Source organism: Osmerus eperlanus, chromosome 13 (genome assembly GCF_963692335.1).
Source record: "Osmerus eperlanus chromosome 13, fOsmEpe2.1, whole genome shotgun sequence".
In the NCBI taxonomy this organism is placed as follows: domain Eukaryota; kingdom Metazoa; phylum Chordata; class Actinopteri; order Osmeriformes; family Osmeridae; genus Osmerus; species Osmerus eperlanus.
In genome coordinates this window covers 7,055,781-7,122,634 of record NC_085030.1, presented here as the reverse complement: position 1 = coordinate 7,122,634, position 66,854 = coordinate 7,055,781, and the positions used below count along the sequence as shown (strand labels likewise).

Below are 66,854 nucleotides of genomic sequence, written 5' to 3'. Positions count from 1 at the left end.
CTACATTTGAGACATAGATTACTGGGCAGCCTCCCGCTCACTTAGAAGTGATCACTGTTGCACACTATCAGTTACTGTTTCACTAACAGGCCTCTTCTGTTGTGAAGCCAAGCGCAGGAGAGCAGTCAGCATGCGTTTCTACAGGTTATACTCGCGAGCAAAAGGTGCCAATGTTTTACATATGGAGAGGTGACAAAAGGTATAACTTACAAGTTCAACCGAGGACATATTCACCCCAGCTTATCACCCGAATATCATCTCACTCTCAAATCGTCCTATGTAACAGATCTGCTGGATGAAACAAGCAAAACAAACTCCAAGTGTCAGCTGAGTTTGCATTGCTTTCTTATGTATAACTGGAGGCATTGGGTGATGAGAAGGACTTAGATGTTCTCATCATGCCAGCCTTGTGGACTCCTATCTGCAACACTGGGACTCTTTTCCTCTCTCTCCCTCCATCACTCTCTTTCCCTTTCTATCTCTCTCTTTTTTTGTTGTTGTTGATTGTTTGACTACACCTCTCTCCTCTACCTGTCTGACTATGGCTCTGACTTCACTGGAGGTCGCTTCATCTTTGAGGTGATGACCGGTCAGCATGCTACAGCAAATGCTGACCGGTGAGAAACGTAGCCTTGGATTGGTTGGTCTATGAAAGGTCAGTGTTGGCTCCTTCAGGGCGAGGTGTCAAAGCTCTTCTACTTTTACACTGTTATCAGAGAGGTCTGAGGGCAGGGGGCCGGTGCACAGGGACCATGAGGCCATGGTCGCTGAAATGCAGAGCATAGAGAAGGAGATAAGGCAAGGCCATGAGAAATAGGGATCATACGGTAGTACGTTTGTGCCTTTGTGTGTGTTTGTTTTAGGAAAGAAAATCTCAGATACTAATAGATTCAAGTTTGAGCTATTATTAATATTAACTACTTACTAACCGAGAGTGAGGTCATGCCGGGAAATATCGCTCGGTTGATACGTTCAAGCCTCAGTTTGAGGTCAGTAAGTTAGTAAGTTAGTAAGGTTAGTAAGTTGTTTATTATATGGCATTTTTAGCTCTTTTCATTTTGTAAATGAAAATAAATTGTTGGCTAATTGTAGCTAGAGCTAGCTCTCAAGTATTCTCACGGTGTGTTTCAGGTGTTGCCTAGCAACCAATTACTTTTGACAGAAAGCGGACAACACAGTTCTGCTAAAATGGCTTTAATTCCAACACAAATAACGACTCTTTTAGAAAGTTAACAATTTCTTCGTCGCTGTTGATGAGTTCAGTATCGTCTGGATAGTAAAACGCAGATGACTCCTCGATATCGCTCATTTTGAAGATGACGTCAGAGGAGGTCAATAATAATCTGTATCAGACCGCAGATCGGCGATGAGGTCAATACGCGGCTGGCATGACTACCCATTAGCCAATCAGAGCACTCGTACTGTCGTTGCCATATAACAAATTATTATTATTATATATTTTCAACTAAAGTAGTATGCTTATTAGACTGTATTTGCCTGCAGTGTTCTGTGTTTGTATTAACATTGTGTGGTAATAAGAGCCCACACACAACACCATCATCAAAGAGCCTCTGCTTGATAGTTTAGTGAATGAGTCTGCATTTAACAGAATTCAACAAATTTACAGTAAAATGACAATGATAATCACGCCAGGTATTTTCACACCGAAGTAAATGGTGAGAACATAATCATAAACAGTGCAAAACCAAGTGAACACTTCACACATCTTTGTCGTGCTCACAACAATGTTTAATGACTTGATTAACAGGATGCATGTTGTACGAGCACAACAGTAAATACCAGAGCAGGTGTTATAATCAACAGTGATGGGTGTTAGTAGACTTTTAAGTCAAGGGCTAGCCAATCGTAGCGCTGAGCTGACGCGTTATCACACCTTGAGTTAGTCGCTGTATTGGCTTGGCAATACAGTGCGGCATTGTAATTCACTTCATGTTACAATACACAATGCCTAGTGCACGTGACTTGTTTAAGCAGCGTGGATCCCAGGGACAACTGATAAATCTAGGTACAGTTTATTCAGCAACAAAGTACTTTATGTCTATTGTTTATGTATGTGTTACTCTCAGAATGGCTTCATTTGTCATGCATGAGTGTATAGTTCTAACTGCTATGAAGAGATCACATACTTGTTAGGGTTAATGAGCAACAATGGGATAATGAGTGACCCCAGTGTTGATTACACAGAAGATGTTTCTTTATTAAGACCTGCAGGCTAGTTTGAGCAGGATGACCAAGGGCTGCTGACCAGACAGATGAACTATGAGCTTTGCAAAGATGCCATGATGTAGGTAAGTAACGTATTTTAAGGCCTGTCCATTATTCAAATGTAAGTAGGTCAAATTAATGTTGAGAACAACTCTAAAATCCTCGTAGAACCAATTTTAGTTCAACCAAAATTCCCTACACCAAGGAAAAAGCTGCTTCCAAAACATCTTTATGAACTAAAGTTAATCCCAGGTTGATGTTTCACTCTACCCACAACGCTTTGCATTTTTAAGAAGGAGGTCAGTGAGGTTATGAGCAGTCATGAAGCGCATGTGGCTGCACTCCCACAGGATGGCCGTGGCCGAGTAATAATAGCACCATGTAGCATAAAGCTCTCAGGCTACTGTGCCTGGAAGTGCTCAGTTCCCTTCATGCCCTCTTGACCAGAGGTAAGTGAGATCACTGAATGGCCTGGCAACAACGGCAGGCTCACAGATCCGGCCTGAGTTCTTTGTGACGGCACCATTCAGACACACTAGTGCTGCGCAACATCTGTCGTGTGGAGGCCGGATCGTATGGTTTATGTCTAACACGTCTGTTTGTGTTTGTCATGATTGTGTTGTACGCACAGAATGTGCTAGAGGAGCCAGTTATTTTCCTCACAGTTCTAAAAAGTGCCAATCCTGTTTGCCATTTGCTGATAACTACCTCTGGTCAAAATCAGACGTGACATTTTATGATATTAATGTCGGCACACCTCTAAAATATCTGCATAGGTTATGCAGAATGCTGGTGTACTTCTGTAACCTCTCACAAAAGGCCTGTAGTACATTATCTGAGCAGTAGAGAGCAGTCTATCTGCAGCCTACAGTTTTGTACCTGACCAACTTGTTATGCATCAAGTTTTCATGACTTCAGCCACCTCTCTCATCATCAGTCATTTTATTTATCAAATATAGAGTGACAGTGCTCTGGTAAACAATGTGGCAGCAGTATATAAAGATAAGATATATAAAGAGTACAAAAATGAATCATCAAAGCATTAAATATAACTATATCCACATACAAGTGGAAATAAAGCAAAGTGCATCCTTGTCAATAAAAATAGTAGAGGTGGTGACTTGGCTCATGAATTACAAAATAGATTGTGGTTTTCATGCTGAGAAAACCATTGTAGTCAATGCTTTTACTGTTGAGCTTAATGACAAAAATCTAGGTAGGATTGTATATTCATCTGATTGCCTTTCTCTGGTTCTGATTGCTAATTGCACCCTACCTGTGCAGGGACCTTGTGGTTCTTGGTGCTCATATTCCACTTCACCTGCGGCCTCACCAGACAATCGTGTGGGAAATCATTCAACGCTTAGTCCCTGCCTGCAGAACCAATTTAGGAGCCTCAAGAGAGACACAATTGACATTAACTGACATTAATGAACCAGTTCACAAAAACAATCATATGCTTTCTGAAATGTGACATGTGAAATGTCACTGAAATGTGACTATGGGGAAATCCTGACTGATTGTTTTCCTTTCTTTCATTGACTGTAATTTTTGGTGAAGCATAAGTTTGTTTTGACTAGGAATATAGGCAGTTAACACCAACACATCTGCTCTGCCTGTCGGCCAGAAGCAAGGCAGGATCAGGTGACTCCCTCTTCCCTGATGGTGAGGGGTGTGGCTTAAGCTGCCTGGCTGGGAGGGGTTCTGCGACCGGTGGTGGATGTCAGAATAGAGAAAAAAAGATGTGCAGCGAACATGCCAACCTCCAGCCCAACCGAATCTCAGCTCGTTTCCCAAACGTCCCCTGGGGGCAAAAGCATTCCTCGCTCCAGTGGGAACGGCTCACCCTAACAACAGCAGCCAAGCGCGCGCATCAGCGGGATCGGGAGAGGATGCAAACTGACATCACCACACTCTTGCCCCACCAGCCTGTTGCATACAGAATGTCTTGTTCAGCAGCCGACCAGAAGCACACAGGCAACCGCTCAGACAGATTAAAATCAGTCGTTCAGCTCCAGTCAAATCAGAAACGCAGGTATGGTTTGGAATGGGTTTTAAGCAGGAGGAACACCAAGCTGCCTTTACCATAGAGGAGCCAGAGACATGGATTAAGGGATTTAGTACACAAGAACACTTCAGACAATATATTTAAATTACTTCTAATAGCAGTCTTGTGAAATCTTGACATGCTATTTAGTGTTGTTATGGTTTCCCCTGCAAATCACCCAATGTGTTCTACCTTAAAATGTTTTTTGACATTCTTTGTTCCTATTCTTATGTTGAAGATGATTCTATGCTCATAAAAAGTAATCTGGCTGTGGTCCTTTTTGTGGAGATATGCAGTACAAACCTGAATAGTTTAAGGTGACTAATATTGACTTGAACTGTAGCTACTGCTACCTTTGTGACGTAACCGCTTTCACTTTCAGCAAGTTCAATGAAAAGGCTATTGATGTTTCCTTGTTAACCTTGAACAATATATCTCTGGACATCAATATAATGTCAATACCAGCCCTTTCAGCCTCACCTATTCAATGCCACTCCTATCAATTGAGAAAGAAACATCCTGTAGAAATACACACTTCTAGTTAAACACATTCACAAAACATACCCAAATACTTTAAGAGATGGTAAATCAGAAATGGACAAGTCTGGAGTCTTGTGAACTAGGCAAACCTGGGGTTTTGTGATTCTGTGAGCAGTATACCAGCAAAATATCACCATGATACAACATGACAAATAATGAATGCACAGTACTGTGACTAGAAGAGGAACAGTTGCTCAAAAATGACCCAGCAGGCAGAGATTCATGTTGGGGCCAATCTGGTTGTCTCTAAGGGAGTCTAAGGTCTCATATGGGGGGCCTGGGGTTTTATGAGTGGGTCCAGTGGGAGTATAGGCCAACGGAGAGAGGGGGAGGAGAGAGGCCATCCGAGAGAGTCCAGCTGATCCTCCCTGACTCCCCCCCCTCTCTGTTCAGAGACATAAGTGCAACTGCCACAGTCCAGCTGCTGGCCGCTATGATAAAAGCACTGAGCACACACACTCACACTAACGCACACACTAATACACACTCACACGTACGCACAAACATTCACACACAAGGCCAACATGCACACACGCATTCACACACCCACATGCTGTACAGTGTACACAGACAGAGACAAGAACACACGCAAATGGGCACACACAAACGCACACAGGGGCATGTATGTCCCTGACCCACTTGCTGTCACTGGTAAGGGCCTACTGAGACGTGTGTGTGACTTCCTATTCTTCCCACAGCAAGGCAGCTGTGAGAGACAGGAGAGCACTGAAATATATCACAGCGATGGAGAGCCTGAAGGGCAGGTCCCTAAACACACATGTAAGTGGGTACAGACTCGAATGTACCACTGGCATAAGTGACATGACACTCTTGAACATTTATAGAGGCACAAAAGAAAGTATAACCATTAATTTACAGACTGTGCATACTCTACATCCACTAGAATTTTGTACCAATGAAAAATACTTTGTGTTGCACATCATGTATCAGTTACTGTTTACAGTAGCATTGCCTCTGTAGTGCAGACTGGTCAACTTGTGGTGGATCAAGCTCCTGCTAGGAAAATACAGAGAAGCCAGAGAAGCTTCTGACATATTATTAACACTGTGGAACACTGATTAAAACCTCAGTGCTCCATTTTGTGGATTAAAGCATCTGCCCAAGGCTAACACACAAAGCATAGCTATAGAGCTTTAGTAGCTGTTTTCAGTCAACATGGGAAAATACGTCCGTAAATCTATCATAATTGTACCAAGCTGTGTGTATGCAGCTCTTTAAACTGTACACTTCTGCACGACACTAGTTTAAAACTGTTTCAAAAGAGCTTTGCTCTTCACAAGCAGATGAAAACAAAGGCACTCTTTCTTAACCTTTTTTTCAATACAGTATTGCCTGTATTCTGCAAAAATGTTTCTACTTGGTTGCTGTGGAGGTAGCCACAAGTTTTTTCCCTGCTTTTCATTTCGGGGTTTGAAGCCCTTCGTGGCAGCAAACAAGTCATTACTCAAAAGGAGAGAACATCGAGAAAATTAAGTTGACATGTTTCATGAACTCGGGCTATACTTTGCTGGAGTGTTTACAGCAATAAGCAGACAAAATCGATCACAATTCTCCTTTACAACGGCCGGCTTTGGAGGTAATGGAAAAAAGAGGACCTCCCTAGAATGCAGGCGTACCTGGTATGACTTGTGAAAACCCCTGGGTAGATATTTGCAGATGAACTTGAGATCCTGCAGTAAATGGCAAGAGGTTTCAACACCCCAGAGCACTGCACAATTGTTTCCATTGATCGTGCCCAGATTTGAAACTACCGTGGATAGAAATTGAGGTGAGATGGGGGGTGGGTGCACATAAACAAACTGATAAAATCCATATAAAAATATAGCAGTGCAGCCCCACTGAAAGCGAAGCAGAAGTGGAGAGGAAGTGACGAAGTGAGGCTTGCCATCTCCATCCCTCCATCACCCCCCCCTCATCACCGCCCTGCTCCATCCCTCCATCACCCCCCCCTCACCACCGCCCTGCACCATCCTCCACACCCTCCCAATATTTTTTTTTATTGAGCTTGAGTAAAATTCATAATCCTAATAATCAATCGACCATCACTGACAAAAAAGAAGAGTCTTTTCTTCAGTCAGCCTTTAATGTATATTCTTTGTTTCTTCTCCGAGGGGGGTCATGAACTGACCTTGGAGTACTGTATATAAATTGTGAAATATCAGGCACATCTAAAGACAGACCATCAAAGCAGGTCCCTGCAGTGTCTGGAAATCAATATTTGAGGGGTTTTGTGCCGTGCAACATCCATATCAAGTCATGAAGTATCCATTAAGAGTGCATTCCTTTAACGATTTATAATGGACATGGTTGTTTCCTGTTTCTTACTAAGATCTTTGTTGAGTTTTGTCATGCTTTCATCTATTCAGCAGAATCTTACATTTACAACTGGTATACAATAATTCAGCCTCTTTTTTTTGTTACTTCTATATATCACGTTTTAAATTATTTATTTATTTAATGTTGATTGGCTCCTGATTTATGAAGGACTGTACAAAACATCCTTTTATGGTTTCATAATTAATCACTTCATAATAAAAACCTGAAAGTTAAAGTTGAGGTCAATCTCAATAAATCCCAAATTCGTCTGTTTGATCGTGTCCCATGTACATATGATTACAATGACATTAAACATGAATTTATCTTGAGACTGTACCTCTAAAGCAGAAGTATACCAGTGACAATTCCCTTTGGGTTTCATAAGTGGGTCTTATCTTCTGTCATGTCATTTCCTGAAATAGCATTTTAAGTTTTATGTGTCTGAAAAAGGAAGGAAAGTAAAAAGGTCTCACAAAAAGAAATGTGAAACACAGCCGCTTCACATTTTCAGGGGACCGTTATTACCTTTTGCACTCTTTAAATGTCAAAAGCAATTTTCTGTTTGCTGAAAAAAGAAATGTTTGAAGCTATGGACCCGTCTTAAAATTGTGAATTTTCCTTTCCTATCCCCTCTTGAAAGTTGCGCAATGTTTTTCTCCTGATCATGTTTTCTTAGTGATAATCAAAAGCTTTCTGAGAGGGGAAGTACTATGACCAATACTGCTTCATCACATAGGAGTCCAAACCAAAGCTTATTCACTGCAATGGGTTTGCGCACACACTTCATGTTCAAAACCTTATACCTCCCCCTCTGTAGCTAGAATGTGTTGGAAGGAATGACGCAGATGTGTTTTTTACTTTCACAAAATAAGGCTCCTTTTCAAAAATCTATTTGGCAACAATATTTGCAGTTACAGGGGAAAATATAGGGTTAGGGTTAGGGTTAGGGTAGTGCTTGTTACGACCCTCCCTGACTGAACCGAATAAACTAAGGCTTTCGATGTCTAGGGGCAAAGGAGGGACTAACAACCAGCAAACCAGCAGCCAACATGAACTCCAAACGAAGGTATATGTAGACAACCGTGCGTTTTATTTTATGAACAGAAAAGGCGTCACAGGAGAACAAGGGGACCATGAACGGTGCCAAAGGAATGAAAACAATAAAAATGCTAAACACCCTGCCTAACCCAAATAATGCCTCTCTAACAAAATTACAAGGGGCGGCACCGTTCCTTGCCTAGTGAGTTTAACAAGGGAGTAAGCTGCGTGATGGCAGTGTATGCCCATGGGCGGCTTACCTGTCCCCTCTCTCCTGTGAACAACCAAACGAACAACACTAAAGGCAACAAAACACGAGGACTTGCTACCGACAGAACATACATGTGCACACAAGACAGAATGCGGATGGCTGCCTCCCGTTCCAAAGACGGTTCCGGGGTTTTAGAGGCTGCGAGGAAGACGGACAGGATCGGGATTGGACGAGATCCGGAACAACACAGCCAATCGCGGACAGACACCTGCGGACAACGACAGGGAGAACAAAAAGGGGGAGGGGCAAACACGATAGGGCAGACGAACAATACACAAAAGGCCCACAGGCCGTAACAGTGCTCTATTTCAATTTGAGTCTTCTCAAGGTAAGTGTTACTCAGTGTAGGCACAATTTACCTTCTATTCTGATCCTTTTATAATTTCACACAGGGACATGTGAGGGATCATACTCCATCTTTAGAGTCATCCGACACAAGGAATGAGATAGGGCTTCACATTTACAATAAATATTTCTAGGAAAAAATAACATACACTGTACTGTATGCAGCGTGATGAGTTTAGTACAGTTTACTTCTATCACAAGCTATAGAAGTAATCTCACTGGAAATCATACTAACAACCTCGACTGAGCATTCATATTAATTGCTGGAATTTGTTCCACGTCAGTGCATGGAATACAAATCTACTAGTTGGAATTTTTCCCTGTGGTCGTGTGTTTTGGAAGCCACTTCCCCAGAGTGATTAAGCTACCTCAAACCTCTTGCCTCACAGTCTGTGTAATAAACAACAAATCCTTGAATTACTAACAGTAAAAACGCTTCCTCTTCTTCAGGGAAAGTATTGGTTACCAGAGTGTTTGTTTTTGAGACCCAATGAACTTGGATTCCTTTGACAAATTTCACCCCTTAGCTACGACTCAGTTTATTTCTCCAACCATGGTCTTCTCCAAGGTATTGTTGTAATCCATTTTTGAAAAGTTTAGCACTTTAAGTTGGCATTAGAGTTTGTGTGCATATGCCACGCTCAATAAAACCTCAACTTTTTGGAACTTCAATTAGTGAAGTGGTTAATTCAGTCCAGATGTCCATGGTCCAATTAAAATTCAAGCAAACACAACGCTATGTAAACAAAGGTTAGACTTCTACATAAAGTACTCTAAATTCCATATTTATATTCCGAAAGAGTAACATCAGAATGTAGACTAAACCCTCTGTTGTGTGGTAGTGTGGTAGAGAATATGCATGGGAAAGCTACAGCACAAAGCCTTTCTTTATATGACAGCATTTATTTTCAGCACTTTAAACAAATCCCTTCTTGTTAGAAATCATTAGCCTTTTTTAAACAGAGAACTCTGAATCATTCACAACTGTCTGGCCATGACCAGGTCATATTCTGTAATGCCTGGCCTCACATAGCAAGCACCAGCCTTAATATGGCACAATAATTCTGCAATGTTAGCGATGCCTATGTACACAGTGAGAAATACATAACAACACTTCCACAAAACACACAGCAATGGGTCTACATGTAAAGAGTTACTGTTTTTTGAGTCTGAAGAATATGTTGTTTCGGCAATGAACAATGTAGCTTTAGCGATAACAAATCAGTCCGACATGGCACACTGACTTACAGCCCATTCTTCAACTCGGGCATGAGGGTTAATGTCAGGTGTGCTGTGTCAACAGCAGGTGCACACAGCAGCAGGAATGTGGAGAAAGTCAGGGTGAATGTGTCCTGGAAGGCTGAGCTGATTGGAGCTCCATTGTCTATCTCTTCCATTCCAGTATTGATCAGAAATAACGTCCCTCGTTCAGTCACAGGAAGGCCAGTAGCATTAGAGCCCTGTGTCCTCAAGGGTCTTTTCCAATCAGTTTGTGCTTCGAGAGCAAAATAAAGACAAATTTCACCACTTCACAAGGGTCTATTTCTCCAGACAATAATTCCAGGTAAGAGCTTTCTGTTATTATAAATCTTAATAGACAACCTTGTAGTGTCTAAATGGTTCTTCTCAAGCTACTCTCAAAAATAAACTACGGATATACTTGAATAGCTGGACTGTAGGTTAGTCCACAGTAAAGCTATTCTCTTGTGTAATAGAATCTGACGTAATAGCAATGTACAAATATACAGATTGGTTGCAATCTGCCTCAGGCTCTGCGAGTCAATACTTTGACAGGATCTGGCAGGTGAAATTGGAACATCAAGACACAAAAATAGAAAAAAAACCAGATATACTCAACGTATTTAGTGGAACAGGGTACGTTCAAGAGCCACAGATCTTCCCATCTGCCCGGTGATGCAACATTTGTCCTAGATGGCCCCTCAGTCCTTAATGTCTATGGAAGAACATTGAGAGGAGCAGAAGGCCAGCGAAGGCAGACGGAGGCATGGGGGTGAGAGTAGGGGCAACATTAGGCAGCCCATTGGATGGAATGGTTGAATCACCCCAAAGGGGTTCATTTCCTGTGGCCTAAGGATGAGACAGAGAGAGATTTTAGCTCCACAAAAATATTCTTCATTGTGGTCTTTGGTCTTAGCCAGAAAACTAAACCAACACCAACACCAGCACTATGTTTTTATACACAGTATTGCTGGGAGCAAAAAATATATCATCTTCCTTTCTAAAATGATGAGCCAAAACTTTAATGTGTGGGTGGATTCTTAATGTGGCACACTCACCTTTGCAAATGTATTGGCAAAGTTAACTTGTTTTACAGTGAGACTAAAATTGCTGTTGAAATGAGGGTTTCTGCCAAACTATAGCTCTGCCTTAGACCGTGACCGGAGAATCTGCACACCTGTGTGGGTATCACTGGGTCCAGAACATTCCGTATGGTCTCCGCCATAGCTGGCAAGGAAGAGGCGGAGACGGAAAATCCTGATTGGCTGGTGGTGGGCGCCTGGTCCGATCCACTGCCAAACGCCAGGAGAGCGTTTTCTGTTTCACAAAAGACACATAACAGTCACAGCATTGGCAATCAAAGTTCCCAAAAATGGCTCTGATACAGTAGCCTACAGCATATCTCCATCAATTTCCAATCAATTTCCAATCAAACCCCTTCATTCAGTTACAACCAAATAGGCCTTCTGCATTCCGCCTGAGCTCCTCTGACCTGCTCAGATTTACTGAGCGGTAAAAGAAAAAAGCCAAATACTCAGTATTCTCTTCAGGTTTCGTCAGCTGCACCTGCCTCTCCACATCCCCTCATTAACTCACAGACGAGTGGTATTGGCCAAACAACTCTGAGATCTCTCTCTGTGTCCTATTTGGTCACAGGCTGAGGCTAAGTGAAGGCTGCTAGCTATCAGATAGATGCGATTTACCTCCCAGCACTCTGGTGGGAGAGATGGTTCTGTTTAAACAGGGCAGATGAGAAGCACTGTAGCAAAGTCAATAATAAGGAGGATCAATTATTCACTATATATAAAAGGCACTGGAGAAATTGGACGAAACACGGAGGGACCGTGGGGATGTGAATATAGAACATGAAAATCATATACATACTATAATGAGTCACCCAGTGACGCATGCACCTCTTGAAATGGAGCCGGAAAAGAACGTGAAAGTTAGCTTGATGTGAAGTGATAATGAACATCTTCCAAAAGGAAGCTTGCCTGTCCTCCGCAGTTTAGCAAAACCCTGCCACTGTCTATTGTGTTGATCTCAGCTGTCTCTCTACATAAAAGTGACAGTATAGAACACTGCATTACAGTCCAATACGTGCAGCATTTATCATCCGAACGCATCACACATCACAAAATCAGACAACGCATCAACTGTTTCAACAGGCAAATGCACAAGGCATTGGGATGGAGATTTAATAAACATGCAATTACTTTAGAATCACAGGGCTAACCTATTTCTTTGTTACTCAAAGCTGAGAGGTGAACACCCAGGTGGGATTACCAAGAATACACAATGGGCATGATTGATGAGCGCAAGAGAAATAAAGAGAAAGAGAGAGAGAGAGAGAGAGAGAGAGAGAGAGAGAGAGAGAGAGGGTGAAAGAGAGTGAGAAAGAGAGTGGGAGTTAGGAAAGAAGTGAGAGAGGTAAGAAGTGAGAGAAGAGAGGAAAGGAAAGAGGGAGAGATAAATAGTGAGTGGGAGGGTGAGAGACCAGGCTGTGTGTTAATTCCACCAGTGAGGAGATTGCTCATTTAAATACATCTCTCGACCCTTCTATCTGGGCCTACAGGTAACTGTGGGACACATCTGTCTCATTGGATCCAATTTGCCCCTGTCAAACTATCTTTAGGACTTGCTCCCTCTTTTCCTCCGGGGAAGTGTCATTCGCCACGGTCTCTTAGAGCAGCTATTCATCAATGCAAATTAGTTAGACAGAACATGGAATAACATTGTCTCCTCATCTCTCTTTCACAGAGAAATACAAAACACATTTTGAAATAACTAAGAGAGTGAAATGTCAGTTGAGGTAAACACACCATTAAACCAATCCGTTGATGCAGCTTCTGTCCTTGGAATTCAACGAATACTGTACTGTACTCATGCATATTCTAATGACTGAAAATCCATTGTCAAAGTGGACCAATTATTTTAATGAGGAGTAAAAGCATATTTTTCATCTCCCTCTCCCTCTCTCTCTCCCTCTCCCTCTCCCTCTCCCTCTCTCTCTCTCTCTCTCTTATCAGAAGCAGACCTAAATAAAGCTTTGAAAAGCAAAAGTATTACCACAGCAGTAGTAAGTAAGTCAATATGGAATAAGGGCACATAAACACTGTGCTATCAAAACAAGATACGTGTACCCCTCCCCACGACACACACAGATACACACACGCACATACACGCCAAATGCAGAATCACTCACCGAGGCAGATGTTCTCTGTGAAGTATTCCAGGAAGCCGGAGCATTGTTCTCGCTGGTTCCCGCTGGTGGAGCAGGAGCACCAGGGGGCCACGCTGGACGTGGAGTTGTCCACATAGTTGGGCGTGATGGAGCTGCCTGCAGACACAGAGACCAAGCTCGCCTAAATGTCAAATACCAACGTTATCCAATATCCGATATAAACTCCCTGTGAAGGCCTGTTGTATTAATACTGTAGGTGGAATATTAGATCCTACTGAATGGAACATTTTATTTTCCCATTCACCAATGTTGTAGCGTGGCTGGTGAGAGTTCAAGTACACTGCTTTAGTCGCAGCCAGTAAACGTGGATCTGTCTTCGTCCTTTCTCCCTCCTGCGTTTTTTAAGATCGAGCGGAGCATTTTCAAGTGTTTCATAAATACAAAGCAGGGATGAAAATGCCAAGTGTTTGTTTGCGCTGAAGGGCACTATTGCAGACTTATAAGATGCATTAGGCCGGTGTGCCCTTCTTCTGAGAGCCCCCCCCCCCCCCAAATAAAATCTTTGAAGGAAAAAAAGCCTTTATATCACAGGATCTAAAGAGCGCCTATTCCTCAGAAGTCGTGTTAAGGGTCTTCATGTGTAGTATCCGCCAGCCACACCAATAGAACTTTTCCGTTATTACACAGACCTTTTTTTCTGTTACCGTAATGTCTGTATCTCTCTTCACTCTCTCTAATCTTTATCCATCCATCTCCCTCTATTCCTCCTCGACTCAACCCTGCCAGATAAACACCTCTCTGACTCTCAGTATTGGTTTCGTCCTTTGCCTTAGCTTACGGACTATTCTGCTCTTTATTCAGTGATTCACATAACCTCTCTCCCTCTCCTTTTTCCATGCATGCTTGATCATCCATCCAACATGTACTCACCTATCAAGCCTGTGTAGGCAAGGAGGCAGGCTCCATGGTTCCCTTGCTTGCAGCCATTGGCAGATGACTTGTTGGGTTGGCAGTCATATTGAAACTGGGCCAGGCGGGACCTGCAGAGGCAATACCACCAACACTCTTCAGCAAGGCCAGGCCACCAACTACACTGATGCTAATGACGGAATGTTTTATAGACCTTTTTTTCTTTCACCTGAGATTTTTTACTACTATAGTTCAGTGCGTTATGTATCCAGTGCAGCGGTAAAATAGATTGGAGTAATGATGTATTTCATCCCCATGAACTGGAATCATTAGCAAAAGCCCCCTGAGCATAATGGACCAGTGAAAATAATGGTTATGACCCGAATTTGCAATAAGCAATAATTCTTATCCATCTTCTGTTTTATCTGTGCTAAATATTTTCTAAATAATATATATAACTAATATGTTAGTTCAACAGACTCTCTGGGGTGTTCTGACCATGTTGATAGAAAAGCTTTAAGGTTAGATTACTAGGCCATTTCGTCCGTTGAATGACCACATTCTTCTTATGGCTCCACAATGATGAGACAGGATCCATAGATGGGAGTTGTGGTTCATTCAAGTGAACCTGTGGTACCCAACCCTACCCAGTACTGCACGCTGTTGGGTGATGACAGAGCATATAGGGTACATTTGTGGAACTCTATTGGTCTTACTCGTGGTCTTCTCTAGGCCTTATGTTCACTTGTGGTCTTGTCTTAATGGCTTACTCCTGTACTGTCCAACTAACCTTTGGAAACTAATCTGCACACATACAGTCCCTGAAGTCCACCTTGATGCATATATAGCATCAGCTAAACAGCTCAAATACTGAAAGTCTGCCATTGCATACACACCTTCCGCATCAACTGACCTGCACACATAGTCATCCTTGCATATACGCATCTGAGTGAGGCAGCTGGGCTTGTCAGGGCCTTCGTAGGAGCAGCCAGGTACGATGGTCTGCCGGCGCCGCTCTGCGCAGGCCGTGTCCGTGCAGGGGCAGAAGAGCAGCTCGTGCGTGTAGTCTGGGGGAACGCGGTCGAAGAAGCGTCGCAGAGCCCTGTTGCACTTGGCCCGGTTACACAGGCCCGACTTGGCGGTGGTCTTGATGCAGGCGGAGACGTACTCGGTGCGTAACTTCTGGCACAGATCATCCACGTTACACGCCTTGGCGGCGTCCAGGCAACGGTTCACTGTTGTCATGCCAACCTCTGAGTCTGCAGTAAGAGGAGGAGGGTAGAGGTCAGTCGAAATTCAGATGTCATTCAGATATTCACTATGAACAGGAGACAATGGCTGTGAATGAATCAACCCAGTCTGATTTAGTTGTTACTATTATACAGTGAAATTATTATCTTTGAAAAAAGTTATAGTTTGAGTGGTTGTCCCATCTTCCTGGCTAACCCAACCAAGGTAAACAAAAAGAGGTCAGTTTGTGACATGACTTAAAATTGACGTTGATCACATAATGTAGAGGTAAAACCAGAGGTGATATCAAATATTTACTCTTTAAATGTGTTCATTGTGTTGCGCTGAAACACACGTAATTGTTTCTATTTTTTAAGATGCCTGGATTACACATTGTGGACACCTCTCTGCCTGAGGGCTTCCCGCAGGCAGATGACAAAGACAACAAGGCCTCTCTTCAGTGAGAAAAAAACCCAGGAAACAATAGTTAGAGATGAGATTCAGAGGGGAAAAAGCATGTAAATCAATGGAGGTTAGTGGACATACCGGCTGTGATGGAGGCCAGACGCACATAGTCATAGTCTCTCTCCACAGCCTCATAGGGATAACTCTCCACCAGGGTGAGACCTGAGGGGAGAGGGAACATTGTATTAACCCTGTCAAATATGACAGCGTTTCTAAACAGATTAACGTGTTTCACAGTTCATTTTAGCAAAAATACCTCTTTTATACTGTAGGTCAATGAAACAAATACAATATATCTCCATGGACTGATACATGCAGTACCGGTATATAACTTTACAACATGAACAAATACTAGGCTTAGCCTCTCGTGAAAAAGAAACAACAGCGGATTGCAGCATTTGTGTTCAGTACATTTTCATCTGTGCACGGCATAACTTGGACTAAGCTGGAGCACCACCAAATCTAAATTATGTCTGACCATGTATGACAGATTGGTGCAGGCTCCAGTAGATGCTCAGGCAGTTTTTCTCCTTCTTCATGCCCCGTTTGCACTGGCAGCCGTGTAAGGGACTGGAGAGAAGGGCTGACACGGCGTTGGCACACTGGCTTCGTGCCCCGGGCCCCAACTTCATGCTGCCGTTGCCTGCCACACACTGGCGCAGGGTCCGCAGGCGTGGGCTGCAGGTCTCGTCACTGGAGCAGGAGTCTCCAGCCACCAGGCAGTCTCTGCTCGCAGATACCACCTCCTGCAGGGCTGTAGGAGGGGAGGGGAGGAGCAGTGGGAAGAGGAGAGGAGAGGAAGACAGAAAGGAAGAGATAAGAGAATATAAAAGACAGAGTTTACACAATGAGAGGGGTTGAAGGGGATCAGGGATGAAAAGAAGACGAAAGAAACCATATGAATAGAAGCACAATTATAAAGTGCTCACATTGGAATAGGGTTGTTATACTGTGCACCTGCTCCGGGTTACTCCAGGATGCAGCTTCAACTATCAATTCAAAAGAATTCATCATAATCCACCTCTCAATTAAATCATATCATAGCCTAATACAGGAAGGTGACAATTGAGCTTGACTCAAGAAACATGGGAAAAGAGATGTTACAACTAGACTTGGAATTACTGTGCTCGTCTCCGGGAATGCTTTTGTAAAAAAGAAACCCTGCCATATCGAATCCAGCAACCCAGTCATGTATTAAAGTGCAGTTTTTTCATACACTCCCTTTCTCTATTGAAATATTTTAACAATCTACACTGAACATTTATTTCTGACTTCATGATTGGCAACCTGCTGAAAGCAAGTCCAATATACTTTCCACACCACTACACATAATGTTCCCTTGGTGGATGATCAATGTAGAAACTTATATTTGAAAATACATTTTCCTTGAACTGTTTCCAGAGATTTGGTGGCTGGGTGGTCATGTTATGTACCTGAGCCCTTTTTCTGGGTGACGTGTGCATTGTGTACAGGGTATTCAGAGGACATTACAACAGAGCGGGAGATATTTATCTGTTTTGGCAGGAGCCTTTACCATGTTTACCATGGTTCTCAATCTATCTCAATGAACCGTCATGACAGCTCATGAGATGAGACATTTTCTATCTTATTTCAGAGGGTTCTTTCCCTCAGATCTGCGTCTGTGGAGAGAGATTTATGGAGAGAGAACTCGATCTGTCGTAAGGCTTGCCACTGGTGCGTTCCTCAAATTAAACACAATGACACAATACCATTTTCAAATCGCTCTTCCTCATTCTCTCTCTTTCAGTGCTTTGAGGCATATTAATGAGATGTTTAAATGAAATTCATTGAGCCACTTCTCATTTCCTTTTTATTTGTCTTTACAGTCTAGTTACTGAAAGAACTAGAAGTAGAAACCCTTTTTTTTGGACAGCTTTGTGCTCCCGGATGTCTGTCTGGTTTGAGTGAATAAAGCTTTTGAAGAGGAGCTCTCATTTACTAAAACCTTTTCAAAACATTAATAAATTAGAGATATTCTTGCAGAGTAGATATGGAATTTTGAAGCTGAACAGTGAAATTGACTGTAAAGCGTTACTTCAGTTAAGTTACATATTCTCTTGTCACCTCAGCCTCTTGTTCCTAAGGCAACATGTTGAGAAAACTGATCCCTGAACCAGCATATACCTAAACTGGAAAGAGCAGTCGTTTACAGCTCCTAACAGAACTTAAGAGAGCACATCATGTTGACCCCCTGTTTAAGGAGGTGGATAATTAGCGGTGATAGCGTACTTTTGTGGCCAACGTATTCCATTCTCAAGTTCATCGAGATGCAGCTCAGCAAGAGACCTCTTGGTTTCTAATTGTAAATGTGGGTGTTGCAACATTCAAAAGGATGACCTTTGTACAAATTACCTTCTGAAATATCAGACATGTAACCCTTTAACGCTATACTGCAACCCTATAGTTAAATAGTGAAAAAGAATAATGTTGGTACCCTATACTGTACCTTTGGACCGTAATTAAGATACTGTATACAGGTGAAATTACATTGTTCAAGCTTTCATCCTTTTTTTCTCTGAGTCTTAATACTTAGATCATCTGCAGGTAAATGAGATGGCTGTACAATTCAGTGAAGAGCTAAGTGCACTAGATATAATGAGGTCTAGTTAGAATGTTTGACCCCAGTTATGGACTGGAGTACTGTACTCTACATCAACTTCAAATTTGACAAAGGTTCTGAAAGTGTACTATAATTACACTTATTCCACTTTTGGTGGCAGGTGAGGTGGTCCTATAGGTTAGCTTTGAGTCAGTGGATCTCATGGCTTACTTTATTGCTGCCTGGAGGTGTCAGAGCAATGGCTGTAGGGTACGCCATTTATTTTTAGACGTATGTACCAGGCATTTGAACATGCTACATTCAATATGGTGGGTAATTGTGGAGAAAAATTGCAGTCTGGGAGTTCTATTGATTTCCAAACAACACACATTAATGCTGAAGGCCATCAAATGGTCAGACAACTGTCAACACCTTTCTATCTCGTTTGGTCTAACAGCAGTATGTTCCTTTAACTTAGGTGAATTGAATCTCACTGTCTGCGTGAGTCCATCCACCAAAGCACTTGTCCTCTATTCAACCAAAGTCAAGCTTAGCTCAGTGAATAGATGTATGTGGCTCCTCTGCGGGAAAAAAAGTTCAAAGTTTAAACGCAGCCAACGCCTTGGAAAGGACAGATGGTCAGTTGCAAATTTGCAGGAGAGCTTCCAGCCATTCCTCCATCGCAATGTGTGTCAGTTTGTGCTGCCTGAGCAGAAGCTGGAATAGACACCATACATCATGAATGCAAATGAGTTGCTTGATTTGACATTTCCAATAAGCCTGTCTCAATGTACCAGTGGGTTTAGCCAATTAACCATGTCAGTAATCAATGCCTTCCAAGCTTTGGTTAAGTCCTCCGTTTCCCTGCCACATAAATCATGGGGAGATTAGCTGATCAGTTACCCAGACGTCTTTCACTTAATGACCCACTTCAGAAGAGATAAAATGGAAAATGAAACTTAATGAACTTAGGTGGAATGTTACCCTCACCCCAATGTACTAAAAAGGTAATGTATTGTCTTAATGCATATCAAACTGGGTTTAAAGTGCTTTACATTCTCTAAATTGACGACCATCTGATTCAATATTAGATAACAATGGTCCAAGATGTCAGCCGCCACATTGAAAAAATAATTTGAACATAGAACTTGTGAACTACAACTTATACAGCATTCTTTTCACATTGAAAGATTAACATTTGCTGTTATCATGTGTTGGCTATTTTTGTAAAAAAAAATATATATAAATCTAAAGTCCATTCAAAACTTGGTTTAATTGTTCATTTATCATTTTCTGGCACTTTCAACGTTCTAATAATTATTCTTGGATGGAAAAACATGTGAGGGCAGTAGTGATAAAGATGACTCATGGTCCTTAAGCTTTCACTGAATGCCTGCTGTTTGAAATGCTTCTAATTATGGTCATTACATTATGTAATATAATGACAAGAACCGTGAACGCACCAGATACTACAGACATCCAACAAACCTTCTCTACCAAATCATCACAAACGTTTTTATTTCTACAAAACACTGTATCTTGTTGTTTACTTCATATTTACTTACTTATTTTTGTGCTTGGTATTTATCTAAAGTTTAGGAGAATTATTTTATATCACATTACTTCTTAGCTCATGAGGCTGACTAGTACGCACCAATATTCGTTTCTAGTATTTTTGGTATTCCTATACAGGTTTCTTGTTCTATTTTAAATTGACATCAGAGGGTTAAAATGAATGAGAGTGAAGGGGAGGGGTCTCGTAAATTAGGTTCCTAGAATTGCCAACACGATTAGCCCCCAAAACATGATTTTTGGGGCACAAAGAAACTATGAATTACAAACATCAAAGGCAAACAGATTGCTGTTTGAAAAATGAAATGAAAATGTTAATGTTTACTTAGAATGAAACCAATGTCATGTCCCCTCATTCTTAATATTCAACATCAAACATGTCCCGTATGCTAAGGAAGTAGCCAAAAGCAAAAAGACTTACCCACGTTGTTTGAACAGAGAAGAAGTTCTTGCAATGTCTTGCCATTACATAGCAGATTGGAAAAAGCTCTTTGTCAACTGAAATATTCTTTTTATTTGCCTCTCATCTGTTTTATTAAATGTTGAAATTCAGCTTTCTTTAAATTGTCATTTTAGAATAGTTGGATTAACAGGCAACTTCAGTCATAGAGCAGGTAATGCCATCCACGCACCATCACAAGAGTGTGACAAACACATACACACACACACACACAACCACCTATCTGATTAAGAGCAATAAACAGGAGGATTCAAACACAAAACAAAAGTGTATTTCTCGCCAAGTGGCATCTTACACTTTCACAAATAGAGACTGTGTAGGTCTTTGACAATCTCTCTCCCTCCATTTCTAATCAATGCTTTTACTCAGAGGGGTTTTGATTTCAAAGGAGGTGCTTTTGTCCACAGGAAGCTGGGCTGAACTACCCACTGAGTTTCCATTACTGAACAGCAAAGCCCAGTCATCTGATGGTTCATGGAACAGCAAAAAAGCACAATCCCACAGTGCAGCACAGAACATCACTGGAGGGCATCCCAATCCTCATATTCATCCTCATTGTGTGTTTGCGTTTGATCTGCTGTGATGAGTTTGTAATAAACGAAGTGTTACTTAACCTCCCCGCCCCTCCTAATTGTGTAGTCCGTGCATGTTCTAAAGCCTCCCCCTCTTGGGCGGCTGGCATTGACAAACATACTTCTCGTCATTAATCACTGGCCGTCACTGAAGGCAGGAACGTGTTGTTACCATAATCTCCCACAACTGGCGCACACGCATAGACTCACACATAAACACATCAGCACACACACACCTCTATGAACATACAGACACAAGCACACACATACATACAAGCAGACAGACACACACACATATAATTATGCAAGCATACACATGCACCACAACACACAAAAGCACACACAAAGGGCTTTGCCTCCTTTGGGATTAGAAGAGGACTTCTGTGCTTGCCGATCTTTCTGCAGAGATTCTGTACATGACTCACCTTTACAGATAAGTTCTCCATGTATTCGCAATTTTACCCGACCGAAGCGCACCTTTACAAAAGTCAATAAATTGTGCAGAAGTGAATGGCTGCTTTGGAATGGTGGTGAATAGTAAACAGAAGATCATATCAGGACTCACAAGATGTTGGCTATTATTCAGCCTTGGAAATGATGCTTCAAAACGAGCACCCGTGTCAGCTTGATCTCAGGAGTAGATACTGTATACAGTGCATGAATGATAGACGCTGTATCTGTAATGGGCTTGCTGCTTGTGAGGATAGTCAAGCCAGTGTGTGAGCACCAGATCCACAGGACGTGTGTGAGCAGGGGCCTTAACCCTTGGTTCCCCCTCAGGAGTTTTCCAAAGGGTCTCTGAACCGCCTGAAGCTTATTTCACTGCCAAGAAAGTGTGGTCTGGATGCCCTGGGCGTCATGCCACACACCCACACACACAGACACACTCATACACAGGCACACACACATACACACACACTTGTACACACACGAACACACCCACACAAAACAAACAAAAAATTGCAAACCCAATGTAGTGATAATTGAACAAACCACAGCCTACAGTATGTGTCGGATATTGCAAGGGAAATCATTAAATCGGACTTTAGCCTATACAATTAGTGGCATGTAATTTTCTACCTTGAAGGCTGACAAGCTATACCCACATCCATTTAGCGAAGGCTAATAGGTGGGATGTTGGACAACGATAACGTTTATCTCCACAACGAGAAATACGTGAGAACATGACAGGAGAACATGACGGCATGCCCACACAACTTCACTGGCGCAAAGGGGCCGGTGGAGGAGAGAGGTGAATGGATGAGCAATGCTGATGGCACCTCCAAAGCCTTTTCTCCAGGGAATGTGAAAGAATGGTTCATGGATTTGTGTAATACAACTACTGTACTGTGCACTAAATACATTTATGTGTGATGGGTATGTGGGAAATAAGGAAAAAGTGAATGGGTAACACTTTATAATAAGTCAACGCTTTTTGGCATTTACAAAGTGTTAACTAATGGTTAGTTAATCCTTTATAAAACATTTTGAAACATTAACAATACATTATTAAATAGTTAATAAGCTTATTATTAAACACTATGTTGATCATTAATAAACACTGTTAACAATTATGGATTTTATTCATAATACAATTCATAAGGTGTTTAATAACTGCATTATCATACTTTATAGACAGCTTGTTAATATAGTTGCAAACCAGTAGTTTAAAAGGTGTTAATGGTACATGAGCTGGTATAGAAAGCATTAGCAAATGGTGAACAAACCATTTACATTACCTTTATAAAGCATGAGTAAATAACTAACAACGTATTTACTTAGGTCTTTAATTAATGTATGCCAAGTCGAATACATGATGTACACTAGGCTATGCTTTGCAGATATCTTAACAACTATTTTATAAAGACTTACTAATGATGCAACTTCTGATTAGTAATGCAAGTTATAAAGCATTTACTAACTGTTAGTTTAGGCTTTTGCGTGACCTAATCTAAAGTGTGAACTATCTATGCCTTATTAAGTATTTATAGACTATATAGATTTTGTGTTTTTGTTTTTTATAAGAAATAGCTGTTAATTTATTTACCTGGGTAATAAAATAGTATTTTATTTCCATTAAGAAGCAATACAGTAGAATTGGTATAAAAGTTGGTTACCCAAGGCTGTATTTTATTTTCCAAAAATGGCTGTAATAAACTGCAAATGTTTAGCTACTCCTCGACAGGTCTGCAAACGCCTTTGAAAGCAGAGATTTGTTAAAACGTTACAAACAAATCGTTTTAACAAATTGAGGCGACAAAGCGTTTGCTGACCTGTCGAAGAGTAAACATTTGGTTTCTTATATACTACAACAATATGTGGGAAGATTCCAAATCAAACACGGCGAATCTGGAGCAGACGCCATCTTCTCAGAGCAATCAGCTGCACTTGTACTGGTGACGCCACTACATCTCCAAGGCAACATATCAACAACTCTTTTGAGAACGTCTTCTGGACCAATAAGAACAGCATATTGGTTCAATTGCGACAACATTACGAGCGTTCTGATTGGCTAATGGGTAGTCATGCTAGCCGCGTATTCATGGTCTATGGCGTATTGACCTCATCTGCGGTCTGATACGTATTCATATTGCCCTCCGCTGATGTCATCTTCAAAATGAAGATCGAGGAGTTTTACTATCCAGATGACAATGAAGACATCAACAGCGACGAGGAAATTCTTAACTTTCTGAAAGAGCAGAAAAGTGTGAACACAGAGAGATAAACGACAAGCGCTAGGCAGATTGCTAGGTTTGGTTGCTCAGATTTCAGATTGGTTGCTAGGTGCTAACACCTGAAACACACCGTGAGAAGACTTGAGTAGAGCTGAACAAAACGACATGTTTTAGTTAAATGGAAAGAGCTAAAAATGGCATATAATAAACAACTTACTAACCTCGACCGTTCGGTCATGCCGGGAAATAGATATCAAACTGAGGTTTTAACGTATCGACCGCTGTCACTCTCGGTTACTGTAGTAGAGCTAAGTAGTAAGTACTAGTAAGACACATGCCTGTCGTTACTTCAATAAAATAGTAATTTTGAGTATCACATTGTGTTGTGTCTGTTTCCTTTTGAGAAACGTATGTTCAGCCTTTGTGAATGTGAGGTTCGAGAATGGACAAGAATACCTTAATAAATAACTTATAAATGTTTAATAAGGCATAGATAGTTCACACTTTAGATTAGGTCACGCAAAAGCCTTAACTAACAGTTAGTAAATGCTTTATAACTTGCATTACTAATCAGAAGTTGCATCATTAGTAAGTCTTTATAAAATAGTTGTTAAGATATCTGCTAAGTATTAGTGTACATAATGTATTCCACTTGGCGAACTTTAATTAAAGACACAAGTTAATATGTTGTTAGTGATTTACTCATGCTTTGTAAAGGTAATGTAAATGGTTTGTTCACCATTTGCTAATGCGTTCTATACCAGCTCATGTACCGCTAACACCTTTTAAACTACTGGTTTGCAACTATATTAACAAGCTGTCTTTAAAGTATGATAATGCAGTTATCAAACACCTTATATTGTATTATGAATAAAATCCATAATATTTAACAGTGTTTATTAATGATCAACATAGTGTTTAATATAAACTTATTAACTATTTAATAATGTATTGTTAATGTTTAAAAATGTTTTATAAAGGATTAATTAACTATTGGTTAACACTTTGTAAATGCCAAAAAGCGTTGACTTATTATAAAGTGTTACCAGTGAAGGAAAGATGCTCCTGGTAAACTTGCTTTTTAATCTCAATTGGGTATTTGGGGTTGATGCTCAGATGTCTCAACATGGCCCTTGATTAGGTATTCATTTCCATTTGTTGAAAGGACTATATTCTAGGCACATCTAAGGCAACTGTAATTGGCACCTAGAAGCCACTCAAACACTTACAGACTTATGAAGGAAAAGCTCCTGACATTCAAATTAAAGGAGGACACAAAGCATGTCGTTAAGGGGGGAAGTGAACACGCCAGGCCTGCTTTTAGTATGCAGAGCAGCGCATATTTCCTTCCCATCTGCCTTGAAATGAAAGGCTACATTTAATTCATTTTCTTATTTAGGAAATTAGACTGCGATTATTTCAGGACAGCCTGATGAAATCAAGTTGTGTGTGTGTCCAATTCATAATGCACAGTGATGGCTTGTCAAGTTCAGTCTCAATGTCACCTCACAATAGCTCTTTATCTCTGGATGGGAATGGTGACATTATAACAGCGCCGTCTATTGGTTTGTAATGGTTACAATTAACTTATCAGTATATCCGTCCTTCGCTCTATCAGGGCACGAGCGTGACTCATCGCCTTCCTGTGAAGGCACTGGCGTTCTATACAGCATGGAATAGAAGGACACAAGCATGCCAGGGAGAGTTTGTCTACTCAGAAATGAGGAGCTGAGTGTGACGTACTCCGTGAACCTGATTCATCAGTTGATTCATTAGTGTTTGCCATACAGTAGGAGGGAGCCAATTAACTTCCACATCTCAAATGAGACCATTATCAATTGGAGCTGAATAGAGCCAGGAGCTATGTCAGCCATATCATTAACCGCATTTCACAATCATTACAGCATTTATCAGTAGTTTATTTTTCTTCGGATCTCAATAAATCTTTGACTGGCCTTGGACTTCATGCTGGTAGCACATTTCTTACACCTTTAACTAACTGTTTTGCTTTTTTTACAATTAAATGGTGTAACATTTTAATTAAGTTGAACTGTTAATTTGGCAGCTTCCTGCATATTGAGCTACTTCACAGTAAGATCTCATTGAGTCATATAGGTAAGCCAAGCAGCATTTATGTGTTGTAAGAATAGTCAAACTGGATTAATGAAAGTGACCAATTAAACCATAGGGAAGTGGTCGAGTGGTAGGGAAACAGCCACAGTAATGTTTGTCCCACCACCATGAAGGGTGATGAAGAGGTTACCTTATGTCGAGGTCTATGCGTGGCAAGGCCCTACCATCGTGTCTGCCAGCTGTCCCTGTCACTGTCCCTCCGTCCCAGCGGGAGGGAGGAGCCAGGCATATTAACTACTCCATCAGTATGAGTGATGAGCTCTCTCACGGATGAGACCCATCGCCCACAGCAACCCCTCCCTGTTCCTCCCTCCCGACTGTCCCCCTCCTCCCTCCAGCCCCCGACCCTCCACCATGTCTCGCCCCCCCTTCCACCCCCACAACCCCCACCCGCCCCTCAGGCTTCAGATGCAGCTCCAGGTATAATAAGGTGACAGGGGGACAAAAGGAACCACTCGCATGAAACCAGATAGGGCTTTTTCAGTTGATTGCCTTGACTTGGATCAATTTAGATAAAAAGGCGCAACAAGGTAATTTCCATAATGTTGTGTGTTTTGAGGTAATAAAGCAAGAGACAATGGGAATGCTCTGTGGTAAAAGTAATCAGTTTTTAATTGAGGTGAGACAAATGGGAAGCAATCTGGCTTAATCTGTCCTGAGAAATCTGTATTTCATAGACCTCTTGACTCAAGACACCATTGCTTTCAATCTTCTTTGATTTTGTGTCCTTCTTAGGTTATCAAGTAGGCAATTAGGACAGTCATACACCACATCAGCCCTTCTGTAATGATTCTGTTCAAGTGACATTATTTGACAGAATTTCCAATTGGGTCAACATAAGGACACAGAAAGTGAGAGAGAGAGGAAGAGAAAGAGAGAGGAAGGTTGGTCAATAAGATCATTGCCCCTTCACTGGATGGAAAGTGGCTCCCTCAGTGAGGTCACCCAGTGGAGGGCATGCTGGGAAAGAGACTGTCCATCAGTGGGGGGCCCGTGGGACCCCAAACAGATCTGCTGGGGCTGAATCAGACTCCTTCCTCAGATTCGCACCATGATTCACCACTGCAGAACTCTCAGTGAAAGGTCATGCAGTGATCAGAGAGAATCACAGAACTTCAGGCCCATGATTAAAAAGTCCCCTCTGAGTCAATGTCAGGCATAAAATAAGGTCACAGAAGAAGTTGGAGCCCAACTTTGTTAAGTCAAGGGGTTGATACTGCAAGATTTTCTAAATGCTTCTTTTAAGTCTTTCCAGAAATTGGGTCAATCAATCAAGTGGTTTTATCAAACTGACTATCAGAAGGTGTCAAAAGGTGCCTTTGAGGGATGTGTGAAAGTTGACTTTAAAAGGAAACCTATTCTCATGCAGGAAAGATCTTCACTAGTTTAACCACTGAGAGGGATACATGGAATTAACAGTCAGAACTGGGACCATGGCTCATGAGCCCTCGCTATGACAAGAGAAAGGACCCTAAACTTCCCTCCGTCCTCATTACCATACCACAGAAGTCATTCACAACGTGGTGATGTGACAGAGGCCACCTGCCCACCCTCTGTTTTAGACAAGCCTTGAGTTACGGCTACTTGCTGTAATGAAAGACAATGTACATTCATTGAGCAAGGTTTCTTTCAGTTGGAAGGCTAATGAGGGGTTTTGGCATAATTTGCTGTGAGCATCATCATTAATACATTCATAATAAAGACAAACTGCATTTTTTTATGATTATCTACTTGAAAATGTGTATCTATTGCATTATGCTGCTGATTACAAATTATTTCAAAGCATAAAGCAAAGGGGACTGCAGTTTTGCAATCTTCAGGCTTTCAATATATTTTTCCTCTAAATTTCTGTGTCTGTTCAAAAACAGTAGCAATGGTTTGACTAAGCATCCATGAATTCTTACGACACAGGTCAGGTGGATCTGTCCAGAAGTAGTCTTTTGAGAATAATATGAAAAAAACAATCTTTCACATTTTGCACTTCACCTCAGAACGCAAAAAATCACCACAGTCAGTTATCTTCTGCACAATAGTTTTTCTGCTCAAACAGTAGAGTTAATGAAAAATAAATTTAGCCTGAACATAACATAGGTTTTACAAAAAGTAGACAGATGGTTGTAAAAACAAATCAGCCACATTTCTGTAAAGGTCATGGTGCGACATCTGAAAACATTCAATGGCAGAGTAATTATAGCAAGCGTATTCCAGAAAAACAGGCCAGCTATGTAGATTACCCACAAAATGACAGTTAAAGAAATAGCCTCACTGCCCCTTTGTGATCCAATCAAATGGCCTGATAAGAGATGTTTCACCATTTATCTGTGTGCTTGGTTCCTTACAGAACATGCTTGCATGTGTTCGTGCACATATGTGTACCTGTATATGTGTGCTTGTGTGTGTATGTCACTACTGTGCACAAGAAGCTGAGTTCCTTAGTACAGTATTATTGTACAGATTATTACAGCACGGTATTCTCAAATCTTTGTTAATTCAAGGGTGGCCAAGGGCATCTCACTTCCAGGGCATTTGCATCTCCAGGTATCCTTAACTGATTCTTTGTATGGTCATCTTTCAAGATAGTACATACAGTGCCGTACAATATGAGAATAGTAATTGGACGTTACAATACAATCACATTGTGCTTTTGAAAAGAAAATGTTTACCCATATTGTAGGGTTACAGCTCTCTGAGGATCTAGCTGAAGAGTAATAACTACAGAGAGAACATATACAAAATAGTGAACTAAACACACACAGACACACAAACCTATATTCAAAACATTGTTTTGTAACCAGTGTGCTAAGGCCCTTGACTTTAATGTTTCATGTCTGCTAGGCAACTACTGCAAGCCACTCTTCCTTTTTTTTCATTAGCTTTAGTCTCTACTGTATGTGACTTGCTTCTGTGACCTCACAGTACCACTAAACCCTGCGTCAGCTTTAACACTTCCTTTTGTTTCGCACAGCACCACCATATGTCATCTCTGTAACCTCAAGCAGGTGTTTCTCCAAGGGTGGAAAGGCACGTACAAGACCACTGATGCAGATAATCTCAAGCAGCAGTGTGTTCCAAGACTGCCTCCCTCCGACGTAGCCAAGGCCCTATCCTCAAGTTCCATCAGCTGAGAATATGATGCTGCGAGAAACATCATGGCGAGGGGCTCATTACGATGCAGACCACGGGATCGGCGGGGCCAGGGGCCCACCACCGGAAAGAAACAACAAGGAAGAAGAAAGAAGGCGTGGCGGCGACTGGCTCTCTCTCTGCTTCCACAGGGCAAATTTGAGTGGTTGATGAAAGCGTCATTTTCCAAAGAACAGTTCCCACATGACGGCACAGTTCAGGCCTGCCATGTTGCTATCAGATCTTACTTAGTGGCTGACCCTGACACTGGGGGCCCCACAGACTTCCACAGACTCTGCCTTTTATAGACGACATGCACTGGATGTGAACCATAGGCTCCCTTTATCTCTGAGATGTCCCATTTCTCCTCTCTGACCATGAGCATGTCAGAGGAATCACAAATAAAGTTTATGTTTCTGTTTAAAGACGTTAAACCCGCTAACATATATCTTTGAACTCCATTAACTGACTTTCACATTTTGTTTGAGCAATGTCATATCCAGTTAAACTTGAAACTGTAGGCTATTAATGCTATCATTGTGACCAAGTCATCTACAGTAGAATATCTAGATGAATCATATCTACAGCAAAGCATTAGAAAAACCATTAGACCAGCTAGGTCTGGAGTGGGCTGTGTTATTTGGCATCTTAACACAAAATCAGTGCTGCCTCCCCCCTGACTCTTTGAAGCTGGAAGTCAGAAGGCCTAATATGGACTGATTCCTTTCCAGGGGGCCAGATCCCTGGCATTGGGCCCCTTGTTCTCGACCACCACTCAACACAGACCTGTCAAATCCTTAGTGACATTCTCTCAATCCAATTAATTAAGACCTAACAAGCCATGGGAAGGGCTGGGATTGGGTTCTTGAGTGATGACAGAGTCGGAACCATTCGCAGGCCGGCCCGACAGCAGACGTCACAGACGACCCGATAATGAGGTGGTGGAAGCAGATGGGAGATCCGTGTCAGGAGCTTTTGCTGACTTAGAAGATGCAAGTGCTTTTGGTGTCTCTCCAAGAGGGACTCTTGGACATCACCCTTCTATAACTTCAGAAGTGTCCAGCATATTGGCAATGCTATGATACGAAAATGGATATTAATGTGAATACATTTCATCAAAATATCCAGCTACTGAACAAAGACTGACAAATCCTCCGCTTGCAGACATGTGACAGAGCTGATTATGAGGAGGCAGACTGGTTCTGTGCATAGGACTTGCAATTACTGTTAGCTGCCTTTTTCCCTGTGTCTGAAATAATTAATCAAGTAGCCGTGCGGGGAAGGTGGCAGGCTCTTCTGCATGGAGCAGATGTTGTAAATCCAGTGCAGCTCGTAGAGACAGGTGCCCTCCAGCCGGTTCCTGTCTGCTGCCTTGGTAATGGTTTGTTTCCTTTCCTGGAACACTGGAGAAATCAAGCAGCAGCCACTCCAACCTCTATCATCGCGGCATTACAAGGTTACACAGTCTTTCCAGTACCATGGTAGAGTTAGGTTTCCAATGACTCTCCTTTGTAATAGCTAGGATTAGTGGTTGGAGTGAGGACACTTGGTCTGTGGGGTCAGAGAATTACCAATATATCTGGCTCTGGTTGCCATTGCGTCATTTCCAGTATTCAGGCTGCTGTCCATCAAAGATATCAGATTTCTTGGTACAGACCGATCTGATCCAATTTGTAGGTCAAAAACAAACAATTCCAATTTATATCAACCACAAAGAGGCCACCAGACTGATTTTATTGATGTGATTAACTGGAGAGTTCCTTATGACAATAAAAGTTACAGAATTAATTTCGTAGAAAAAGAATTTGGTACTGTCTCTTGACTTGTATATAGCTTGGCCTGCACTGGGTGATAAGACGTATTCTATTTGGTGTCTGAATTGCGGTGTAATTCACTTTCCTCTGCATGTAAGCCAACACTGGGATAGCCCATAGTAATTAAATGCCAAAGGGATTGAGGCCACATTTATGTTTGATAACATTATAATAATAAAGCAAATAATACATGCATAGCAGTGGATGTCAAGCAGAGCTCATTCATCCTTCCCATAAAAGCTGTGTTGTGACCACAATGAAAATAGACAGCTGCATCCATCACAGCTTCGCCTGCAACATCTTCTTACAGCCAACACTCAGCTCCAGCTTCCAGTGTTCAATTATGTATTTTGTGTACACTTCCTACAGTTTCGCTTTGTTGTTGTTTCACTGTTGTTTTATGGCTTTTTTCTGTCTTCTTTTAAACTTTCTGGACTTAAAAAGAGGTGATGAAAAGGGATGACTTTTTGCTATTATTTAGATTTAGCTGAAAATAGAGATGAGAGCTATCTAAAGCCACTTTCATCCAGAAGACACCTACTGTACATTCATGTGTTCCTCATGTTTATTAATGCCAGAAAAATCACAGAGACCCAAAACAAAAATAACTCACTCAAGAAAAATAGTCCACTCAAATATATCCCAAACCACCCCAAGAGAAAAAGATGGTCATGTGCAATTTACACCTGATCCAAATGACAAATAGTCTGAAAATAGGTAACTGCAAAATTATGTCTCTGAGGATTTGAAATACAGACTAAATACCTCATTGAATGATGCAGTTAAACCAGCAAAAGATTATATATTTTGGTATATTATTGAGTAAAAACAACATCTATTTCATGGTCATACACTACCAATGTATTGTACGCTCTACCCTGCTATCATGACTAAAGAAACAGCTTAGAAAATATTAACCTCTGTAATATCATTTTTTATTTTTTTATTTTTTTTACAAAGCCTCAGTTACATTGTATATATAGCTGTGCCCCAAAAAAGACTGTGTGAAAAAGGGAGGTGGCAGTTTAGAGGCAGAACTTAAGCCCTGCTTCTGAAGCTGTGTCACACAGGACTGTGTCTACCTGTCTGAAACAGGCTTTCTCTCTGGATAACCACTGACAGACTTTGAGATAATGAGCCATTGTTTGGCCCTTGGAGGCCACTGTACGTCTATAACCTTAGAGCCATCTACTGAATTTCTTAACAGGGCTAGCGACAAGATAGAATCACAGCTTTTAGCCCCATCCAGAGCTTCACTTAACAAGTGCCATTTCAGTATACTGGGCCTTCTTGTTTTCTCCTCCATGATCAACAGCCCTTTCAATTGACCTGCCACAAAGATTAATTTTGGCCAAGGACCTTGGGAGTTTTCAAGTGTGACCAGTTTCCTAACGCCTAACATTATGTACTGTTTGAGTCTATTATGGTTTAAATTGTAGGCAGATGATTATATGTGGTATGCAATAATGTCAGAACAAAAGGTCAAAGGCATCAAACTGACTGGTAATAGATGAATAGCGAAGTACCAGCTCAACAGCAAGGTTTAAAGCATCTATAATTAAATATAAAGATAGGTTTTAATACCCAGCCAATTGCTAGAAAACAGGCAGTCCACAGGTAGAGTATACAATGTCCATTAAGTCTATCAGGCTCTAACTTCAGTCAAAAGGTCACACAAGAAAATGTTCTTATCAAAGTTAATGATCACAACATGTAATATAATTGTAATGACTAAGTCATTTTGCACACAGAAAGCTCAAACTTCAGATATCTATTCATTCTGAGTAATACCTGCTCCAAATGAGATTCATGACAAATCCCTTACAAGAGCAGCGCAAATACATCAGGTGATAGTATGCTTGGCAATGGCTTATCTGTCTCTATTAAAGATCCAAGTCATGTTCCATAATATCAAACTTTCTTATCCAGCCAATCTACCACCAGTGTATTGTGAGAAACCATTGCCTCCATTGGAAACAATTCTATCTGTATGTTAATGTCCTACGTTTCTAAATCTGGACAGGAAAACAGACTGTATCCGATTGAAAATTGCTCATTTAGTCAATAATAAGCCATTTAATCTGTATTTTTCTCAAATAGTTGAAATAGAAAGCCGAAAGTTTGATTTAAAGCAAATTGTCAGCCATTAAGTCAATCCTGCCAATTCACAACCCCTCTCACCTACTGTGGAGTAGTTATCCCTTTACACTGAAATCGTTGCAAGTCTGAAAGCCACCAGAGATCATTTCTTACCCATTTAATATGAACCATTAATATTCAATGCAATTACCTTGAGCTACAGTTGGACTTTCTCCTTGAGATAAAATGCCGTGATCTGACTGTGATGCACCTTTACCATCTCAAGTTAACACGGTAAGCAAATGATTACAAAACCAAACTAGAGAGGGTACAATTTCTGGGGAAATTGTAGGGTGTGCTTGCTTGCGTCGGTTAGACAGGGGTCCGTTTTTGAATGACATTTTTACAACTGATATTTCTGTATATTTTATATAAAAATGCATACTTATTATTTATAAAGATGACATAGATTTAAAAAAAAATTGCTGCTCATTTACAACTGAAAATACGAGTGAAGTGTAGAATGAAATAGATGTCTTCTCATTTCCCCTGCAAGAGGCAGCCTCATCGTTGAAACAAAACAAATAAATTGGGCAGACCGGTGTAAAAATTGACCTAATCTCTATGATTTAAACGTCATTTTAAGTTTTTCCCTTCTCATTATATTTTCAGGCATTTAGCCTACTCATTGCATTCATTCATTAATAAAGAACCCCCTTTGAAGATTATTCTACGACGTTACCCGGCAGTAGAAGATGGAATCGCGATTCAAACAGTACCATCTGCTAACTGAAAATATGCCCCCCAAATGTAACTAAATAATGTGACATTTATTTAGTGGAAAATCGCTCATTCATAAAAAGCTCACTGGTAGCGATCATTGTCAGTAACAACGCAAAATGCGATATAGCCCTGTGTGGAGAAGCTGCCCCGGTAAATTGTACTACTACGGTACAGTACTAGACTACTGCTGTGTTCGTCTTGGTAGCGATTGCGTTGGTTGAATTGGATTTAACGTTCCGTTGTACGGTTTAAGCTGAAATTAATTATTTTCATGAACAGATTGACAACGTTTAGGCTGTGGCAATGAAGTTCAGGTTAGTAGTTAGATACTTTTGATTTAAGTAAGGGGAGTGCCGAACATGTTCTGTCGCCGTTTGATTTCCTAAACAGCTGTGTAGTGTAGATGTTTTTGTAGTGCGTCTCACGTAAGCTACAGCGTTGCAGTGAGCTACACTGGTTTGAAACCACAGGTAATGGTAATTTCACCAACAAATCGTTTACTAATGTCAGAATAAACCCTACAACTTAAATGTATATGTGAGGAATGTTTATTTTAACGATTGAAAACAGATAACGCTACATCATAGACCACTGTAGTATGTGTTGCCCGGGCAACACAGGCTAATGTCATGATGCTAATACTTCAGTGAAATAGTAGACTACTGTTTCCGAAAGTAGATGTACTTCCTTAATAATATCAGCTCATACTGTACATTACACATGACAATTGTGTGTCATATCACAAAGTAAAATGAGTAAATAGTTATCACCCTGGCCTCTTTGCTTGTGGCGTTTCTGCAGCTGCCTTGCAGTAAAGCTATAGTTAGCCTAGCTATCCCCCAAGTTAACAGATGCGAAACGAATGCTCTGCCAAAGGTAGTCACGCGTGTTTTCGTGATGTTAGTGACGTTAGTAACGTCAGTGACTGTGGCTAGCAAATTAGCCACCGTTAGCTTCACTTTTCGCCACAAAAACTTAACTTCAGCCTAAACCATGCAACAGAACGTAAATTCCAATAGAAGCAACTCAATCGCTACCAAGACGAAACTTTTGACACCTACGTTGTCTATGTAGCCCAAATATTGACTGAGTTTTAGGGGGGCAAAAAGAAATAATAATAATAATAATAATATATATGTGAGAGAACAAAGGTTGTGCTCTCGCCAAAGGCTTGAGCACACCCAAAAAGGATCCTGCATTGCACAATCACATTTAATACCATATAATTTTGCGTCCCATAAGGATGTCAGAGTAAAACCCTGGACCCATTCATCATGCGGATAAGATCAATGCTCAGGCTGTCTCCTCTGGCTTACGGTTCCTCCTCCTCTCTCGTGGGGGAAAACAGTGGTTATCCAGACTCGACTCCAGCTCATCTGAACGCTCTCTAATCATGCTGTAGAATGATATGATCCTTAGGACCTGGAGCCCCTAAATGTTAGGTCATCAATTGATTCCAATACATACAGTATACATATGCTGTACACATATCAGTCGAGTGAAAATATAAATAGTATGCTGTTTATCTGTATATAAACACAATGTACATATCTACTCAAAAAGTCTTCATAAATTGAAGACTTTGTCAGCAGTTGACTTTGTCAACTTTGTCAGTAGAGGTCACTTTATAAATGACTTAAGTACAATGAAAATGAAGGTTATAATTTCAGTTTAAGAATACTGATCCATGCTTTCACATCTGCTGCTAATACTTATCACATTCTCTGATCTTGAGTGGAATTCGAAAGTGCCAAGTATTTGTAATTTCAGATAGATGGTCACGTCAGCATTGACCCAATGGTTCTGACAGGTTGTTTTATAGCATCGATGAGCAATCTTGAAAATGGTAGTTATTTGGTATTCCTAGAGTGTGTAATGGGAGCAGTCGGGTACAGGTCTGTTCTCTGAATGTGAGATGCGTAATATTAGACCAGATCTATAGGTTTGTAGTAACCATGCTGCCTACTCAGTAGGCCATATAAATGCATCATGTAACATCAACTGTAGAAGGGGTTCTATCACATTGGAACTGTTTTTCCCAGCTGTGACTAACACGTCCTGATTTATTGTAATGTATCCTAACTTAATTGTCTCTGAGACAGGTGGCAAAACACTTAAGATGACAAAAACAAATGTTTTCTGAAATGAGTCCTTGAAAAATGTATTCTACTTGAAAGTACTTACAGTTCATCTGAGAACCAAATGTTTGAATACAAGATACTTTGAACATTGCGTCATTTGACTGCTGCTGAAGAGATGCTTGAGTTTCAGTTGAGCACCAGAGCGACATACACAAGTGAATCAAGAATTATACTGTATACTGTAGTAAAACCCATACTGACAGATTTTGAGATTTTACATGCAGACTGCATACACCCACTTCCAAAATACAACTAATATTTCAAAAGGTAGGCCTACATTTGAGAACATTTGCGTGTAGAGTATACCCACTTCTTCGACTTGACTACACCATGGAGTGTTGCCTCTCTTTCTCTAATGAAGGTATAGTACATAGGAATCAATAACGAGATGGGTTGAGAAATACCCACTATTGTGTTTTACATTTAGTCATTTTTAGCAGACGGTCTTATCCAGAGCGACTTACAGTAAGTACAGGGACATTCCCCCGAGGCAAGTAGGGTGAAGTGCCTTGCCCAAGGACACAACGTCATTTTGCGCAGCTGGGAATCGAACCAGCAACCTTCTGATTACTAGCCTGATTCCCTAACCGCTCAGCCACCTGACTCCCTTTTGCTGATGGGATGCAGTTTTGCTGATGGGATGCTGGGGTGCTGGGGCTAGAAGAAATAGATCAACTCCGCTGTCATGGCCATGTCAATATCAATGATGACATCACGATGTCTGTAACAAGGCCAGGATTAGCACATGTCGGATTTGACCGGACTAATAGACACGCATACTGTAGCGTACAACTATCCCTTCTCACACGCATGCCTCCGTGGCACAAAATCAATAGCAACTTGATATAATCAGACAGTGTCTTCTATCGTTCAGCAGCAAAGACAACGCCATTCAGATACTATAGCTCAGTGAAATTGACTGATAGGAGTACATTGCAGTCCATGGGATGCAGGTCACGATGCCGGTCTTCTCCAATCGGAATCATAGTGCACCGTTTTATGCAACGGTGGTAGGAGAGCGAGGTGGTATGAGAACGAGATGGGTTTGAGCGCTTAACCAAATACATCACTGATGAGCTGGGCAAGGCAGGAATATTGAATTATTCAGCCAACAGACTAATTCAATGCTGGTAACCTTTAAAGTTTATAGATATCGCCACTTACGATATCGCCACTTACGTTACCAAGAAAGAAAAAAAGGTACGCTCAATTTCAATGACATCACATAAAAGTAAAGATTAAATATTGTTTGGAAAGGATGATACCACTAAAACTCCAGGCGCACATCACGCTAACTAAAGGCACGCGCATTAACGCGCACAAATCCGCGCACTGAAGGTGGGAGCGATGTAAAAATCAAGTCTTAGAAGCCGAACGGATAATTTGTTTATAGTAAGTGGACTGATGTTCCAGCTGCTGTGTTACAAAAAATATCCGCTTTCCAACGAATGTTCTTGACTGCCAGCATTACCTCCTAATCAAGAAGGCGGTTCTTATAATGCTGAATTAGTTTTATTGGTTAAGTTTATTCAACGCTGCTTTAAAAAATGTGGGCTGAAGTAGACTAAACATGTTGCAGACCAATAATTTACATAATTATTTTTTATCAATTTGCTTCAAATAGGCTAATCCACTCATACAAAAACACATTAACTATAGTGGTAGAAGATTGATGACAATATAACAAATATTTTACTTACCAAAAATTACTAGTTGAAACAGATACACCCCCCACAGATCCATGTTATGTTCGGAATGTAATTTGTCGTACTAAATTCCAGGTAACTCGAAACACCTTAAATTACGCTGCAAGAAATCCCTTTGAACATTTTGACTTCATCGTTCAGAATCGATGACCATGGGAATCCGTATCAATCATGTTCAGAAGTTCAGAACTGTTTTCTCTTAAATAGTCCGGAGCCAATAGTTACATAAGTGTGCGCAAGGAGAAAGAGAATCGGTAAGATTTCACTAAAAAAGTTCTGTTCATAGTGTCCATGGTTTGGGTATGACGATCTGCCGCTGTTCTCTCCGGTCTAAGCGGGGTGTTAGCTGTTGTTGAATGTCTGAGGCTGCGATGGACTACTGCCGAGAACGAGGTAGTTGAGGAGGGAGGGGGTGCAGAATGACTTGTGTATGGAGTTAACATTCTACAGTGTGTTATGTGGGAGCAATGTATGAACCAATAATAACTATTCATAAATGGGGTATGGCGTAGCCATCTGCTGTTGTACTATATGGTAGGTGGGTATACTGTAATATTACAGTGCCTATACTCACACGCACGTAGCCTTCTTGCACGTATCTTCTCTTGGATAAAATGTTAAGACCGCTTTGTCTTGGCCGAAAATATAAACTACCATGAAGGGATTTTTACATAGATTATTGTTATTTTCTTACTAAATTTTGTCTCTCAAGTTTTGACAAATTACTGCCCCTGGTCAAAAGCAGATAAAGCGGCGTGCCACTTCCAGCACGAGCTGTAATTTGTCTCTGCCAATTGGAACAAAAAAACTAGAACTGTTGACGACTTTAACTGGCATGATCAAACTGTTGATTAAAAGTTTGTAAATTGTTAATTGTAAAAAGTTCAGTTGAATGACATCTGTTATTTTTATTATCCTAATTGTGATGAGAAACACAATGTTTGTCCAGGATGTGCATTTGGGGTTTGTTGATCCACCCTTTGGCCCATCTCCATCATAATGGTGACATCCAATGGAGTTACCAGATGATTCATACAAACAGAGCTTGCAGAGCATAGATAACCATGGTTCAGCCTAGTTGGATCAGAAATGTTGGTGATCTGCACATTTAACACTACCCACAGGTCCAAGAGGATGATCCAGCAGTTTACTAATAGCTGAGAGAAGAGCTTGTTAGCTACATTTAGGCGGAAATCTTCTTTCCAGTGTGTTTGGTTCACAAAAATAACTTTCATCAGGAATTTCAGTTAAAACGTGTGTTCTATTAAAGATGACTCCTCTATGATGCACTGAGAGATAGCTGGAGCAAGAATATTCACCAACTGCATGGCCGTGCTCTACTCCTTAAACAAGCTTACCATCCTGGAATTTGAAACGATACTAACAATACCAACTCAATCCAGAGCAACAGTACTTTAAACCTAAGATCAACTGAATGTTTCATAAATCTTTTTAGAATAGACAAAGTGCCTTTGGGATCTCTCTCTAAAGTAAGTAATTGCAATGTGCTTCAGAATTTCCTATTCAAATCGCCCACCCTAAATGTTGCAGGAAAGTGGAGAGCTCTCGCTTTACGGGTAAGGGAGTTTAAAGAGAAGAGTGTTTATTTATTCTGTGAAGTTTTAGGAACCCTCGGAGGCAGTGGAAGGTGCAAAGTGCTTTGTGTCCGATCTCCTCACATTAAAGGGGTGATCTAACCGAACCTGATTCACCTCCACGGAGAAGAAAGCATGATGTAGACTGTTCCTGTCAAGCCAAGACCCCTGCAATTTCAGTCTTAGGTACTATGTTCTTCCAAAATGCTTCTTTATACAGGATCTCTTATTTAGTGGTCAGCCTATGGCTCCGCAGGGATAGTGGGTGAGGTCTGAAGGCAGGAGACGGACAGGTTTCACTTGTAGCCGTGGGCGAGGGTGCATTGATTTCCTATCGGCCTGGACCGAGTCAGTGTGGACTTTCATAATGAGGGATTACTTACTGTGTCCGTAATCATTGCTATGTCAAAGTAGCAGAACTGCATGATGTATTAGGAGGTGGCCCGCTGTAAATATTGTTTGGACACAATGATTTAATGGCTACTTCTTTTACTGCCGACAGTATTTTGAGGTTTGCATTGCCATGAATGTTTTCAGCACAGGGGGACATTGTGCATTTAATTGTTATCCTGACTATTGGAGATTATTCATCTAAATTAATTTCCCATCATAAGGTGTTGAAATCAACGCTATATAACGTAAACATCTACAAAATTGTAACGTCAAACTGTGTTGTGAGTTGTCTTGAGTTTCCAGCAGTGCAGTTCTTCATTATGTTTGGAGTCTGGAGACATGTGTTTCGACACTTCATTTTACACCCATTCACTGAGCTTCATAGGCTGCCCTACATGTTAGTCCCAGGACAGTGATGTCATGGCTAGGCTCCATTGCACACAGAGTGGTGCTTGTTCTACACCAGCGGCGGAATACTTTTTTCGTCCTTTTGTTTTGTCTCAAGAGCTCAGTGAGGCATTGGTTGATTGGCTGATACTTAAAACAACATAAAGTAACAATTTAACCAACTCTTATTCTTAGATGTGTGAAATAAACAATCACATACATTTTAAAGTATATGTTCATTTGATTGTTTTGGTCCTTTCCACAACTCTAGGGAAGAAGCACTTTGTGAAAGTCAAAGGTAGGTCCTTGGTATATAAAAAAATGAAAACTTTTCATATGATGTTTGTGATGTTGTTTGGAATGAGGATCGTAGTGGGGTGCTTCACAGCTGCTGTCAAACAGGACATTTTTCAAATGCAGTGAAGCTCCAGGGTGGGCAGCACATACTCAATGACTCAGAGAATCTCACTACAACAGATGGCGTTTATTGACTAGGTTAAGTTACAGCGTGGTGGATGCCTCGTTCAGCCTTTAAACCTAATTTGGGACACACACAACACACACAGAAGGACACCATAGAATTAATCAAGTCGTTGGTGTCAATAAAAACATTCAAATTGTTCAGTATGAAGCCAGTTTCAGGATTGATACCGTTGTGCAGTGAGAGCTCCAGTCTGGGGGATGTAATAATCTTATTTGCCCTCAAAGGCGTCAGCCCTTCTCTCTTGTCTTCAGATAAGTGGAATATAATACAAAAGATCTCTGTGTCGTATCCCAGTATTCCATCTTTTCCTTGCATGACTCCTGATTAAACATCTTTCTCTCTTCAGATGGCACCTCAGGTTTCAACCATTATCATGTTTAATGAGAGATTAGTCAAGACCCAGGAAAAGAGGAGAAAGGTCAAGTTACCCTGCCAGTATCAGATGTTTGATTCGTAAAATCCCTTTTTCAGGCAGGGGTGCTCGCTGTCTCTGAGGTTTCTTTAAGGGGGGTGAGAAGGTTAGCCAGGAACATCTATTACAGATTTTCCAGACACTCCTGGTGGCCAAAAATAATCAGATGGCACCTGGATCAACAGCTCTATGTTTTCAGATCCATAACTCATCTGCTGGGGCATGTGGTTGAGAGTGCACACTGCAGGGGAGGAGTGTGTTTGTGTGTGTATATCTGTGTTGTGTCTGTGTAGTTTGTATGGTGTGTCTGTGTGGTGTGTCTTTGTGGTGTGTGTGTGGTACGTCTGTGTGGTGTGTCTTTGTGGTGTGTGTGCGTGGTGTGTGTGGTGTCTGTGTGTGTGTGCGCATGGCATGTTTGTGTGCTTCTCACATTACATAATGAAAACTGTGATTTCTGCTTGTTTAAGAAATCAATTTTGCACCCCGTTCTTGGCCCGTGTGGGTAGATTGACCTGACCGAGGGCAACGTTCACTGCTGTTGCCCATACCAGGGAGTTCATCCCCCTGAGAAATGCATAGTTAGCCAAATTAAAGGTCATAACCAAGCGAGGGCAGAGGTCATGAGGGGCACTGCTGCTATGTTAGACATTTTTGTTTTAGGCAAACAGCCCAGCAACAGTGTTATTCCAAGTAGTCTTAAGTGAAATGGAAACCAATTACTCTGCAGCCCCAATCTGTTTTACTGACATCACTCTACTCTTTACAGCTCACCGTCTCTCAATTGCTTTTTCTCTAATTCTCTCTGTCTTTTCCTCTCTCTGCTTATTTGAAGGCACACACAGACAAATACCTCCACCTTGTTTTTGACAACGTTTTAAAGTTCCCTATGTGTTATTTAAAACTCTTTGAAGACATCATCATTTGCAGTCTTCAGAGCATCTCAAGATGTAATTTGCCTTGTTTTCAGATCACTGTCTTTAGTTAATGGGCTTGAGATTGAACATTTGAAATGGGTCGCCGTTTTAAACAGTGAACACATTAGCATTAAATAATGAGCCTCATTAATGATACCACAAAGTGGTCAAACAAAAGGTAAATAGTTTGACAGTACAGTATCCCAACTCCCACACACTTATAAGTCCTAAAGATTTCTTGGTAGGGGCTTTTTTTACGTAATTGTTCTGAGTCTTTCCAGGATATATGTGTTGGACTTCTATATGGGTTGCCAGCTGTTGATACAGTGTTGACCTGAAGGAAAAAGTGATCCTGAAACTCATGCAGTATTCAACTCAGTGTTTACAATGACTGCTTTTCATTACTCAGTCTATCATAGCCATACAGTAGAGCTGCCTGGGGAATAAGGAATACAGAAGAACAAACTATGCACACTACAGTGTACGTTATGTATGCAGTATAATAAATCAAGTCCCAGAATATCCAAATGTGTTACAGTGACCAGCATTTGAATGTTGATCATTTTTGTGTTGGGGGACGTGTGTGTGGGACGGAAGCATTAAGATATATCAGAAATAATACTGTCATTGTAAATGTGCTCATGGAGCCTGTACAGTTGAGAAGAGGAGTTGACCCAAAAATATTTCATTTAAAGATAAAGGGTTAAGACTTATAATAGAGGTGTTTGGGTGGTGCCTGATCTCACCTTTATCCTCTCTGCAGCAGCCCTTTAAAGAACCGTCATTGTAAAACTTCACACACAACGAGCGAGGGAGCATTATAAATAATAAGGCAATTTGCTGGAGGTGTCATCCCCTCCTGCTTTAATAAATAACTGCTCCAACTAGTTCTTTCAAAACACCTAGTACTTAAGCTTGGCATCACAGAAATATAACATGGGCTGTTTTGTGGGAAAGATTTGCCGTTTATCTGCTCTACTTTTTTTAAAGAAAAATCTTGTTTGTAACAATTTCCCAAGAGCCCAATTGTTGTTTGTAGGGTTTTTTTTTTTATTCAGAAGCCGTTACTGGTACAAACTGACTATACTAGTATTTTATTCTCCACTATTGCTGCTATTAGGACGTAATACAGACATCTCTGAAAGGATGCCTGAAAAGGCAATATACTTGATCCAACAATAGCATTATTCTTTCACACATTCACACAATTTTTTTCAACCCTTGATTATTGAGTGACATTACACAGTATATAACACAGTGACTGTCAGTGCCCTTTCACAACATGATGGTGATATACTCAGTAAGAAATACTGTACATCGTTGCTTACATATTTTATTACCTTGTACACAATATCGAGTTTTACTTAACACAGAACACGTACCAAGTGCTCAGAGACTGGAAAACATTTTAAAGTAAAGTCAATTTCGAAGTGAGGATTAAAGACATTGAATTTCTAAGTGATACATACACCTCAGTCACCCATTGATGCTCAAAATAAAGTATTGTCCAACGGTAGCTCAATCAAAGATGTTTGTGATAATTGTGAAACATCCATCAGATTAGGTGACAATATTCATTATGCTGTTGAGAAAAGGAACGGTTGGAACCAGCTTCTGTGTCTCTGCATTGCCTACATGTATGACTGGGCCAAGGAAATTCCCTTCCCCTTAAAAAATCCATGTTGAGTATGTATTTCAGCTTTGTCCCACATCAATATTTTATAATATCTATAGCACTAATGCATGTCAGCTTATTAGTGCTGTAGCAAATTGATCATGAAAGTTAGGCCAATGTGTGCTTCCGGTTCAATAAACAGACTTTGTACACAGCTTTGAAGATTAATAATTTAATTGGAAATAAGATAATGTAAAAATGTAATTGTTGCAGTTATACAAGTTGTTTATTTACTCTGTCTTAAAAATGTTATTCCTGAATTGTAGTGTTGAGTCCTAGAGTGGCCTCATGTAACATTCACATTGGCTCATTGTCATTTACTGTGCCAGTTACTCAGTGAAATATGACCCAATGAAACCAGTAAAGACCGCGTAGCACATAAGCACTCCTAGTTAAATAGTAAAGACAACACTGTTGTTTGATCTATTGTAAGCTCAGGCTGGTTCCAGTGTTCCTCACAGTGACACACCTATCATTTGAAAAGGAGCAGAGCCCTTGTAGACCAGACTCCTACTATTTTTGTTCACACACATGATCATTTTGTGGAGTGAAACATTGGTTCTTCAAGAGGAACATGGGCTAATTATTATGATACTGTGCACACAGTATTGGTGAATTAAGGCATTGCTTTCTCATTCATTCCATGGGAATTGGGTTTCTTTGTTCTCCTGGTGAATGGGAATATGCTTGAACCGCTGGCCCAGTGGAACAAGGATTACATCTCAGAGACCCTCCTGGGGACACACATAGATGACAGCATTGATGTGACTGATACACGCTGAAGGGATGGATCCACACATGGGTGTTAGGTTCCACAAACGGAAACGCAGAGACAGCTTGGGATGGGGCTTTAGAAAAACATATGGAGGATTTGCAAATACATGTAAGATTAGCAGGACCTTTAAATGTGCCATTTCCCCTCTGCGGGAACATTGGTTTCTTCACATAGCTGAGCAACTGGGAAAATCTCTACGGATGGGAACTGGATTTACAGTAATGCCTTTTGATTTTGCACACCATGAAATTACTTGGGTATTTGTACCTCTTGGAAATGGTGACCACCCACTATGTAGGAGCTGCAAGGAGTGGTCCGGAGGCCCTCATAAATTAGGAATACATTCAGTAAGTCGCCAGAGAGGCCCACTGATTGCTTCCATCTTAGCTAATTGATTAGGTACAAGGTCAGGGCCTGAATGACGGAGGATAAGGGGGAGGAATTTCCTGTTTCTGCATCTATAATTCAGTTGCTGACCCAACCGTGTGTGTGTCTGTATGTTTTGTATGTGTGCCTAAGCATACACATCCGCACATTTGTGTGAGGGTACACGTGTGTGTGTGTGTGTTTAATTTGTCTCTGTAGCATGTTCCAAGTGTGTGTGGGTGTATGTGCAGGTTTGTGTGTTTAATGGGGCTTGAGGGGGTTTGCAAGCTGTCCAAACCTGCATCCTGCCAACACTCCCCACAGTGCTGTCCCTTTGAAGGTCTGGTGGATCTCTCTCTCTGCTGTCCTAAGACTCTGAACCACATATTCACACATGTATGTCACACACATTCTCCTACACCTACACCATAGGAACAGGACTAGGATCTGTTGTCTTCTGAATAGTACAAGCTTCTTCAAGTTCCTATGGAATATATAGTCAAGGCAAAAACTATAATGCAAGTTACTGAGGTGGTACAAACCAGTGCGGCGATTTTTTAGGAACATTCCATTCGAACCAATTTCACATCTACTAGAAATGCGCACAGATAGATCTCACAAATATAGTTCACCTGGGGATTGACTGTATGGACCTGAAGCTCATTCTAAACTGCATATGTTTCAGCTTTGCTGACCTTTGGGAGATTGTAAAGTATCTTATTCCGAAAGCTAAGTCATTTAATTCTAGCAAAGTGCCTTGCCCGAGGCCAGAGTGACCACTCTGCACTCCTGGGATTTGAAACAGCAACCCTCTGGTCATAATTTTCTCAACTGGTGGGCCTGGACATCGTTGATGAACTGCAGTGGGATACATGAAAGGGAAGAGAAAGGATGGTTTTGTCCTCTCCGAGGAAAGGGAGAAGGTGTATTTCACCAGTATCCACAACTCGTACGGCTCAGCTCTGGATTGTAAACAGCCCAGAGCAACCAAAGAATATTTTGCACAAACCCACAAAGTGTCCAAAACACTTCCAGTGCATGAAATAGAAGAATCTGCTACTTTAGGGCCCTTTATCCTATGTCACAGTAAACAGGTTTATGTTAAGTAAATGCTAAATAACTCCTGAGGACGCATAGAAGACTTGGTGCTACCACATGACTCTCCCTCTGGAGAGGTGGAAGTCTTAACCACATTTGAAGCCTGAGTCAAGAGCCAATTTTAAACCTGGTAGTGAATTTGCACCTTTAAGTTCACTTAGAATTTCTTTCCTAAGTGATTTAAGTTGCGTGATCTGTAACTTTTGACTGGAATCTGAATGCTAAAAAGAGATTTAGTGCACAGTGGATCTTTGATTTGATGCTTATTTTTATGAAATGTTTAAATATGTAATGTGTTCTTTTATTTCAAATGAACAGATTATAAGATGTGAAACAGTTGATGGCCTAATGACCTTAGCTCATTGTATAATGCTTGTTTGCCTATGATAATCATCATGTTTCTTGGTTAAAGCAATTTCCTGAGTCAAGACAACTCTATTGTACCTTATTCAATAAAGGACATGCTTTTCTGTGTGAATTATATGTAATGTACAGTATGACTGAATCACATTACAATAAGCTTTATATTGCCTTAATTTGATTGCAAATGTGTATGTTTTCCATATTATATCAAAAGTTCCATCATGAAAATGACAGGCTTGTTGAACTGGAGATTATTCAATCCAATCATGCAAATAGTGAGTAGAGTGAAGTGATTTGAGTGCATTTGCAACACCAGCCATAGGTGAACAGAACTGCCCTTGCATTGACAGAAAGCAAAAGCAAATTGTAGGGGCCTTGTGAAACCAGAGGCCCTATGTGGTCCTTTTATGTGTAATCAATAGGAACTGTGAGGACCTCAACTGCACAAAGCATTAGGTTTAATAGTATGAGCTTCCTCCCTCCCCTGTGGTGGTCAAAGCATGACTGGAGGCTATATACTGATGAGGGTGGGTGCTGCTCATTTTCACACACAATCCATTTCATTTGGGGCTGGGCAGTGAATATTTACAGATGAAGGATCTGTTTCTTTTAAATACAAAAAAAAGGAAGCAGTATATCTTGAAAGGGCCTGTTCCCAGTGGTACTCAAGCCTCTTAAGGTCATATCCATCAGAGATGGACAGGAATAAGGAATTCTCTTAGGGCCTACAAAACGACGTCTGTGCACAACTGTCTAATTTGAGAAGTAAATGAGGCACACACATATGAGTTAAAGTAATATTAGTTGCAGATTGAACATCTGTTGTGCATATTGGTAACTTTATGAGTGTCCTAAAGTGACATAAAGAAAGAAAATAAGTAAACGGCTTTGTCAGTGATGTTCCAGTTGGTTGACAGCAAGGAGTTCTCACATCAAACAGTCAACTGAGGTCATGGGGCTTTTGTCATCATCCCCCGTCAATTGTATGACATAAAACTAATTGATTTCAATGCCATGGAAACAGCTTATGAAAGGAATCTCTTGACCATTTTAAATTCCTGTGCTTATTATATTCACTGTTTCCTTCTGGTTCTTGCAACCAGGGCACAAAAAGGCACACTAATTAAGGTGACTTTTTACGAAAGTTACAAAATTCAGTAGTGCAATTAATCAGTGGCACACAGAGCAAATGCAGTGGAATCAATTAAAGATGTGAAGTCCACTTCATGACCTAATGATGTTTGAAAGAATGAGTTCTAAGAGAGATGTTTTTTTCTGGATGTATCTTTCTTTATAATGAGATAATTGAGCTAACTTTATAATTATGGATTCTGAATTAGAAATGTGTTTTATCATGCAATATGCTGGTATAAGGACACTTGGATTGGCTGAAGTATTCTGATTCATTGATGTCTTATTATGAACTTTCAAGCCTACATGTAGAGACAGTGTATTTTGCAGGAGACAAATTTGCTGAACTAAGAGATACTCAAAACTATCAATTAATCCGGGAAATGTTGCCTGATGAAAACATATTTTGACAATCATCCAGTATCAGTATTCAATTATTTGTTTCAAGATAAAAATAAACACTCCAATATTTGTTGGGCTCACTGGAGTTCAAAGACGATCGTTCTAAATTTTAATTAATTCAATTTTAGCTCAAACAACAGCATCACCTTGTATAGTTACAATAGTCCAATTTATTTTAGTCTGAAATAATTCAGATGTAATTGGCTTATGAGTATGACGAACAGAATGTGAAACAGCTCACCCCAGAATGTGAGGAACCTCTTGATATTGAGAAAGGCCTGATCTACCTCAGCAATCTTGCATGCCTGTTAAAAATTCAGACTATGAGCATTACTAGACACAATTGGATACTGTTCCTTCTTTTGTATACCAAACTTTAAAATGCCACAATTCAAAGAAAGCATCAGCCTCATCCAAGAAGGACTTGCTAAATGTCCCACAGAAGAGAATTTGAAATTGAGATAGTAAGAGATAAAGCTGAATAGCAAGAGTGTTTCAAAAGCCTCATTTGCAGTCCATGAGTCAGACCACAGAGTCTCAATGGGGCCGCCAACCGCCTGGCTCGGCCTTAGAGGAAGAATGCATCTGTACATCAATGCTTTGCTTCGTACTCGTAAAAAATAGTATGATGGGTTTGTTTGGATTGTCCACAGCTCCGAATTAAATAGGGTTGAAGAAATATGAAAAATGTCAACATGTTCCAAAGGTTTCAAACCACAAGAGAACATAATAGACATAAATGTGTCAAGCGGAGCTGGAATAATCGGCGGCCAGCATCGGACGGGTACCCAGAAAAATACAAACTCCCATTATTTAACAGTAGGCCTAACATACTTGTAAGTGTATCCCACTCAGAGTATTAACATAATTAGAAAATATGTTCTCTGTCAACACAGATGTTTGCTAACCACTGTCTACGTCATTGTTCTCCATCCCTCGATCAGGTCACACCTGGAATCCATGTAGCCCAGTGTGTATTTAAAGTGCAGTTTTGACAGAACTTCACATTACAAACTCATTGTGGCATGCTACTGTAGGCTAGATGTCGTTTACAACGCTTGATTGGCAATTTCTGTGATTAACAGCACAATCCCTCGAGTTCCACTCCATTGGGTCGGAGAGCGCAATAAGATTTATATGACGCCGTTTCTGTCTTGGGAGGTTTTTTTCTTGAAGATTAATGTAAGATAATTGGGCAGCTCACACACTTTCCACAATACAAAAGCCTACTCCGAATAACTTTATAGCAGATATGGCTCCCCAACAAATCTTCAACTGTTCTGACCCTACCAAGAAATCCTTTGGGGGAAACCTGCAGCCTTTAGCGTGGGAATTCCGAAGGTTCAATGTGGCTTTACAAGTGTGTGTGAGTTACTCGACCTCCTTCAGGTTGGCGTATGAGCTGAAATGTTCGTCTATTACTTAACCTTGGAGTAGGCTCTCCAAGGACCCGAGGGCAGCCATGGTATCTGTTGCCGTAACCAATTTGGACGGCACTAATGTTGATTGTAAATTGTTTCCATATGGTACCCATTCGAAGCCCAATGACTCTTTTTGGTCACAAATCGGCATCCGTCTCAACACGTATTGTCAATCAGGAGAAAGGCGATAGGCCAGGGGATAGTGCAGTCGATAGTGTTTCGATTGCACTAAGGAGCAGAAGCAAGCATGTTTTAAAAACACATATATAACATAAACAGAATTATTGGATGGACCATGTTTGTTCCATCATCACAGAAACGTGTGCAAATGTCAGTTAAAAAGGATAAATAAATTGTACTATTATAATCATAATGCTGGTAATGTATTTTTTAAGTTATGTACATATGGAATTTGGCAACATATCCAGTTACCTGTTCAACTCAGAAGCCATCTATGAATATTTTATAAGGTACAAGGGAAGTATATTATAAATCAGTGAGAATATTACACATTGGCATTGACATGTTTTATCAGATCCTATCATATTTTAAATCATGAGATGCAAATTTAATTTGTACTCTTCCACCTGCAATGCTTGGCAAAGATGATTATGTGGCCACTTCGATCTCTTCCCTATCTCACTGTTAAATGCAAATTGTGAACATTCTGGCCTTGCTTACACAGAATAAAGGACCCTCTGAGTTATAAGTTCTCTTCATTTACACACCCACCCCCCTCTTCCCTCCATCCCCCACTTCAACCCACATCCTGCCCCTTCTATCTTCAATTGAGTAACTCAATCTGGCCCCCTCCTCATGGGGCGGGTTCTTTGACCTCCACACTTTCTCTACATGAAGGGACAGTGCTGTATTGTGTGGCATATGTGTGTGTGTGTATGCGAGAGCGAGAGACTGCACTCGACCCCTACAATGGACCAAAAGTGGACTGTTCCGCAAAAGCCTAAATTCCAGAGCTTCAGAGGTCCAGCAGTGATGCTGGCTGGAGCACAGAGGATGAGGGCCAACAGGGGACAAACTTGACTGGAGAATGTGTCCTGAGGTCCAGAGGTTCACGCTGTCAAGGGTCCCAAGTGTGGGCTTGAGTTCACTCATTGAAATAATGTGCTCCCTTTCATCTAAACTGAACTAATTTCAAAGAGGAAATACACCGATACAGGAAAATGTATGTTTCTATGATGGTGATGATATTTTTAGAGTGACGAGCAGAATTAGAAAGTATATTGTTTGTTCTTATAAAGTTATAAATGTACATACACGTACGTCATTTATTTCTGTAGGGCAGTGGTCAGTCCACACAACATACAAGATGTAGGTTACAGATGTTTGAAGATGTTAGCTGTTCTTAGCCACACACATTTTGTATAAATAGCCTACATCAAAATCAAGGTCATGCAAAGAGTGAGCTGTCAAAGAAATTAAACATTAATATAAAAAAGCTCTACCAATTAAAGCTGCTAGCAGCATTGAGCTTGAATGTTTTGAAGCTTGGGGAAGTGGTGGTTTCAGGTCAAGATATCAGTGCAAATAATCACACCCATTAAGGCTGCATAAAAAGCCTTAGGTCAAATAAAATGGATTACATGAATTACTGGAAAATAGTTTCATTCATATAGCATTTTGTTTTCATGTGCACATTTTTTTAAATAACTGGTTAATTGATACAAGATGAAAATGCTGTTTTCTAGAGATGAAATACACTAAAGGTTTTCTAGTCCTTTCCGTCAAATGTATGAGCTGCACTGTTAGCTGAAAGCGCAATTCTTAATAAGAAATGAGAGACTCAAGTGTTATGTGAAGCACAGAAACAAGTGCACATTACCAGGCAACTTTAACCTCAACTCCAGGCTAAGAACATAATACTGAGGGCAGCCTGAAAGAATTGAAGATTTTCCATTTCGTCCACATGAATGCTCAGTTGCATGCTCATTAAACAAACATTGTGTGCACGGCTCCTGCATCTTGCATGACACAGATATTCACAGATCTAAGTGTGCTATAGCGCCTCTATGGTGTGCAATTTGGAGGTTATTGGGTCTCACATCTGGATATGCTATGCAAATATTACCATATTGTAACCAGTCCAGGAGGAGAACGCTTGGTTAATTTGCAGAGAACCATTTTTGGCATATTTGTTCCTTGTAATGCAAAGAACATTGTAGCATATTCAGAACTTCCGGGTAAGCAGGTCAGTAGGGAAAAACCCCTTTCAGTTTGTTGCTTATTATAGTGCCACATAGGGGCCAATTAGTGCCTTATCCTATGAGTATGTAACGCTGGTCTGCATACACCTGGCCACCTTGTTTGGCATCTCCAGAACCCATTATGGCAGCGCTATTAGCCTCCAACAGGCAAAATAATAAGAATACAAAAATAATCCTAGGAATTTTAATCAGGTCCGAGCAACGAAGTACCAAAGATAATTAGACTTGCTGGAAAACAAGTTTCAAGGTAGATTAGGACAAAAATTGCCAGCAGAGAAAGCTTACACAGTAAAATAAATCGTCTAATCCAGAATCTAAATCGAGCTAACACGGATTGTACATTTGAATGGTTTATTCCAGAGAAGTAAAAATGACAATGACTAGGATCCTCGTATTAACTGTTGCTTTAACACTGCTGATTGTCTTTGTGTGACTTCAAAGGCAACATTCTCATGTACCAGTGCCCCGACTGCCAACTGAGATAATTGAGGTCTGCCATGTTTGTGTACTAACAAAACACTGGCTTGGAAATTACAGACATCACTATTGTGTTGATTTGTACTGGCAGAATTCACCATTTCCCTCATGTGGAACAGTGACAAAGTTATCCTAAATAAAGGGCAAATGCCACAGATAAAATCTCTCCCACTGTGGGTGATGCCAAGGCTTCAGCTTACCACATAAAGTTCATTATCATATGAAAATAAAGGAACCATATTGGACTTTGGCTACTCAGTTCCGTTTACATGTGTAAACACTCATCATTGGCCGCCATCCTGCAGATTTGACTCATTACTTGTACGATTAGCTACTCTTAGAACAGAACATGTATACTTCTCAGAATAGTGGACTCATTGCTTGTACGCTCACTTATGAGTCTAAGAGGTATTAAACAGATGAACAAGAAGCATAAGTGAGCAATATCTCCTCTGTGTGAATTAAGAGGTGGGGCAGGCATAATCACAACAGCTTTTAGAGGTAAATCCTTTGTGCAAGAACTGACTGAAACGTTCTTGAGGAAAAATATCATGATACTGTCTAATGTCCACATGTTTGGTGTCATATATGAAAGTTATTCTTTGATGACGGATGTCTCTGTCTTACAGCTGTACAGCGTGGTGATAACAGGTGAGAGGGAGGGAACATGAATCCACAAAGCCTGACTTTTTCATCAGACGTCCGTCATCTCGTCCTCCATCTCGTCTCCCTCCGTCTCCCCCTCGGCCTCCCCCTCATCCTCCTCATCCGATGTCAGATCCAGCTCATCCATCTGGGAGACACACTTTGGACACGAGCAGACAAACAGGTAGTTCTCCCTGGAAAAAGAATAATGGTGTTACATCACTCATATGGCTTCGTGTCTCGTTTCAAACCAAGATTGTCAGAGAGAGAGAGAGAGAGAGAGAGCGAGAGCGAGGAAAAAGAGTGAACAGTTGTACATGTTCCTTCTGCGTCTTGGCCTATGATGGTCATTGACCATCATAGGTCTACTGTGGGTGTGAGTAGTCAGTAACACAGAGTGAGAGCGATCTCTTTATTCCCTCTACAGTACCGAGGTTGCACTTGCAGCATTTCAAGGTGAAGCGTATTTCTCTTTTTTCATTCCTTTCCTTCTTCAATAGGACACAACAAATATGAATCCTAACTAGGCAGCAAAACAAACTAGCCTGCAGTGTAAAGGTGTAAATCAATAGAGGATTGACAGCTTCCTGATCAATGGTAAGCGAAGGCTCGGACCTAACCACTGGTAACACTGGTCGAGGATTGCCTATTATAGTCTGGGATGCTGTCCATCGATCTACACTGAATTGAGGACAGTTTGATTCTGTCGAAGGCATACAGACACTGGGGATTACAAATGTTTACCTCAGAATTTTGTGGCGGCTATGCCGGCTCCGGTCTCGCTGACAGCAGTCTAGGTAACTGATACAGATCTCCTGGAAAAGCAAAAAGAAAACAGTAAAAATATTGTTTGTGGAGGACCACATTTACTTCTAAAAAGAAACTCCATTATCTTGTTCCTCGAGTTAGACGTCTAATCTCCTCCAACAATCTTTAAAACAACTTCCTACATAGCTCAAATGCTATTGGTTTTCTGGTTTTCATTCTACCATGTGTCTCTTTTGGCTCTGTAGTAAACCACTGTAAAGCCCTGCAGTTTCAGCCAAAACCCAAAGGCGTCCGATCAAGATCTCTGCAGTGTCATTTATGTTACTGTAACAGGAGGATGAAGGCCTTCTCAATCTCTCTGACAGGCTGACAAAACCATTCCGGTCCACACAGTCTCAACCTCCTAATGGTGTCTGACAACAAAGCACACAGGGTCAGGCAGGATGTTCTCTCCAATCCAGCCACAACCATAATGAATCGTCCACTACCCAGCATCCTCCACTCACCTCTCCAGGGCTGATGTCACTGAGGGCACTGAGATGAAGCAGGAAGTTGTTGTCTGGAAATGATGCCTCTGTGTTGGGTATGCAGCTATGGTTACCTGTGGCAGCAGATTTATTATCATTTTTACATTAATGGTCATTTTATAGGTACGGCCTTTTGAGGACTAGAATATCTTGGTAGTTAAGTGGACTGTGATAATTATGAATTGTAAAAATCAGAAAGCCGAACTCACAGGAGCTTTGAAGTAGGAAGAGTCCAGAGCCCTCACAGTTCAGAAAGTCCCCAGTCTCTACAAGGACAAAGAAAGAGACACCAGATTAGCATTAACATTCACATTTAATATATTTCCTTGGACTCTTCCTGAACGCAAGAACTACCCATGGTAATTCACATTTAATCATGAAAACACGATCTCCATCAGCAGTTTGGAAACATGGATTTAACCCACAAATCGTATTATACCATTATCAGTTCCACAGTACTAATATCTCTGCAGGACACAGTCTCTGAGAGATGGGAGATAATTGTGACCTTTCTCTATGTCCTTGTACAGTTGGTCAATGAAGGCATCCAATTGCTCCCTCTGCTGGCCAGGCAGCTCCAATGCATCACATGCATGAACCCATCGACTCAAGGAGCTGAGAGAAATGCCAAGAACCATTCATTAATATCCACTACCTAGCAAATATTAATTCAAATACAAATACAAAAGAAACAGCTCTGACAAAGAAGATTATATTCAATAATAACTTGTGGTTTATTTAATCATGTTTAATAATCAGGTGTCATGGAGGAGTGTACCTGGTGCCGATGCCCTGTCCGTTGGTCCCCACCAGAGAGAAGAGAGAGAGGAAGCCCTCAGGAGTGAACCACTGAAACCCAAACAGATTCATTCATTTTGACAGGCCTCCCTGGGCGGAGCCTCACCAGGCCTCATCAGTATACAAGTTCCAAGCAAATTCTCTTGTGTCACACACTTACCCGATTGAGATGAGCATCATAAAGAGCTGCTGTAAACAGTTTTTGTAACAAGGCCAACTGTCCCTACAGAGACAACAAACAGCGTCAGGAAGGTAGAATACCAGACACCATTCCATCTAACTGAACTGGGTCAACTGTGTCATGCACAAGAATCACTGTGGAGGAAAGACGAACTATGGTCTCTCTTGTCTTTTTACTAGTATGATAGTAAATATGCATGAACATTTTCATATCGAAGCTATGCTTACTTTGAATTTATCTCCCAGCAGCTTGTGGGCAATCTCTTCTTCTTCGTTGGCTGCACGGCTGCAGAATTGAGAGAACAGCTGTTGCCAGCGCCCTTTGTCTTGGGCCTGTTTAGCACGCACACAAACATTAGCATACAACACTTTTCTCACTAGACTGCTAAATATAGAATAAAATAAGGAACTTCAATCTTTTCACTGCTAAATAATTCCACCCATTAGTGTCTCTCTGGACTATTAAATTGTATCTTTGCAATTTTATATTGTCAAGTAAAATTCATTTGCATCTGCTAAATGAATACAATTTTAATTGAATGCATCTCAATTACGGTCATTAGTGTCTCATTAACGTTGTATATCAACCCAAACAAAGGAAGAAACAGTACGCTCATAAACAGGTACGGTTGAAGTTGAGGGACTCACCTGCTTGACAGTGGCGACCATCTTGGCCATGAGCATAATGCTGGAGGTCTCTGGAGGGTAGTGCATACTCCTTGAAAAACAGAGGGAGTGATATCACCACAATGACAAAGCACAAACATCACCATGCAGTGTAAAGAGATAGGTATAGACACACTGTACTCTCTCACCTCCATGCATCCTGTAGTTTGTTGATGGGGTGGTCGGTAGCCTCGTGAGAGGGGCCCAAACACAGAGCCCGGTGGTACTGATCTGCTGCAGTCTGACGGCACTCTGCACTACAGTACATTACCTGCAGGGGGAGCCAAAACCCCATTAACGCCTTTAAAGAAATTCAGCTGGTTCAGCTAGGGGTTCAGGTCATGCAGCCTATTAATACCAAACTGCAATGTAATATGGGGGTGATTGGATTAAATAAATGAGCAGTCATTTTCAGGGACTCTAACCTGACATTGAGTGCAGGCTTGGTGGGCCTCCGGCCGTACTTGGCACAGCTCAGGGTGGGGCAGGTTGAGCCCAGGAATACCAGTGAGTCTGCGTGCATTCTCCTCAGCTGTCTCCAGGGACCGCAAGCAGTACTCACACGCTGGAGACCCAGCAACAAAGAGATAGAAGGAGACAGGTGACAAAAACTTTAGACAATTCAATTGTATGACAGCGTGAAACTGTCATCCTTTATTTTAGATTACAAGACATAACATGCTATGTTAAAAAAATGAGCAAAAGATTCTAACCTTTGTATTTGTACAAAGCATTCCACAGGAACTGGGAGCAAACTAGAGGCCTCTCAATGAAGATGGTATCTCCCTTTTTGATGTTTTTCTTTGCAAATAAGCCTTTGCCCTAAATTTAAAAAAATTACATGTTGCTATTTCACAGTTTTTTGCTGTGTCACAAGGTGCTAAAGAGTTTTCTTTAAGGATTCGTATTATTCGTGCACATCCCAACCATCGTCAATTCACCAGGATGCATTTAACCAACTCTGTAGCTGCAGTGTCACCATTACTAGTTGCAATGTCTGGGAAGTTCTGTTTCTAGTTAACTAGCTATATGTGCAACAGTAGCTACTTAAATAGTTAGATTGCAATGTTACAATATTTTGCAACAGCATTTGTAATGCAGAGTAACAGCAATATTTGGGTATCACTTTATTGCCAATACAAGCAGCGTGGCAGTCTAAGTAGCTGTAGCTAGCACAGTGAAGTCAGTGCTCAGTCTGTGAACTGCTATCAATGCAGTCAGTCTGACAGCTCGTGTGGTGTGCTTGGCACCAAAACACAACGTGAGCACAAATTATTTATTGACGGGCAACTCAAACTAGCCCCTGTGTAATTATTACCTTGATCTTGTCGATGAATCTGACTTCTACACAATTGCTAACTTTGCCGGGGTCCACGCACAGGGAAAACATGTCATCCTGGGGAGCAGCCATCTTCAAAATAACCTTTCCCCTATGAACTCTCACTGACGTTGATGTAAAGACAAGAACTATATCGACCTCTAGCGGGTGAAAGTAATACCTACCACATACAGTATAGCTGTGGGTGTGCTTGGAGAGTTAATCTTTTAATTGGGTGTGCTTTGCCTTCGGCAAGGGCACAACCTTTGTTCTCTCACATATATATTTTTATTATTTTTTTTATTGGGTGTGCTTTGCCTTCGGCAAGGGCACAACCTTTGTTCTCTCACATATATATTATTTTTATTTTTATTATTCTTTTTGCCCCCCTAAAACTCAGTCAATATTTGGCCTACATAGACAACCTAGGTGTCAAAAGTTTCGTCTTGGTAGCGATTGAGTTGCTTCTATTGGGATTTACGTTCCATTGCATGGTTTAAGTGGAAATTAAGTTTTTGTGGCGAAAAGTGAAGCTAACGGTGGCTAACTTGCTAGCCAGAGTCAATGACGCTACTTATGTCACTAACGTCACGAAAACTCGCGTGACTACCTCTAGCAGAACATTAGTTTAGCAGCTCGTTAACTTCTGGGAGATAGCTAAGCTAACTGCTTTACTGCAAGGCAGCTGCAGAAACGCCACAAGCAAAGAGGCCAGGGTGATAACTATTTACTAATTTTACTTTGTGATATGACACACAATTGTGACGTGTAATGTACAATATAAGCTGATTTTATTAAGGAAGTACATCTACTTTCGGAAACAGTAGTCTACTATGTCACTGAAGTATTAGCATCATGACATTAGCCTCTGTTGCCCGGGCAACACATACTACAGTGGTCTATGATGCATCTGTTTTCAATCGTTAAAATACACATTCCTCACATATACATTTGAGTGACACCGCGGCTTGTTTTGACGTTAGCCTCAGTCAGTCAGACTTGGCTCGCCCACTGGCAGTGTAGTACTGTGACAGTACTACTGTCTTCAATGCCACAGCTAAACTTTATGTCAAAAGAAACGTTCTCATTTCCAGCGCTTTCAAACAATCAGTGAAATGTGGAGCAACAGCAGCTAGCTTGCCTCTAGCAAACTTATTTTGAATTAGCCATTTCCCCCTACATTAATGTCAAACTTATTTACGTTTTGGGGGCATATTTTCAGTTAGCAGACGGTACTGTTTGAATCGCGATTCCATCTGAAATATACTGCCAGTGACAACGTTGTTACAGTAGCTTGTTTCAAAGGGTGTTCGCAGCTGTTTCAAAGGGTGTTCTTAATGAAATATGCAATATGAGTAGGCTAAATGCTTGAAAATATCACTAGAAGGGAAAAACGCAAGCAAGCACACCCTACAATTTCCCCAGAAATTGTACCCTCTCTAGTGTTGGGTTTGTAATGTTTTTGTTGAACAGATATATTTCACTGGTTTCCTACAACTTTTTACAGATCTCTCAGACCAAGAAGGTTGCCTTGATCACTGGCAAGGCTAAGTCTCAGGTTACTACTGAAGATGTTCCTGATGAACTCCTGGAGAAGACAGAGAAAAAGTCTGAGGAGAAGGGATCCCTGGCTGCTGTCTCTGAAAGTCTTTTCCTGGCCTTACTGCCTCCTGAAGCCATACAGCTTGTGGCAACTGGACACATCACTGATGTCCGTGCTGAAAAAGCTCTGGTGAAGGCTGAAGCCAAGGAGCTGGTGATGGCTGGCCTGAAGACTGCAGCTTCCAAAGTTGTGGAGGACCTCATAGCAGCAGCCAATGAAATGGTTGGCATGGATACTCCCCGGGATACTGAGGTGAGAAATAATTACTTCAACATGGCACAGTCAACCTTCCTATTTTATGTTGGGTTTGTAGTGTTTTTTGTTGAACAGATATCACTGGTTTCCTACAACTTTTTACAGATCTCTCAGACCAAGAAGGTTGCCCTCATCACTGGCAAGGCTAAGTCTAAGGTTACTACTGAGGATGTTCCTGATGAACTCCTGGAGAAGACAGAGAAGAAGTCTGAGGAGAAGGGATCCATGGCTTCTGTCACTGAAAGTCTTTCCCTGGCCATACTGCCTCCTGAAGCCATACAGCTTGTGGCAACTGGACACATGGCGGATGTCCGTGCTGAAAAAGCTCTGGTGAAGGCCGAAGCCAAGGATTTGGTTATGGACAGCCTGAACACTGCAGCTTGCAAAGTTGTGGAGGACCTCATAGCAGCAGCCAATGAAATGGTTGGCATGGATACTCCCCTGGATACTGAGGTGAGAAATAATTACCTCAACATGGCACAGTCAACCTTCCCATTTTATGTTGGGTTTGTAGTGTTTTTTGTTGAACAGATATATTTCACTGGTTTCCTACAACTTTTTACAGATCTCTCAGACCAAGAAGGTTGCCTTGATCACTGGCAAGGCTAAGTCTCAGGTTACTACTGACGATGTTCATGATGAACTCCTGGAGAAGACAGAGAAGAAGTCTGAGGAGAAGGCATCCCTGGCTGCTGTCTCCAAAAGTCTTTCCCTGGCCTTACTGCCTCCTGAAGCCATACAGCTTGTGGCAACTGGACACATTGCTGATGTCCGTGCTGAAAAAGCCTTCATGAAGGCTGAAGCCAAGGAGCTGGTGATGGACAGCCTGAAGACTGCAGCTTCCAAAGTTGTGGAGGACCTCATAGCAGCTGCAGTAGAGAAGGTTCACATGACCACTCCCCTGGATACCCAGGTTCGGCATCATTCATCAAAGCTTACTTTGCTGTTCAGACAACAGTATATGTAACTTATCTAAGTCTTTACATTGATTTGCTGTTTACAGACCTCTCAGACCCGGAAGGTGGCCCTCATCAATGGGAAGTCTGAAATTGCTGCTGAGGATGTTCTTAATGAACTCCTGGACAAGGTTGTGAAAGAGTCTGAGAAGAGGAGATCCCTGGCCCTGATCTCTGTCTCTGACTGCCCTCTCTTGGCCACACAGCTTCCTCAGGTATGAGACAATATGTGCGACTACGTTTTCTATGGTTTGTGCACCTTGCCCTTCTTTATCAACCCCCATCTTCACCTTTGGATGTTTTCAGACACATGTTAATTTCTGTGTCTCTGTATTCAGCTCACCGATCTTGTTCCTGAGAAGTGCAGTGGAGAGGCTGCCAAGTGTGCTGGTGAGTAATTCAAAGCTCCACGATCATTTGGCCTCCATTACCGTTTGAAATGTGTGAAATTAATTCAGTGATGTATGCTGTTTTTATTCAGCAGATGAAGACAGACAGGTGAAGAAGAAGAAGAAGAAGGGAATCCATGCATTCTTCAGAGGGCTTTGGAAGAGGATGATATGTTCCTCTGGAATCCCCAAGGAGGACTGAGGCCCTGTCACCTAGGAGTGTCTGTGCCCCTACAAGCAGCACACAAAGTATATTTTGAATCCAAAATAAAACACGTATTGGCATTTCCAAAAAGTTGTGATCCATGCAGATATGTGTACACAGGTCAAAAAGTACTGGAGCTAAATGTGTAGTGGGCTCCAGGATTGTAAATGAATCTTACATCATGAACATACTCTACAGTTTATTTAAACTTTTATTTTATCGTTTTTACTTTTATATTATTTGATTATGGGACTCTTATTCTGGAAACTGACTTTACTTTTGGATATTTCGACTATAATTTTAAACTACGAGGAGATTTGTGGATCTGATCATTTGACAGAGTACAGGTATAAAAGCAACAACAATAACAATACACAAATCAGTAAGAAAACGAATTTAGAAACCCTTACTCTAACCTTATCAATGATTCATAGCATAAAAAACTGGGACAGCGTGAACTCACGCGCACTTTCAATGAACGATTTGTGGTCTAAGTTTGTGGTCTAAGCACCAACACAATGTTATGGGTGAGCGAGTTGACTGTAGCAAGATGGCCGCCATGTGCGGATGTTCGACTCCGTTATCCGGCAACGCGGACGAGACATCTAGCCTTAATATATGTCTGTCCACATCACTGAGGAAGTCACATGGTCTGTCCACATCACTGAGGAAGTCACATGGTCTGTCCACATCACTGAGGAAGTCGAATGGTCTGTCCACATCACTGAGGAAGTCACATGGTCTGTCCACATTACTGAGGAAGTCACATGGTCTGTCCACATTACTGAGGAAGTCACATGGTCTGTCCACATCACTGAGGAAGTCACATGGTCTGTCCACACTGAAGCTGTTGTGAAGAAGGGACACTAGCGCCTCTTTTTCTTGAGACGGCAGAAGTAATTCGGAATGAACCACCACATCCTCACGCTGTTCTAGACCAGCACTGTGGAGAGCCTCCTGACTGGCTGCATAGCTGCCTGGTATGGCAACAGCACTGCCCTCAACTGCATATATTGTGTCGTGTATTTTATTGTACCTGTGTATAAATATATTGTAATTTGTTAGGTGTATATTGTACATTGTGTTGTGTAACAGATGTGTAAATTGAGTTATGTGTAAATAAGAAGTTATCATGTTGTTATAATTGTTATATATTGCTTATTTGCCTGAAACTGCACACAAGACTTTCACCCTCTGTTGCAGTCTGTTTGGTTGAGTGACAATAAAAGGGTGTGATTTGATTCTGATTTGATTAAAAGTGCCCCCCTGTGGAAATAACACCCAAGAGTAACTGCTTCTTTTCAATTATCTGTTTAATTTATCAGTGATAAACCGGCATTTTGCAAACCATTGTGATCCACAGTCGTTTTGTTTGCGGTTATATGGTTTTATTTGAGTTTTTAATCATACAGGTAAAAAGAAAACGATTATAAACTCTTCAAATTTTTTCTCCAGTTTTGTGTTACTTCCTTTCTAAATGCACCAATGGATTCTTCTGTTGACTCGTTTATATTGTAATGAATAGTGGTTCGTTCGTGGAGCAGGAAATTACTGCCAAATATGTCAGGCTGAAAGAACACCACTACAAACGGGTAACAATATAACAAGGTCTTTATTGCGTCAGGACAAGGGTTCTCTAAAAACTCATAAGCTGAGGTGAAATACTCCAGGGCACAACACAGGCTACACCGGCACTCAAGGAAGTTGGCTCACCCCGGACCACACTCCACCCTCCCCAATCCTGTGAAAGCACGGCACTCTCAACGCTGGGTCAAACCCCCAATAGACACTCCAACGTCACTGCACTCTCAAAGCTGGGCCAAACCCCCAGTAGACACCCCAACATCACTGCACTCTGGCACTCACTCGAATGCACACCTACGCTACATCACTCGTGTATAGGGGAGCCCAACTATCCCCCTTTGGACGGTGCCCTGCTCCTCGCACCCTGTTCTCTCCCACCGCCAGGTAATTTAATAAAGCTAATTAAAATGGACAAGACAACAGACAATGATAGGGTACTTAGCCGCCGCTTGGCGAGACCCTCCCCCGGGGTCTGAGCTTGGGCCCGCCGTACACTTTCCGGACTGGATGTTGGCTGGACGGGTTGTTGCTTAAGTCGACAATCAATTACAGAGCACTCTCCTACTTTCCCCGCCCTATCGCTGCTAAAGGAGGCAGATATTCTGTCACGGCCACAGCCGTGCCCCCCCCGGTTTCAGTTTTTTGCCCTGCCCTAGTGTTTCCCTGTCATTGTCTTCATCTGTTCTCGTTAGCGTTATTGTGTCCACCTGTGTGTCGTTTGGTTCTGTGTATTTAGGTTTCTGTTTTGTGTCCAGTCTTTGTCTTGTCCTTACCATACCTGTCTGTGTGAGTACCCTATCTGTTCCCGTTTTTGTGAATAAAACCCTTGTTTCTGCCATGCCTGCCGACTCCCCTGCATTTGGGTCCAACCCCACCTCACGCCGTGACATATTCCTCCCCTCCTGCCACAGGAACAATAACCCCTCTCGCTCGCTGACTTCGTCGCCGGCAGTCCTTATAACTGCGAACGCTCGCCACCCGCCTCCCAAAGTGCTCACGCTCCGACTAGCCTTCCTCTGTCTCCGCCAGTCCCCCTTTTAACCACTCCTCTATACCCCCTATAATCAGCCACACCTGCAGCTCATTTCCATTACAGTATTATAAAAGATGGACGTAGTCATCGTGACGTCACCAATTAGTTTGTGAAAGCCCGTTTTGAAGCCTCGATTTTTGCACCTTTTGGTCGCCATCTTGGGTTTTTGGAGCCAGAAGTGACGAGAGGGCGAAGTTCATCAAGCCATGCTGGCTAGATGTAGCATGGTCTTATCCATTACCCACAATAGTTCTGGCTCTTTTTTGCACTGTGAACTGCTTCAACCATTCCCTCTTGCACTAAGGGAAATGAGAAGAGAACCCTGTTTCATTCTACACTTCACTCTTAGTATTGTACACTTTTTTTTACACTAAGTGTAAATGAGCAGCAGCAAATGTATGCTTTTTAATCTATGCAATCTTCATAAATAACAAGTAGGCCTACGCATATTAATACAGAAATATCAGTTGTAAAATCTAGTAGCCTACACCCATGAACATTCTCCAAATGTTTGGATGTTTGATATTAGTTTAAACAGTAGGTTTGGAGGTGAAACAAACCTCTCTATTTTTGTCAAAACCCCCCCACAAAGAAACAACTGACCCACCTGCATCCTGCAAGCACACCTCCCGATTTCCCCAGAAGTCTAGTTTACGGTAATGTTCCCATTGAGCTTAAACAAACTGAGGAGCCCTGAGATCTGTGATGCTCCTAAGCCTGTTGTGCTGCTCTGTGTGCCCAGGTGATGATCCAGAATGTTGAAGACATAGGGAACTGTGGTCAAACCATGATAGCATTCTCAGAGTCTGATCAGGACCCACCTCTGTCAGAAACAGAAAATGATCCTGACTCTTACCTTGTGGCCACTGCTTTCTGCAGAACCCATGGTCTTCCAGACAGGTTGGCATTGTGAATGGATGCTTTATGATGGCACCCAATGCCAGGAAATGGAAGGCTGGCCAAGAATGTGTCCCTTAAAAATATTTAAGGCAATAGGCAATTTTGCGATGTAGAAAGGTGCTTCAACTGGCTCTCTCAGATGTGGAGGGCACTTTCACCCTGCCTTCACTGCTATAGTGTAGAGTTTGAATAAGAATCAGAATCAGAATTCGGTTTATTCGCCATGTATGTTATACAAACACAGAATTTACTGTGGCAGGGAGGTGCAAACACTAAATATATAATCTAAGAATAAAACAATATCAAATAAAATATATATAAGAATAAGAATGAGCCTGTAGACATTCCAGCGCAGGTCTTTCTTTTCTTATTCCCTCCTTTCATTTCCAAACGTTTCATTTGTTGAACAAGCCTACAGAGTTTCCCCTGAGGTATGTTCTTCTATCATGTAGTCCCAGTGCTCTTTTTTTTCTGAAGAGAGACAAAAGAGGAGCTCCTGCCAAGGTTTCCTTCAAAACATGCTGCTTATTTTCTCAAATGGGGAAGGCACAGCAGGCCGCACAAGGAGAGTACTTGACAAAAGGAGCGCAAAAGAAGGAAAATAAACAAACGGAAACAGTAAGAAATGTGCTGGCAATATTCAAGTGTTTTGAAGCAGTTACCGTGCCGAAGATACCTGATAGGGAGTCAGGTATCTTGCCTAAAGGCCAGGGTATCTGCTGCTCACCAGCAGCCCAAACACACAACTTCAGAAGTCACAGGCAGGTAGGTATATGGCAAAGGCACAGATCAACATATAGTACATGGGCCAATACCAAAAAACATAAATATATATTTTTTTTTAAGTTTGGGAATCTGAGTTTTGAACCGAGTTCAAAAGAATATAACCCTCATTTTGAAAGTCTCTGGACAGAACATGTTTAGGTTGGCTGATAATTCAGAGTATCAAGTCTCTGATGGGCTGCAATGATCTTGGAGCATACATTCACTTTAGCATTGACACAATTCTTGTCCTTCAGACAACCCATCATCAGAGACACTGTACACAGACACACACATACCCACACAAAGACACAGCACACACATGCAGTACACAGACACACACACACACACATGCAGTACACAGACACACACACACACATGCAGTACACAGACACACACACACACACATGCAGTACACAGACACACACACATGCAGTACACAGACACACACACATGCAGTACACAGACACACACACACACATGCAGTACACAGAAACACACATGCAGTACACAGACACACACACACACATGCAGTACACAGACACACACATGCAGTACACAGACACACACACACACACATGCAGTACACAGACACACACACATGCAGTACACAGACACACACACATGCAGTACACAGACACACACACATGCAGTACACAGACACACACACATGCAGTACACAGACACACACACATGCAGTACACAGACACACACACACACACATGCAGTACACAGACACACACACACACACATGCAGTACACAGACACACACACACGCAGTACACAGACACACACACACACAGCAATGTCCCCACAAGCCAATTCCATGGCTTGGAGAAGGTTATTCTGTAATAGGGATTTCTGTCATAGTGTGGCATGGATCTCATTTGAGATTGTTGTTGTTCTTCCTCTTCCTCTCCCTTGTCCACCTCCTCTCATTTGGACAATTCTTCCTTTTCTTCTGATAATTGCATCCATGATTTCAAAGTACAGATGAGCTTACCTTTGTATTCATTCCAAACCCCTGATTGCTTATTGAGTATATTTGCTTGTTAGTGCTTACACATGGATAATTGGTTGTTAAGGGTGTTTGAATTGCGCTGTTTTGGGTTTGCTTATCAAATGGCAGTGTTTTCTGAATGACATAATGGTGATAATTGTGTCTTAAAGAGGTGGGTTTAGACTTTTGCAAAGAAGTATGAATGAACCTGAGAAATGTGTCAAAAAGGGTCAATTGTGTTTAAAGACTGGGGTACATGGTCTTTATGCTGGGATTTGGCACAATGGTTTTGTGGGGATGGCTTACACATACCATTTTTGTGTGTTAGCAATCGAGAACAACTGTAATGTAGTTAGATTCATTATTAACTCAGAGACAGACTGTGGACATGTTGACCTGCCAGCAACCCTTGCAACCCTTTCCCAACACAAGCAAAGCCCACCGTAAAATCCTCCTGACCATAATCCATGTTAAGGATCTCACATATTTTTGCAAGATATATTCATCCCCTTTCCAACTCTAAGCACATCCCAAACAAGGTTAAACCGACGATGGGTTTCCGACCTGGGGGTGTACTCTGCGTCATGATGACTGTGTTCTGAGGCTGGAGGTGTTAGCGGGGCCTGTCTGGCAAACACGGCATCTCCGGGTCAGGAGAGGGTTGTGCTCACATGCCGACAGGCCACTGTTGTGCTTGGATTCGCGACTCGTGAACCGACATTTTGCCCAGAAAGCGGCCACTGTCTGTCATTGAGGTGCACCTTGGGATACCCCATCCATGTTGAACACACTCTCACACGGTGTCTTGTTGCCACGCGCCTATTTGTATCCCAAACACACCACGGATCCAAACCCACCATCATCAAGACTTCCAGATTGTAAATCGTTCAGGAGACGGGGCACAGTTGTACATCAGTTGTGTATCAATGGCACTGATCTGTCGGTGGCATCCCTGTTTACACGTCTGCTAGACGGAGAGAAAGAAAGGGAGGGAGAAAAAACGAGAGAGCACACATGAGAGTAAGAGACCCAAAGCCTGACTCCACAGTGGGAGCAGAACATGATTTTCCTCGTAGCTCTTTGATACCCTTGACTTTTATGTGGGGGCAGGAGCCTGAGCCAGCTTAGCTTGAATCATAATAACGATTGCATGCTAACCTGCCTTCTTTAATGAAATGCCAAGAAGACCCGCTTGCCAATTAGGAATAGACTGTGGGAATTCCTCTGGGGAATCCGATCTTTTCTATACAGTTGAACACTGGTGGAATAGTATGAGGTGTATCGGTTTGAAGCAGTTCTCTGACCTCACTCACAGCCGTCAAGTATTGTGACTTTTTAATACTGTAACATATTTTAATTATGTTTTCACAGTTTGTCAAATTGTGAAATTTCAAATGAGACTCATGACAAACATTATGAGCCATAAGTCACCAGCACTGTATTTGATTGTATATGGTATATTGCAGAATAATGTATATTGCAGAATAATCAGCACATTTTATAATCAGCAGCACCCAACTTGAATAGTTTAAGTCAAATATTGAATGGATTATTTCCATCTATATATTTACAGGAACATTCCACACTTTTTTACAGTTTGCATTTTATTTGTAATTTTTTTGGCAGTCGGCCCCGTCCAGCGAGCCAGAAGCCTCTTTGCCAGTGCGGCGCTAGGTGGGTCTGTAAGGGTAGACGGATGCC

The 66,854-nt window shown here is 41.4% G+C and overlaps 3 protein-coding genes across 3 annotated transcripts; 1 reads left to right on the top strand and 2 right to left on the bottom strand.

Moving 5' to 3' along the window:
- Positions 1 to 9,697: 9,697 nt before the first annotated feature.
- On the bottom strand, positions 9,698 to 37,827 carry gfra4b (GDNF family receptor alpha 4b). Its single transcript, XM_062476274.1, has 8 exons — positions 37,444 to 37,827; positions 16,310 to 16,585; positions 15,913 to 15,993; positions 15,050 to 15,395; positions 14,158 to 14,267; positions 13,249 to 13,383; positions 11,221 to 11,360; positions 9,698 to 10,892 (listed from the first exon to the last, which is right to left on the bottom strand). The coding sequence occupies exons 1-8, from the start codon at positions 37,484 to 37,486 to the stop codon at positions 10,752 to 10,754; spliced, it is 1,272 nt and encodes a 423-aa protein (XP_062332258.1). The 5' UTR covers positions 37,487 to 37,827; the 3' UTR covers positions 9,698 to 10,751.
- A 12,310-nt stretch (positions 37,828 to 50,137) lies between these two features.
- Positions 50,138 to 56,582, bottom strand: smyd5 (SMYD family member 5). Its single transcript, XM_062476592.1, has 13 exons — positions 56,467 to 56,582; positions 55,862 to 55,970; positions 55,574 to 55,713; positions 55,298 to 55,419; positions 55,131 to 55,200; positions 54,711 to 54,815; positions 54,463 to 54,525; positions 54,283 to 54,353; positions 54,013 to 54,119; positions 53,714 to 53,770; positions 53,484 to 53,578; positions 52,954 to 53,024; positions 50,138 to 52,403 (listed from the first exon to the last, which is right to left on the bottom strand). The coding sequence occupies exons 1-13, from the start codon at positions 56,557 to 56,559 to the stop codon at positions 52,259 to 52,261; spliced, it is 1,248 nt and encodes a 415-aa protein (XP_062332576.1). The 5' UTR covers positions 56,560 to 56,582; the 3' UTR covers positions 50,138 to 52,258.
- Positions 56,583 to 57,922: 1,340 nt separating this feature from the next.
- LOC134032853 (uncharacterized) lies at positions 57,923 to 60,084 on the top strand. The gene is made up of 6 exons (XM_062476911.1): positions 57,923 to 58,321; positions 58,430 to 58,777; positions 58,890 to 59,237; positions 59,328 to 59,495; positions 59,619 to 59,670; positions 59,762 to 60,084. The coding sequence occupies exons 1-6, from the start codon at positions 57,923 to 57,925 to the stop codon at positions 59,869 to 59,871; spliced, it is 1,425 nt and encodes a 474-aa protein (XP_062332895.1). The 3' UTR covers positions 59,872 to 60,084.
- The last annotated feature ends 6,770 nt before the right edge of the window (positions 60,085 to 66,854 follow it).

What these genes read in the sequence shown, in the direction of transcription:
- smyd5 (XM_062476592.1), bottom strand. Translation starts at nt 56,559, where the DNA reads ATGGCTGCTCCCCAGGATGACATGTTTTCCCTGTGCGTGGACCCCGGC. An exon ending in GATTCATCGACAAGATCAAG is followed by an intron (nt 55,971 to 56,466) that starts GTAATAATTACA and finishes TTTTAAATTTAG; the next exon opens with GGCAAAGGCTTATTTGCAAA. An exon ending in CTTCCTACTTCAAAGCTCCT is followed by an intron (nt 53,579 to 53,713) that starts GTGAGTTCGGCT and finishes CTGCTGCCACAG; the next exon opens with GTAACCATAGCTGCATACCC.
- LOC134032853 (XM_062476911.1), top strand. Translation starts at nt 57,923, where the DNA reads ATGTTTTTGTTGAACAGATATATTTCACTGGTTTCCTACAACTTTTTA. An exon ending in ATACTCCCCGGGATACTGAG is followed by an intron (nt 58,322 to 58,429) that starts GTGAGAAATAAT and finishes AACTTTTTACAG; the next exon opens with ATCTCTCAGACCAAGAAGGT. An exon ending in TGGCCACACAGCTTCCTCAG is followed by an intron (nt 59,496 to 59,618) that starts GTATGAGACAAT and finishes CTCTGTATTCAG; the next exon opens with CTCACCGATCTTGTTCCTGA.
- gfra4b (XM_062476274.1), bottom strand. Translation starts at nt 37,486, where the DNA reads ATGGATCTGTGGGGGGTGTATCTGTTTCAACTAGTAATTTTTG. An exon ending in CACAGAGAACATCTGCCTCG is followed by an intron (nt 11,361 to 13,248) that starts GTGAGTGATTCT and finishes TTTGTGAAACAG; the next exon opens with AAAACGCTCTCCTGGCGTTT. An exon ending in ACCCAGTGATACCCACACAG is followed by an intron (nt 10,893 to 11,220) that starts GTGTGCAGATTC and finishes TCTCATCCTTAG; the next exon opens with GCCACAGGAAATGAACCCCT.